The 72,089-nt window shown below is 46.1% G+C and overlaps 2 long non-coding RNA genes across 2 annotated transcripts; one reads left to right on the forward strand and one right to left on the reverse strand.

Moving 5' to 3' along the window:
* Positions 1-21,286: 21,286 nt before the first annotated feature.
* Positions 21,287-35,332, reverse strand: LOC143274527 (uncharacterized). Its single transcript, XR_013053162.1, has 3 exons — positions 34,765-35,332; positions 34,470-34,669; positions 21,287-21,442 (listed from the first exon to the last, which is right to left on the reverse strand). It is a non-coding gene; the product is annotated as an uncharacterized LOC143274527 (long non-coding RNA).
* LOC143274528 (uncharacterized) lies at positions 32,670-35,362 on the forward strand. The gene is made up of 2 exons (XR_013053163.1): positions 32,670-33,140; positions 34,314-35,362. It is a non-coding gene; the product is annotated as an uncharacterized LOC143274528 (long non-coding RNA).
* Positions 35,363-72,089: the final 36,727 nt, after the last annotated feature.

Here is a 72,089-nt window from a genome sequence, read left to right on the forward strand (position 1 = left end):
AGGAAATGAAAACAGAGCCACAAACTGGGGCACAGTGTTTGTGAGAAGGATAACTGATCAAGGACTTGTGTCCAGATCATTTAAAGAACCCTAAAGACTCACAGCTAAGGACTGGAGAGCTGACTCAGCAGATACAGGCAGCGCTCTGCAAGCTTGATGACCTGAGATTCACTCTCTGGGATCCATTAAAGAGAACCAACTGTGCCACCACACACACACACGGGAGCATGTTCATACTGTCACACACACCGTACATATACCCACCATAATTAAAAATAATAATAATAAGTCTAATTAAAAGACTGAAATAATAAAATTATGCTTTCTTAAGTAAGAAAAATGGTTTAGTAAACACTTAAATTAAAAACATATCTATTATGCAGACTGAGTAGGTTATATTTGTGCATGCAATAACAATTAATGGAGAAAAGAGGCCATGACTTTGAAAAAGAGAAAATAAGAGACTATAGGAAGGTTTGAAGGGAGGACAGGGAAAGGAGAAATGTTGCAACTATGTTATAATCTTTTAAAAAATTATATATATATATATATATATATATATATATATATATATATATATCACAAATATATATAAATTACAAAGTTGTTCTGTGGCACTGGCCATTAGGGAGAAGCAAATTAGAACCGTGATCTACTATTACCCTTCTACTGCAGTAGCTAAAGTTAAAACTGCCCATGACAAGTGTTGGGGTGCTAAGACTCTACAACTTTGAAAATCATATGCACCTATGACTCAATCAAGAGAAGTGAAAGTCATGTGCCTTGTAGGCTAAGGCCGGTTCCACTCCACACTCGCCACTGATCTTGGCCCTTGTCCCATGGCCCTGGCATCTCCTGGTGCCAACTTCTGTCCTAGATTTTTTCCTGTTTCTGTGATTAAAAAAAAAAAGTGACCAAAGCCAACTTAGAGGGAGTAGATGGTTTATTTGGCTTACAAGTTACAGTCTGTCATCAAGGGAAGCCAGGGCAGGAGCTCGAGACAGGGACATGGATGGGAACTCCAGCCTGGAGGAACGCCACTCACTGGGTTGCTTCCTCTGGCTTGTTCAGCTCCCTTTCCTATACAGCCCAAGCCCACATGCCAGGGGATCGCTCTGCTCAGCAGGCTGGTCCTTCCAAATCAGTCAGCAGTCAAGAAAATGGCATGCCCACAGACGTACCCACAAACCAATCTGATAAAAGGGAATTCCTCATTTGAGAGTCCCCCTTCCTAGGTATATCTAGATTTGTGTGAACACTACAAAATCTATGACATGGAGGTACCTCAAGCTTCTGCTGCTTTGGGTGGAGGTGGATTTAAATGAGATCCTTTGTTCAAGTTGCTGACTACAGTATTCAGGTAGTAAACAGCTCACTGGCCAGTGTGATTCCATCTGAAAGTGTTGCTATTCATAAAAACTATGCGGTGCTGTTTAGATCACAGAACATATATATACTGGTGCATCATCTCAACTCCAGGGAGGAGCAAGGGGTCACACAGACGAAAGAAAATATGCCTAAGACCAAATAGTCACATACTGCCTCCCATCCATTTGGTGTCCTTTGGTTCCTTTTTTCCTGGACTGCTGTAGGACTTCATTTGTCTCATGGCTGTTATTGAAGACAGGTCTGACAAGTCCCCAACATGGGTGACTGGCCTCAGCATATGGAGGTATTTTTAGCAGCTGATCTCCAAGCGTAGACAGATGTTTCTTTGCCGTTCACAGTGGGTGTCTCCTTGAAGCCTGCCCTGCTACCCACACTTGGTCTCCAGAACAGCTTGGGGGAAGAAACTACACCACTTTAGACAATTTCAACAATTTTGACTTTAGAGAAACTAGTTTTTATTCATCTCAAAATGAGCATCATGCTGCCTTAGAAAGTAGATGTATTTCCAACAAGTGGTCTAAACAGTAAATCCAGCTTCATCATTACTATCTTGTAACGCTGCCGATAGGCTTGCTCTGAAGAAATAAAGAAAAAAATCAACTCTACACTGGAGGCAGAGGGAATGGCACAAGTAGTAAAGACCATGACCTTTTTGTTGGCATTGGTGAAGTGGGTAGGTTTTAAGTCTTTGAGCCTCTCAGCCTTTACATGAATTCTAAGAATTGCTTTTTCCTCTTGCCACGCAAGAATAGTCTACACACAGCCCACAAAATTATCTCCCAGATTGCGCGGCCTCCTAAGGCGTCCTTTTTAGATGCTGGTATCCGTCTCTATATCCCCTTTACATGAAAACAGTCACTACCACTACACTCAGGTGAACTGTAATGGTACACGTTGCTGCTCAGGACCAACCTGTGATAACATACCTCAGGTCCAAAAACTCCTCAGTGTGTGCAAGAAGAGTCCCCCGACTGCCTATTCCTTCTGCTCAAACTTTCATGATTTGCTTTCAAGTAGAAATGATAAACTCCATGTGTGGCTTATTTAGTGAAGTGCTTACCTCTAGAGTGCCCAAAGCTCTGAGACCAATTCCCAGCACCACACGAGTTAGGTACGGTAATATACACCTATGATCTCGGCATTCAAGAGGTGAAAGTAGGAGGCTCATAGTTCAAAGCCTTCCTTAGCTGTACTGGCAGTGTGAGGCCAGCCTGTGGAAATGAAACTGTCTCCCCCCAAAAAAAGTAAAAATAAATAAAATATGAAAACATGTGCCAGAAACCATAGGGAAGAAAGTCAGAGGAAGTTAGATGCGTCAAGCATATAAAATGGCTCTGCCAGCCTTGAATGTCTAAGACACACCCAGCCCAATGGCTCCCCAGGAAGACAGAGACAACAGCTGCTTCTCAGATGTCTCGATTTCTGCAAAGCAGCCAACAGGTGTCCTCCAGCCCTTGTGCATACGGGACCATGACCAGGTCAGGAAAGAGAAGATGAACTGACAGAGGAAGTTAAGGATGTCACAGCTTGAGAATGTCAACCTCCAATGACTGACTCCAATAACATGAAGTCTGACCACACCCACATAGGGGCCAAAAAAGTTTTAACTCTGCCATTAAAGAGCTAGTCGGTCAAGACAATCCACAGCACAAATGATCTGGAGAGCAAAGAGCATCTGGGGAGACCCCTCAGTAAGAGAAAAGCACAGCTGGGGAAACCCCTCAGTAAAGTATTTGACTCACAAGCCTGAGGATCTGAGTTCTAGCCCCAGAGTCCATGTTGAAAGACAGACATGATGGTGCACACTTGTTACTTCCGCAGTGGTGAGATGGGAGATGGAGGCAGATGGCAGGCTAGCCTAACCTGCTTGGTGAAGTTACAGGCCTATGAAAGACCTCATTTCAAACAAAAAGTGGAAGGCACCTAAGGAATAACATCAAAGGCTGTCCTCTGACTGCCGCGTGCATGCATACATGAATGTGCAAACACACACACGCACACACCAAGCAAAGGGAAGTATGAGAGGGAACACTAACCTGCACCAAACACTGCTCTGCACCATGACGTGACCCTGGCTCAGCTATTGTTTGAAACAGTCTTTGCTTCTTCAGCTGAGATAGTCTCTCATAAAAAATGTGCTCCTTCCAAAACGCATACCACGCGCTACTCAGCAGTGATGTCTTACTTGTGCGGTTAGTGATTCCATTCACTACCGATTCCCTCTCCGTTCTCACTCAGCATCTCTGCATGTTTGAACTCAACAAACCTTCATTTCCATCAGCTGTTCTCTCTGTTGGACTGTCCTCATGCCATGCGTTGGTTCCCCTGCATGAATCATCCTGATGGGGCTTTCCCTTCACCTGGGTCAACTGCCTTCCGCCCCATCCCCACCACAGTGCTGGTTTTCTCACCTTGTATTGTGATGGCCTGATGGCTAGACAGGTTTCCCTGTGGCCCCTGAACAACGTAAGGGACAGGTATGGCTCTCGTCCACTGTGCTATAATAGCACCTTGGCCTAATGGAAAGGGTCTAATCATGTCTTGTTGAACACACAATCAAGGACACACACTGTACTTAGAGGTTCCCAGCTGCTGCTGCAAGAATTGCCCCTCTCTTGGCCCCACACCCACCAAGCTCTACATCTTCTTCAGCCCCTCCACCATTCCCACTGGAGTCTGGTGACTTCTAGTGTGGGAGCTATTTTGTTATTTGTCCAGACAGGGTCTCATAGTATAACCCAGGCTGGCCTGGAACTCATGATCCTCCTGCTTCTACCTCCCAAGTGCTGGAGTTAAAGCTGTGCACTGGGAATCCACAGCTCGAAACAGCAACTTCAAGATGAAGTGTGTGCTTTTAGTCCACTTTGTTTAACTATAACAGAACTCCACAAGGTAAGTAAGTTTAAAGAGTTTATTTATTCTGGAGACTGGGGAGTCTAAGGGTATGGAGGTAGCATCTACCAAGGGGTGTCAAGCTGTCTCATAACATAGTGGAAAAGCGGGAAGTCAAGAGATGGTGAGCTGAGAAGGGAGCCTGAGGGGCGGACTTGTGTGTAGCGTCCTGTGCTGCAGTAACTACCTCACCCCAGCAACAATGTTAGTCTGGAAGCCCTTGTGACCCAGGCAGCCCTCACAAGGCCCCAATTCCCAACAGTGCTTAAAACCCAACACACGGGTGAGGAGAGTGGCTTGATGGTAGAGTGTTTACCTATGGTTTCAGCTATTTTTCTCATTGTTACAACAAAATACCTGATAAACACAACTTAACGGAGAAGGGGCTTATCTTGCTCACAGTTTGGGGTACAGCCCATCATGCTGGGCTGTCAAAGTTTGGGGTACAGCCCATCATGCTGGGCAGTCACAGTTTGGGGTACAGCCCATCATGCTGGGCAGTCACAGTTTGGGGTACAGCCCATCATGCTGGGCAGTCACAGTTTGGGGTACAGCCCATCATGCTGGGCAGTCGTGGTAGCAGGAGTGTAAAGCAGCTGGTCACATTGCGGCTCCTGTCAGATGAATACTGATGCTCAGATCACTTTCTGGTCATCATTCAGTCCTTGACCCCAGCCTGCGGGATTGTGTCACCCACATTCAAGGCAGGTCCTTCCTCCTCAGTTAAGCCTTTCTGGAAACACCTTCGTGAACATTTCTAGAAGTGTATTTCCACAATCATTCTAAATTCAGTTATCAAGTATGTACAAAACCCCAGGTTCCATCTCCATCACTGGGAAAAATTTAACCTTTAAATCTGAGGGATGCATTTGAGCTATATTATGTATGTTCTGGGAAAGTTACAGCACTTTGGCATTTCATCTGAGATGTAAATATTACAATGAAATTACCAGATAAAATTCAAGAAGTCCCTAGCTAAGAAGTAAAGTGGATCTTCTTACATATTAAGAGACCCCGAGAAGTCCACACCGAGGACTGAATGGGACTGAAGGGATGAGGCAGGAGCTCCCTTGCTGCTGTTGGAGGCCGAAGCTGGGAGAGCCTGAGCTTTGAAGCACTGGGGGATCATCTGGCTTTGGGTGGCACTGGGTGGTGAGGAGCTCTTGGCCTTCCTGGGACAGGAGCCATGAGGGCAACCGACGGAAAGAGGACTAAAGTGGTGAGTGGAATACACATGGGTGTGAGGAGACAGGGGGACAGGGAGAAGAGGTGAGGAGTTGGGGAGATGGCTGACATGTGGCCATGAGAACCTGAGTTTGAGCCTCAGAACCCACATAAAAAAGCCAGCTGTGGTGGCTCACACTTGCAGTCCCACCACTGTGAGGCAGTGACGTACAGATCTGTGGGGTTCTGGGCCAGCAGCCTAGCATGATCAATGAGTGCCATGTCATTCTAAGACCTTGTCTCAAAAAACAAGATGGAGGGAGTACACTTGAGGCATGGCACCCAAGGTTGACCTTTGGCCTCTCCATACACATGCACACATGTAACATGCACTACATACACAAAAGTGCACCTGCACACGTATGAGTACATACTGAGCGCATAAATACACACAGAGAGAAAAAGTGCAGAGAAATGGAATCAGAAAATAGATTTATTATGCACCTCTTGGTTTCAAAGTTACAAGTTTCAAGTTACAAGGCTATACCATAGAGAGATTAAAAAACTACAAAGAAAGGAGAAATTCACTCATCATCTTCTGAATGCTTTTCTCAGGCTCCTTCTCACCTTCTGTCCACATAAAAGAGATTTTAAATGGGTTTATATTTTGCAGGTAGCTTTTTAATCTAGCTGCAATTTATTTCTGATACAATGGGATGGAGATTTAATTTTTTCGACCAAATAACAAAATGTCCAGTGGTCTTCAGAGGGTGTACCTTTGCTTTTGCACTGTGAACTATCCTCCACAAGCCATCAGCTACGTTATTAGACTTCCACACCATGGCCCTGGCCTGTCTATCTGCACAGTAGCCTGGCATTAAAGGGCACATGCCTGAAATCAGACAAGCCAAGGTCAGAAACCAGCCCACTGACCAGCTCTCCAGCCGTGGCTTGTCCTGTGAAATCTCTCACCCAAGACAGCAGTGAAAGTCATGCATCATCTTCTGTCCATTTTCCTCAAGGTCCTTCTCACCTTTCTGTTTACATAGAAGAGATTTTAAATGGGTTTGTATATTACAGCTAGCTTTTTAATCTAGCTGCAACTTATTCTTGATACGCCAAGATGGAGATTTAATTTTTCTTCATAAGTTTGATAACAACTAAGCATCTTTCTTTCAAAAAATATTTGTTGTACATACACACGTGTGCATTTGCGTGTGCATGTGTACGTGTGCATACATGCGGGCTCTTACATGGCATGCATCTGGAGATCAGAGGTGTCAAGCCTCATCTTATACTTTGTTTGAGACAGGCTCTCTAGTTGTCCACTGAAATCTCCAGGCTGGCTGGCCCATGAGCTTCCCAGAATTCTCCTGCCTCTGCCTCTCATTTCCCAATATACGTAACAGGGTTACAGTTGCAAACAAACACACCCAGCTTTAAGGAGTATTCTAGCTAGCTTTTTGTTAACTGCTATAGAACGCTGACCAAAAGCAGCTTGGGGAGCAGGGCAGTTGATTTGGATTGATGTATACAATCCGCCGTCAAGGGAAGCCAGGGCAGGAACTCAAGGGAGCAACCTCCGTGCAGGAATTCATCAAAGGCCATGAAGGGACGGACGCTGTTTGCTAGCTCCCTTGCTATCCCTCTTACCCAGCTCAGAACCACCTGCCCTGCCCTCCTGCCCCAAGGAGCAATCAAGAAAATGCCCCAAGACACGCCCATGGGCTAATCGGACAGAAGCACTTCCTAACTGAGACTCCTCCCCAGGTATGTCTAGATTTGTATCAAGTTGACAAAGTAACTATGGCACATAGGCTCTGAGGATCCAAATTCAGATCCTCAGTGAGCTGCAGTGGTATTGTGTTCCCCAAAATATTGTGTACTCTAATAAACTTACCTGGGGTCAGAGAACAGACAAGCCACTAGTTAGTCAGTGATAGCACACGCCTTTAATCCTAGCATTCCAGAGACAGAAATCCCTCTGGATCTCTGTGAGTTCAAGGCCACATTGGAAATAGCCAAGCATGGTGACACACACCTTTAATCCCAGAAAGCCAGCCTTTAATCCCAGGGAGTGGTGGTAGACAGCAGAAAGATATATAAGGCGTGAGGACCAGAAACTAGAGGATTTTGGCCTGGTTAAGCATTCAGGCTTTTGAGCAGCAGTTCAGCTGAGATTCATTGGGATGAGGACGCAGAAGCTTCCAGTCTGGGGAAACAGGACCAGCTGAGGAAATGGCAAGGTGAGATAGCTGTGGCTTTTTCTGTCTCTCTGATCTACCAGCATTGACCCCAATAACTGGCCTCGGGTTTGATTTTATTAATAAGAACTTTTAAGATTCCTCTACAGTGAGCCGTCTTCATCTCCCTCTCCCCATTAAACTTCTCTCACAACTCCTAGGACATGATGAGAATCCAATGAATATCAACTTACAGATACTAGTTGGTTATTCTGTAGCTCTGTTCTCATTATTCCTTCAGAAGGTTGTTTGTTCGTTCGTTTGCTTGTTTGTTTGTTTTCAAGTTCCTATCATGGACTAGAAACCATGCTGTGTCCCCCTGTGATAGGAAAGACCCAGAAAGTGTTTCTTGTCTACGTGTGTACTTAGGACAGCCACTGCTCCTCATAGATGGACCTGCCTTTCCCACTGGAACTGTGGTAAGGTGTGAAGGCACCCTAGCTATCTGAAAAAGTAGAGGGGGTTCCATTCCCAGTCCTTAGGGGAAAGAAGATTGGAAGTAATGATTGAAAGATACAGAATCCTACCATTGGAGTTATTTATCATCCCAAATGTGAAACTGCTTGTTTCCTGGGTACAGGAGACCCAGAGGCCCTAAAACTGCCTCCTGTCTTTCCATGGCTCCCTCCCTCCCCAGATAAGCATAGACTCTGCTTTCCAGTATTTAAGCTGAAGAAATTACAATATATCTCCCACCACCAAAGCCTCTCCAACCAGAAAAATACTCCCTTATCATCTACAGCATTGGAGACCAAGAACTAGGTTCAAGGCACTAGTAAACATTATTTGATGGCACTTCGGTCCAGCAGATGCCCCACATCACACAAACAACATTGATTCTCCTCACACACTGCCTTCCCAGTTGCTGATTCCTAGGAAACAAAGTTCCAATCTCAGCACCTCCATTCTGCTGTAAAGCTATGCTTAAATCAAAGCTAGCATGGCCTCCCACAGCATCTCTTCCTGGGCTCCTCTGAAGTCTCTTTCCTCACCCCATGAGGCTCTTCTTTACACGTGTGCTTTTCCAAGGGGCAACCCCTGAGGTTCTAATTGGCGCTCACCAAACAGCAAAGATAACGGGGCCCAAACTCAGCGGTATAGAATCATCCCGAGTTCACAAACCTCCCTGGAAAGCCCAAAGGCATTCGATGGGTACAAGGATGATACACAGGCCTGTCAACATTTACAGGCCTCCTGGAACAGACAGAGGCCTCAACAATTTGGTTCTTGAGTAAATTCGGGCAGGTCCTGAACATATAAGAGAAATAAATAATTGAGAGGAGACAAATGTTTTATTTACTCAATATATCTTGTCCTGTTGTAAGTTTGCTCTTTGTATGGTGTCCTGATGGATCCTCTCACTTCGTCTGTGTTCTTTGTGTGGTCTCCTGATGGATCTTCTCACTTTGTGTCTTGTTCTTTGTGTGGTCTCCTGATGGATCCTCTCACTTCATCTGTGATCTTTGTGTGTTCTCCTGACGGATCTTCTCACTTTGTATCTTTTCACATAGCACTTCAAGTGGGAAAATACCATCTCCTAGAATGCTGTCAGCCTTACAGTTTCAGATGATTGCCATCTCAGACTGAAGTTGAAGATACTGTGAATGCCGAAAGAAGGAATAGAGGGAATAAAAGCATGTGACACTCAGCTTCACCCTAAGGTGCCGCAAAGAAGACATTACTGTTGAGGAATATTATTTTAAAGTGTGTTACATTTTTTTTCCTACTGCTTTTTTTTTTAAATTCAAAGATGTGTTTGATTAAATAAAATCAACCTATGAGCATGAGGCTGAGTCAGCAGGTAGCTGACAGGAAGTGGTAAGGAGGAACCACCTGTAGCTAGGGTTTTTTAAGTGGGAGCTGAGAGAAGGACGCTGGAATTTTTAGAAGACGCCAGCAAAGGGAAGTGAGCTACTTGCTGTTCAGCCTCTGAGCGAGCAGAATTCCCCCTAAACCTTTGAATTGTGAGTACTTTAGATGAGACGCAGTTTCTCTTGGTAGCTTTGAAGAGTCGGTGCCTGCGGGAAGAGAGTCCCTCAGGCTGCGGCCCTCGGGGCTGGACTGCTGCTGGTGGCAGCAGAGTGGCAACCTCTGACCAGGACGGCTGTTGCTTAAGGGGCAGCCGCTGTGGATAATAGAAAACAACACGTTACAGTTAATATTTCTCCTCCATTCCTCCTTAAGACCCCTATCTCATAAGCTGAGGACACAGAGTGGGGGTAGGGGGGCTGTCAAATGGCTTTCCTTCCTATCTTCCAACTGGGCCTAGTTTAGACTCCCTATGTCTGACTTACTAGTTCCTCTGTGTCTGTAGCCTTTATATATTCCTCTATAGTAGCTACTTGGTGGACAGACTGCCTTGGCTGGAACCCAGCCTCCCAGCTTCCAAGATTTGACTCTCCAAGTAAATTATGTCAACTATTTGTTTCATTGTCCTCAACTATGAAAGAGAATGGTTTTAATAATTCTCCCCTCACTGAGCAGGTATTCAAACTAGCTGATTTAACATGGGTAAAGCATTTGATGAGATAGATAGACAAGCCAGTCAGTCAGTAAAGTGCCTGCTTTGCAAGCATGAAGACCTAGTTCAGACCCCAGCACCCACAGAAACCCAGGAATGATAGCATCTACAACTCTAGGCTAAGGAGGTGGAGAAATGGTGAGCTCCAGGCTCAGTGAATCTGTCTCCAAAAAAATTAAAGAACAATAGAAGAATATATGCAAAATTCTGTCCTCCTCATACCCTGGCACACACACACACACACACACACACACACACACACACACACACACACACACGCACGCACTATGGACACATGCACTCATATACACATACAAACACAGGGGGTGGGGCTGATCAGCTAAAAGAATCAAATAAACATGAAAGATGATGGTGGTGGTGATGAGGAGAAGGTGGGGAGGAGAAAGAGGAGGAGGTGGAGGAGGAGTGTCTGGTTGATTCTTGAGCATTCATTATCCTTGCTTCCCTGAAAACAGGACTAGTGTCTCATTCATGAATGAAGGACTTCATCAGTCTTGATAAATAGATCCTCACATCTGAAACAACTTGCCAAAAACAGATACAAAGTATTTGCTAAATCCTTGTTTTAAATGAGTTCATGAGGCTTCATAGATGACTCTGTGGTTAAGAGCACTTACTGCTCCTTTAGAGGACTCAAATTGGGTGCCTAGCACTCAGGTGGGGCAGCTCTGAGCTGTCTGGAGCTCTTATGGCCTCCTCATATGAACATATGCTCACATGTGCACACACACACACACACACACACACACACAAATACACATACACACACATACTCACACTCACACAATTAAAAATAAATCTTTTTAAATTTTTAAGGAATTCATAAATCCATATATTTTTCTCAATACTCAGCACAAATACATGTCCAGTCAGCATTAGTCAATATAATAAATTCATAAATGAACACCAGCCAGAGAGTGTGCTAAGCCCACAGATCCACCTTTGTCTACTACATTTATCCTAGTCACTTCCTATCAGGAAGGACACAGACCCTTATCTCCTGGAAAGGTGTTCAAAAGGAACAATAGGTCCCATTTGTGGAGATTTCCAACGAGCCAGTCATTAAGGGCACCCTCGACTTTAATAAGCACCTTTGGGCCCTGCTGGATTCCCTCTGAGAGAAGCCAAAGCTAATTTGGCCCTCTTTTGCCTTCTGATACACTTTCAATAGGAATAAAAGCAACTTTGATTTCCCCTTGGACCTATAAATAATTCAGTCCCATTTGTGTGTCACCAGATCTCTTTTAGCAGAAACCGTACAAAGGTCAGGGCCAAATAAATGTCTCTTCAATGTTTGTGCATAATGTCAAAGTGTATTTTTAGGGCAAATAGTTCAGAGAAGAGCCCAAGAGAAATGTGTTCAAATGCAGATATTCTGCACAGAGTGGGGTGGGTTTTCTGCACAGCTCTCAGAGATAGACAGGTCTTGCCTGCACTGGCAACCTGAAAGGGTCTGATGATGACTGTTCCCAATGGCATGGCACCACCTAAACTTTCTCCCAAACCAGAAGTGGCCCCAGAGTGTGTTTTACCCCCAAGTTTCTTAAGCTTTCGGAATATAGTGGTACTTAACAAAAGAAACCAGCTCTCCCTGTTTGTGAGTTAAATGGGTTGAGGGGGAGATGGCAATGGGCGAGACCAAGGCTCTTGGCTGTCTCTCTGGTTGTGCAATCTTGGGCAAAGAACCTCAACAAAGCCTGCATCTCTCCATCACTAAAAGGGAGGTAGCTACAAACTCTCTGGCTTCGTTCCATTTCTATTGCTGTGATGAAATGTATGACCGAAAAGCAAGTTGAGGAGAAAAGGGTTTATTTGGATTACACTTTAAAATCACTATTCATCACTGAAAGAAGTCAGGACAGGAACACAAGTAGTGCAGGATCCTGGAGGCAGGAGCTGATGCAGAGGCCATGGAGGGGTGCTGCTTACTGGCTCAACCCCCATTGCTTGCTCAGCCCGCTTTCTTTTAGAACCCAGGACACCAGCCCAGGGATAGCACTTCTTGCAATGGGCTGGGCCTTTCCCATCAATCACTAATTAAGAAAATGCCCTACAGACCTTTGTACAGCCCAATCTTATAGGGGGCATTTTCTTGATTGAGATTCCTTTTCTCAGATCACTTTACTTAGTGTCAATTGACATAAAACTATCCAACACATCCTCTGACTTAGAGTTTGTTGCGGATTTGTATGTGAAATGTCCCCCAAAGACTCATCTGTTTGAATGTTTGGTCCCCAGGTGATGCCGATGTTTTGGGAGGTTGTGGAACCTTAAGAAGGTGGAGCCTCACTGGAGGGAGTGGGTCCCCAGGGCTGGGCTTTGAGGTTTTATAACACGGTCTCACTTTTTATGTATTCTTTGTTTCTTGGCTGCAAACACAATGTGACCAACTGCCTCTGATGGCCTGCCTAGGTGGCCCCCATGGGACAAATGCACAAAGCCTGCCTGGGCTTCCATTCAAGCTTCTCTCTGCTTCCTGATCAAGCTGTGTCCAATCTAAGGTCCTGTCACCACACTCACCTTCAAGAAAGTGGGCTCAAATAAATGCTGTGTCCCTAAGTGGACTCTGTCAGATGGTTGTCCCTGTCACAAGAAAGGAACTACTACAGAGTTACTGTGAGGATTGCAACAGTGGGGTGTAGACAAAGCTTAGCATTCTTGGCATGAAGTAAGAGCTCATTAAAATTGTGCATTCCTTTACATGCTTTAGGAAGCTATTTCCAATGGCTCTTTCTCCAAATTTGCAAACTGGTTTTGTTCTGTCTGGAATGTTGATGGCATTCATTCTTGTTTTCCAATCTGTGACCCTGCATATCTTCTTGTTCAGATCCTCAGTCCCTGTCTTGCTCTTTCTTATCAAACCATAGGATTTAGGGATAGAAGAGAGGCAGAAAACTGTGTTCCTTCCCTTCTGATCCTAGCTCCTCAAATCTACTGTCCAGCCTACAAAGGCTCTACCGGGCGGCTTGCCCTCAGACAACAGAACCCCACTCTTAGAGCATTGAGAGCAAGCATGCATTTTCCAAATGGAAACACCGAGGCTCAGAAAGAATGTGACCTTCTCAGGAAAACCTTGTGGCAGGGCTTCCTGCCCTGGTGTCTACAGATGCCCACAACACCCTGGGTAGACTTTAAGGAGTCCATGAACTTTAATAGGAAACATTAGAGGAAGATTTTCCATTATCTTTAGCTGAATGTCTTCATTTTTTTTTTTCAGTTCACTGCAGGCAACGCACCACCATGGTGTTTACCTTCTTGTGAGTTTGTCAGTGAGGGAAAGCTGGATAGACTTCCATCAAATCACAGATGTAGCTGTAGTGTAGAAAATAAAGTTCTCAATTATCACACATTGACAGCTCTAAACCTAGCTATTCAACCCATACTCCCAAAGAATGTGCATTACCCTACCACACTGGATTTGTCCACACTACAACTACAGTCTTCTCCTTCCTCTCTACTACAAGCCAATGAGGATAAAAATGAGGAAAGAGAAGAGGGGAGTGGGAATAAGAAGGAGAAGATAAGGAGTTTTTAAACCACCACCCTGATCTTACACCTGTCCTGATCATTCCACGTGATTTAGTTCACAACAATTCTCTATACCAGGTATGAAGAGAGAATATGAGAAGCCAAGGGCTTTGTTCAAAGCCACAAAGAAGAAGCCAGCCCTCAAGCTCAGCCTATTGAACACTGAACCACTGTTTCATATTGTCCCTTGATCCCTTGTACCTAAAAGCACTCCATCTCTGCCAATAAGCAATCAGCCCCCCAAAGCAAAATTACTCCTATATTGCTTTGTCTTTAATTTACCTAGAACATTTAATGCCATGGAATTCCTTTTCTTTCACATTTAACAGTTTTATGGAAAAAGTTTAATGTCAAGAAGATTGTGTCTTGGACACAAAAGCTCCCATGCCTGTTAGGGATGTATCAGTTAGGATAGGCCAGGTGTTGCTGCAGTAACAAATGACCCCCATAGCTCAGCGACTGAACAGTAACCAAGCACTGTCTCTCATTCCTGCTTCACATCCATTGATGTCTGTGCTCCACAAGTCTTCTTGAAAAATATGCAATCTGAAACAGTATTTTATCAGAGGAACAAGAGAATGTGATTTTAAATATTCTGCTTGGAAGTGACCCAGATCTCTTCTGCTCATGTTGCATTAGCTAAGTCAAGTTAAAAACATGACATCATTAGAGAACAGAAGCATTCCTGTCCTCTAAGGAGGAAGAATGAATATTCCAGGCAATAACTCAGCAAGCACAGGGGGAGAAAACCCATCAAAAGGTAATACCATTAACAGAAACTTTGAAATGTCTCCAGGTTCAACCTCTGATGTGTCAGTCACACATTGTAAAGGCTGACCTTTGCTTTCTCTAATTTGTACTCATCACCATCTTAGCAATTATTATAACAAATTATCTTTGTAAATTATTGAAAGGTGATGCTTCAGAAAGTGTGCTGTTCCCTTCTTCCTATGGGTTTTGGAAGCTCCTCCAGAATTCTGGAACTGCAGGGTCACACATAGCTTCTGTTTCTCCAACACAGCCCAGCCAGGGTACAGAGTGGATGCTGAGCTGACACAGCCACTCACTTGGCCTCTGCTATTCAGTAAAGGTTGTGAGCTCTAGCAGCACAAGGACCCCTACTGAAGACTGCAGACACTCTTCATAAAGCCAGCTCCCTGGGGAAGGGTCTGCTCTGGGTTAATCTTTATTCCCTGGACATTTACATGCTACGTGAAGAGAGACCATCAGTATAGCAAGATGGATTAGCACAGGGGCTAAGGAGCTATGCCGCCAAAATGGTTTTCTTCTTTCCTCTTGATTAATGAGCAGGAGGTCAGGCTGAGCTTTTATCTCAGCTGGATCAAGCTGGACAAATGTTAATGATGTCATCAGTTGATGGATTTTCTCACACCTTCACTCACTGAGCCGTGCCAGATCTATCAAGCCTGGGACAAGGTGGGTGAAGAATGAGGGGCTGGAGGCTGCAAGAGAAATGCCCGTATAATCAACTTGCTGAATGACACTGGACATTGGGTGGTGGGAGAAAGCAGAAAGAGATTATTGAAAAGCAGTGCCCATCAGCCAGACCCCGGCCAAGGGATATGACATCAGCCAGATCCCACCCAAGGGGTGGGACATGAGCCAGACCCCACCCAAGAGGTAGAACTTGGAGTACGGGTGTGATCGGTGTGTCAGGCTCCTACTTTGGTTTTATTTTACTAATTTTTCTGCCATTTTATTACAAAACATACAGAGGCATACCAGTTCGTTAGCAGTTTACTAAGCTTGATGCATCACAATCCATCCATTCTTCCATCTATCAATCCATCTTATCCTTAGTTCACTTCAAACTATGAACCTCAGTATACTTCCTCCTAAGTATTCCAACATGCCTTTCACGAACTAAACCTCAATATCTGCTTGTAGATTTTTGTGTTGAATGTCCAAGTCTTTAAGTTCCCATAGTTTAAATTATAGTGATAAGTTGTCATATGCTGTTTGCACTTGTTGAGCACAGACTTGGAGAGCCGAGAGGACTCTCTTATCTTGGACTCAGGTATCATTATCCAATTGTCCTCCAAGGCCCTCTGTCCCGGGGCAGGCCACCTGCCCACCCTGCCCTGTAACAGGAAGGGATGGGAACAAACAGCTGAGCGTATTAAAGAAGTGTGCCCTTGAGAACAGCTAGGAGATAGCCATTCCCACAGGGGTTACTACTATTTATCCCATGATATAAAAATGCCTGGTGGGAGCAAGAAGCCAGACGCTCATCCATGAGTGGACAGGGGATGTTCGGCTCTTCCCTGATGGTCTCGGTCAGAAGCCCCAGCATGGCTGTTTCCAGGGCTTCTCTAGCATTCTTGCTGGATTCTGTGAGCACCCGGATTGGTGTTGGTACCATCTGCTGCTCACAACTTGTCATTTGGCCTTGCTTGCTCTCTCGCTCAGCCTACCCCAGTCATTCCTACAGGATGTTATAAACACCCGATTTGATGGTGTTATCTGTGTGTGGCTTGCTACTTGTTTTATTTTGGGTTTCTACAAGCTTAATAAACTCATTCAAAACTGAAAGCATGGCTCTAATAGATCATTTCTCTGGACAGAGCAGGTGAAGTATGTTGATAACATTGATCTAAAGACTATGTCCTAACCCCAGTTTTAGTATATACTTTTTAAATTTCTTCATTGTATATGTTCATTGGACATGGTGCTGTATGATGCAAGGACATTTTCATTCAAGCACATGATATATGTTGAGAACATGTTCTCATAACTGCCTTCTCTCCCTTTCCCCACCCCTCCCATTAGTATCCTTTCTTCCCATAGAGTTTCCATTCTTTCATGTCACATACTAATTCACGACTTATGTATCCATATAAAATAAGACATCCACATATGAAAGAAAATAGACAATTTTTACTCAATATGATTGTCTCCAACTGCATCTGCTTTCCTACAAATGATATAAACCTCATTCTTTGTGCCTGAAAAAAATACCATTGTATGTATAGAACATATTTTCTTCACTCATTACTGTTGTTGAATGCATCCGTTGTCTCTATAATTTAGCTATTGTGAATAATTCTGTATAAAACATTGATATAAAAATATCTCCATGGGAGTTTTACAGACTTTTGTATGTGAGTTAAATAGATTGAAATACATCTTATGTATGTATTCATAGAGTTTTGACAAATGTGCTAACTTTCTGTTACTATAACAAAATACTTGAGATAATAAACTTATAAAGAAGAAAGAATTGTTTGGCCTCATGGTTCTGAAGTTATCATATGGTGGTATTTTATTTGTACTGAAATGTGATTTTAATTGTATGTTAATAAATAAAGTTGCCTGGGGGTCAGAGCTATTAGAGCCATAGAAAGAGCATGGCGGTGGTGGCACACGCCTTTAATCCCAGCACTTGGTGGGCAGAGCTAGGTAAGTCTCTGCATGTTCAGGGATACAGCCAGCACTGGAGACACATGCCTTTAAGACCTGGAGGGCTATACTTACAGGCAGTGACAAGGCAGTCACGTGTTTGGGTTTACAACCAATGAGAAGGCAGAACAGAAAGACTTTATCAAGACAAATACACAAGAAGTAGGTCTCTTTCGGAGAGGTAGGACCACCGCAGGAGGAAGGGTAAGGTTTTAGCTCTGAGCTCTGACCTCTTGGCTTTCTCTTTTACATTGGTTCTGTGTTTCTTTTATAATAAGACAGTTGGTTACATCTACATTATTACATCATGGTTGTTTGACCCCGTTAGTTTGGACCTAGAGAGACGCTGCACCTCATGGCAGGGAGCACATGAGAAAACAGTGCTGCTGGCATCGTGGCAGCCAGAAAGAGTAAGAGGATGAAGTGAAATTCCCGGTCTCCTTTAAAGGCACACTCTGATGACCTAAAGTCTTCAATCAGGCCTTATCTCTGAGAGGGTCATGGGCTGCAGACCATGACTGTGACACACAAGCCTTTGGGGAATGTTCCAGACCCAGACTGTATCAGTGTGCATCAGTGTTACAGAATGCCTTCTTCTGTGCATGAAAGCCATGGCCATCTCAATCAGAGCAGCTTTGGCCATCCACAACAGAGTCCTGAGATCTAGCCCATTTCCTCACAGGAGGTTGCAGGGAGGATCATCAGGCCCTCCCCCAAGATCTTGGCCTTGTGCTCTCAGCAGGTGATAGAGCATACAGGTGGAAGAAGCTTCACTAAGCTAGGTAGTCCCTATATACCAGAGTCATTGAAACGTTATCACCCATGATGGGTGATTCTGGGAATGTAGCTGCACTGGAGTTGACTGTCTCTTATAAGTAAACCCTCAATCATGCTCTTAAAGTAAGCCCCATAAATTCATTGGTTCACTGTAGGCAGACTTTTCTGTCCCACCAGTCAATTCCCAAATAACCACACAGAGACTTATTATTAATTATAAATGCTCAGCCAATAGCTCAGGCTTGTTACTAGCTTACTCTTACATTTTAAATTAACCTATATTTCTTATCTACCCTCTGCCATATGGCAGTACCTTCCTTCAACACAGCACATTCATCTTGCTTCTCTCCTCATCCCTCAAGACTCCTGTGATTCCACCCTTCTCTCCCGGCGTCCTCCTAGTCTGGCTCTCCTGCCAAGCTACATGCCAGTCAGCTCTTTCTTAACCAATGAGAGTAAGACATATTTGCAGTGTATAAAGATTCTTCCACAGCGGTCAACAAATTGGACTTAGATAGGATCGTCATCTTGGAGTGTTGTTGGCACTGTATCTGGGGTGAGCAGTCATGTGTTTGCATCTCCTCAGGTAAGAATCATGTGACAATCTGTATAATCCAAACCACTGTTGAGTTATAGAAATCACTACCGTTTGGAATAGTTTCCCCCTGCCCAGTTGACCTCTGCCCTTGTATGTTCATTTTTTCATGTTCTAGAATTTCAAAGAAGTGAACATATTCTGTGTGCCTGGCTTTGCTCAGCATGCTGCTTCTGATTGCATTCATGATTTGTGGTCTATCAGTAACCTATTTCTCTCACTGCTGAGTCAAAGTCATTTAATAAGAAACTGTTTGCTTAATGCACTATCTACAAGGGGAACTTTTAGGATTAAATATTGAGTTTTAAAGAACACACATTGATAGCTTTTATAATTTGTGGACATAGAAACATTTGAATATGCCACATAAAAATCTACAGGTCTTGTTTCCATGAAAAAAAAAATCTAAAAATTTGGCAATGCTGATTCCAAATCTAGGCTCCCTACTCACTATGTGGTACAGGATCTTGGGCATAAGACAACCAGTGAAATCATGCTCACGTTAGAGGTCAGGGAGACGGTTTAGTGGGTGGAATGCTCACTGTCAAACAGAAGGACCTGTGTTTGATCCCCAGCACCCATGTAAAAAAATGCCGGGCATGGTGGCATGTGTTTGTGACCACATCGCAAGTTGTGTTCCACAGAAATGATGGGTGAGGGACAGATGCCAACTGTCATATGAAATGCACTCTCATCTGCAATGACCCTCCCTTACCGACTCCGTTACAGCCCATCTGGACAGCTTCGCTCCCCCAGTTCCCTGTCTGCCCCTAAAGACGTGTGATTTCCTGACTCCTTTAGGGAACTTGGTCTGATCTTTAGAATCTTGAGCTTTTTTGCACTCCTCCAAGTCCCCTGAAATGTCAAGAGAGCACCAGTCACTAAATAAGGAAGGGGTGTTTGTGTGTGTGTGTGTGTGTGTGTGTGTGTGTGTGTGTATGAGTGTGTGTGAATGTGTGTGTATGTGTGTGAGAGTATGTATGTGAGAGAGAGTGTGAGTATGCATGTTGTGAGAGTGTGTGTAAGTGTATGTGTGAGTGTGTATGTGACTGTATATGTGAGTGTGTAGTTGCGTGTGTTTGTGTGTTGCATGTGTGTTCACAATTCTGGTGTCTTTATCACTTCTCTATATTATTTTTTGAGACAATGTCTCTCACTGAGCCTGAAGTCTGCCATTTTGTCTAGGCTGGCCAATGAGTCCACAGCATCCACCTGTCCCCGAACCCCAGTAGTGGGGTCACACGCACACGCCATCATGCCCAGCATTTTTACATGGGTGTGGGAATTGATCTCAGGTCCTCCTGCTTGCACGGTGAGCATTCCACCCATTGACCCATATCCCTGACCCCTGGCATGAGTGTGATTTCACTGGTTGTCTTGTGCCCAAGATCCTGCATCAAGAGTGAATAGGGAGCCTAGGTTTGGAAATGGTTTTCCCTGAGTCCAAATCCTGTCTCCACTTCACTTCCCTTTTATGCAATCTGGGAATAAAAATGCTAATTTATCAGTTGCTGTAAGGATCAATGAAATAACCTATTTAAACTGCCTACTGCCACAGGGGTAGTAGTTAATAATCACAGATATTATCATTATCGTCATCATCTGTCTCTCTCCGAGACAGGAGGTCAATTCATTTTTCATTCTGACTCTCCAGCGCAGCAATTTGAAACCTCCCAAATCCTGAGGGAGAATCTGATTGTGCCTAATAGAAGGGAGGAAGTCCCTGACCCCTTTGCCCCTCTTTCCAATTAGTCTCCAGCTCAGGCCTGAATCTACTCCCGAATAGGAGCCATCACTGAACAGAAACTCTCCCCTTCTGCTTGGGAGAACTTGTGAGGAAAAGCACTGGAGAGGTCTGAGAACCAAACGAAGACCCAAAGGGCAGAGAGTGGTGAGATAAGGGTGCTGGGAACAGGCCCACGTACATGCATGACGTTAGCCTGTGATGGCATTGTGTTCACATCCAGGGCGGAAAGACAGATCACTCCATGAAGGATAACAAGTAGGAAGCCATCTGGAGAGATGCACCAAATCCTCATCTCACACCTTGCAGTAAAACAAATTCCAGATGGATCAAAGATCTAAACATAAAATAATGGAACCATTAAAATACTAAAAGAAAGGGTGGAAATGGTTTTTATTAAATCTTGAGGAGCAAAAACATTCAGGGCTATTTTAAATCACAATCCACGCTTAACATATATTTAAACAAACAATCAATTTTTGGCTTTGAAACATGGAGTTTTCAGATTTTGATTTTATTTTTTGTTTATGTGTATCTGTATAAGTGTATATGCATATGTGTACAGATGCCCATGGGGGCCAGAAGAGGCAGTCAGATCCCTGAAGCTGTAGCTGACTGTGATTTCCAGACTTTCTATGTAGTTGCCAAGGATCTATGGTCCTCTAGAAGAGTAACAAATGCTCTTTGAGGGCCATTTCTCTAATCTCAAGGCACAAGTTTTCAAAAGATACTTAGAAACTGGGTGAGTCTGGAGAAACGGTCATTTCCTAAAGGTAAATCAGTAAAACCACCAAGAGCACTGGGAGGCTGTGGCTCCGTGGCACTCACCCACCAAGAGCACTGGGAGGCTGTGGCTCTGTGGCACTCACCCACCAAGAGCACTGGGAGGCTGTGGCTCAGTGGTGGCACTCACCCACCAAGAGCACTGGGAGGCTGTGGCTGGGTGGTGGCAGCACTCACCCACCAAGAGCACTGGGAGGCTGTGGCTCAGTGGTGGCACTCACCCACCAAGAGCACTGGGAGGCTGTGGCTCCGTGGCACTCACCCACCAAGAGCACTGGGAGGCTGTGGCTCCGTGGCACTCACCCACCAAGAGCACTGGGAGGCTGTGGCTCAGTGACGGCACTCACCTAGTCAGTACAAGATTCCTGGTTCAAAAAAGGGGGAAAGACCAACAACTTAATAGAAAAGTAAACCAAGTTTCTTTCAGCTAGAAGAAAAAGAAAGGCTAACTGACTTTTAAACACACAAAAATATGCTCACCCACACTAATTATAAAATAAACGCAAATCAAAACTATAGAGGCCTATTTTTAACTTCTAACTGGCAAAAATCAGCATGTTTGATAACAAACTGTGTCGTCAAGACTGTGGGAAAACAGTCCCTCTCCTAATTGCTTGTGAGATGATAAATGGATAAACATCTCTGAAAAGCAATTTGGCACAAACTTTTAAAGTTAAAAATGTACATACCACGTGACCCAGAAATTCCGCTGGAAAAAATTATCCTCCAATCACACTTGAACTTGTGTGAAATGCTGTAATGATAAGGATTATTTGCAACACTGCCTATAATGCTGAAAAGGAGGGCTTTACCTACGAACTCAAATGGATGATGATAGACCCGTGAGGTGGGGTGCTCCTCTTTGTAGCAGAATAGAACAGCCTCTAAGATCCAGAACTAACACGGGCACTGGAGGCGGATGGGCAGGGATTTACAGAGTGGGAAACACCGTGACCTTCCACTGGGAAGAGAAACACACACGTGTCAATACTGCTCTGTTGCTCTCACAAGACACGCTGAGCAGGGCAACCTACGTGGGGAAGGGTGTATTGGGACCCAAAGTACCAATGACAGTCTGTCGTGAAAGAGAGGTCACAGAGGCAGGAGCACAGGGACATGGCCACCTTGCATCTGTGGGGAAAAGCAGAGGCGGATACACGCATGCCAGTACTCAGCCACTTTCTCCATTTCACACAGTCCCAGGTCCCCTGACCAGGGAACAGCCCCACCCACAGTGTTTCCACATCAATTCACTAGTCAAGGTCATCCCTCCTACCCAGAAGCTGACCCCTCACAGACGTGCCCAGAGGCCTGTAGCCTAGGTGACTATAGATCCTAGTTGACAGTGAGCACTAACCGCCACAGTGAGTGCACAGACTCCATCTAGGACACCGAAGAAACCAGCATCAACAGTTGACTCAGGAGAAAGAACAAGCTGCAGACTGGACAAACCACACAACCACGACAACTGCTTCTCAAACCACAAACCTGGTTTCTCATCTGTCATGCCTCCCCCATCCAAAGGGTCATGGCGCCTCTGTTGTGCCTTGTCATAGTACAGGGAGGTTGTACACCCACCAGATCTTATAGCATATGACCTAGCTAAAAAAGTTACTTCAGATGTCTAACATTTCCATCTCTAGATCATTTCAACTTGGATGAGGATTTTAGCAGACTGTACAGAGAACAGGAACACCATGAAAACAGTACAGAGAGAGTCCTTGGTAACCCAGGAATTCTAGAAATTGCCCAAAATTCTTTATCATTGGCTGATTTTGTTACACTGGAAAAGAAAAGTTCTGGCTCAGTAGATAAAGCATTTGCTACACGAGTATAGGACCAGAATTTGGATCACCAGACCCACGTGAAGCTGAGCACAGTAGTACACACCCACAATCAGTGCTCTTATGACAAGATGGGGCCCACAGACAGGAAAACCCCCACTGCTTTATGAGTCAGCTGGCCTGGCATACACAATGGCACTGAGACCCTGTCTCAGAGAAAGTGGACAGTGAGGATGACACCCAAGGTATGCTCTAACCTCCATATGTGTGCTTTGGGGAGGCTGAGTAGCACCACACACAGAGAGACAAGAAAGGAGAGCCAGTTCCCTGGGAACCCGCAGGTCACATCAGCCAGTGAAGCAGGAAGGCTAACTGTAGATCTTCACCTCTCCTCCTCTCCTCCAAACCAATCTCCTAACCCTGCAGAAGACCACCTGCTGTGGCCCTCCCTTCCTCTCTGCCCCCATCTCCAGTGGATCACACAGATCTCTCCAACCTCTCCCCCACTCATCCCATTGTCCCAGCCCCCAACTCCAGCCAAGCCTGCCAGAGAAGCAAGTCCACCAGCAGAGCACGGAGGCAGACTTCAGATCACCTCTCTCCCTCCCCTCCTCCAAATCCAGTTCCCCGCTCTCATCCCCAGCTCTGAGGCAGACAGCCCACTAAGGTCTCTCCTCCTTGTCTGCCCCCATTCCCTGGGGATTAAGCAGATCTGGGTAGAACACCCTGCTTTTCTCCCTCCTGTGGACCCCACATAGTCCTCCCTTCTGGCCCATCTTCATTCCTAAGTGTCAGCTCTCAATACCTGGAAGCACATTGTGCCTGGAACCCACAATGAACATACCTGACAGGATCCCAGAATTCCCTACCAGGCAACACACAGCCACCACACCCTTCTACGAACCAGAGAGGGCAATTGAAAACTAGAAAAAAAAAGTCCATGAGGCAAAGACAAGACATCAGCACCTAGAATTACAATCATGCCAAACTCAGATGCCTAGACACTAGCATAAAAAAAAGCAATCAATAACAGCAAGAACAATGTCTCCACTAGAGCTCAGCAACCCTCCTGCAGCAGGCCCTGAGAACCACAACAGAGCTGAAGCACAAGACAAGAACTTTATGAATAGGATGGAGGTCCTAAAGAGGAAATGAATTAATGAATTAATGAATGAATGAGTGAGTGAATGAATAGATAGATAGATAGATAGATAGATAGATAGATAGATAGATAGATAGATAGATAGATAATCCCTTAGAGAAATCTATGACAGCACAAGCAAGTAGTGGGAGGGAATGGATAAAACAGTTCAAGACTTGCCTGGCAGTGGTGGCGCACACCTTTAATTCCAGCACTCGGAGGCAGAGGCAGGCAGATCTCTGTGAGATCAAGACCAGCCTGGTCTACAGAGCAAGTTCCAGGAGAGGCTCCAAAACAACACAGAAAAACCCTGTCTCAAAAAAAAAAAAAAAAAACAAAAAGAAAAAGAAAAAAACACAGTTCAAGACCTGAAAGTAGAAATTGAATCAATAAAGGAAACCCAAACTGAGGGAAATGTGGAAGAGACAACCTTGGGAATTTGAACAGGAATCTCAGAGGCAAGCCTCACAATAAAACACAAGAGATAGAAGAGAGAGTCCCAGGGACTGAAGACAAGATAGAAGAACTAGATAAATTGGTCAGAAAAATGTTAAATCTAAAAAATTCCAGGCACAAAACATCCAGGAAATGTGGGACACTATGAAAAGACCAAATCTATGAATAATGGGAATACAGGAAGGAGAATAAACCCAGGTCAAAGGCAAAGAAAATATTTTCAACAAAAGTATGGAAGAATAATTTCCTAACCTAAGGAGATGTCTACCAAGGTACAAGAAGTATACACAACACCAAATAGACTGGAAATTCCCCATGACACATAATAATCATAAACTAGATGAACAGAAGAAAGAAAGAATATTTTAAAAATATAAGAGAAAAAGTGTGGTGATACTTTGTGTATGTTCTAACAAATAATGCTTGCCTGAAGATCAGAGGAAAAAGCCAGTCACTTGTTAGCCATAGAGGCCAGGCAGTGGTGGAACACACCTTTAATCCCAACATTTGGGATCTCATGCCTTTCTTCCCAGTAATTGGGAACCACACACCTTTAATCCCAGCACTAGGGAGGTTGAGACAGGAAGTGATATGGCTGGGCATGGGAGGAGAGGCTGGGTGGTGGTGGTGGCAGTGGTGTATGCCTTTAATCCCAGCACTCAGGAGGCAGAGGTAGGCAAATCTCTGTGAGTTCCAGGGCAGCCTGGTCTTCAGAGTGAGTTCCAGGACAGCCAGGGCTACACAGAGAAACCCTGTATCCAAAAACCAGGGGGGAAAAAAAGGACGGGAAGAGACAGGAACTCAGTTCTTTTCAGCTGAGGAGTTGGTGAGGTGAGAGATGGCTGTGGCTTGTTCCTTTGTCTCTCTGATCTTTCAACAAGCTCTATTTGTTAGAGCATACACAAAGTATCGCCACAAAAATACTGAGTAACATAAAAGCTAGAAGGGTCTACACAGATGTTCTACAAACTCTAAGAGACCACAGATGCCAGCCCAGACTACTATAGCCAGCAAAACCGTCAATCACAATAGATGGAGGAAAGATATTAAATGATAAAACAAAACTTAAGCACTACCTGTCTACAAATCCAACCCGACAGAAGGCATTAGAAGGAAACATCGATCTGAAGGGGTTAACAACACCTCAAAAAAACAAAAGGAATAAATATTCCCAGACAAGCAAATTAAAAGAAGGGGGAACACACCATAATAACAAAATAACAGGAATCATTAACACTGCTCATTGATAACTTTTGACATTGATGGTCTCAATTCCCCAATAAAAAGACATAAGCTAACAAAATGGATGTGAAAACTTGATCCATCCTTCTGCAGCATCCAAGAAAACACCTCAACATTAAGAATACAAATTACTTCAGGGTAAAAAGATGGAAGAAGATATTACAAGGGAATGGTCCTGAGAAGCAGGCTGGTGTAAATATTTTAATATCTGACAACATAACATCTAACCAAAACTAATCAGAAGAGATTGAGAAGGACATTGCATACTCATCAAGGAAAAGTCCACCAAAAAGACATTGTAATTCTTAACATCTATGCACCAAACACAAGAGCACCCAAGTTCGTAAAAGAAACACAACTACAGCTTAAATCACATATTGACCCATAGACACCGATGGTGGGAGACTTGGATGCAATCTCTTACCAATAGACAGGTCATCCAGACAAAAATTAAATAGAGAAATGATGGAGCTAACTAATATTAGAAATCAAATGGACCGAATAGGTATTTACAGAACATTTCACCCAAACACAAAAGAATATACCTTCTTCTGAGAACTTTATAGAACTTTCTCCAACATTAGCCATATACTCAGGCACAAAGCAAGTATCAATAGATACAAGAAAACTGAAATAACTCCCCGCATTTTATCTGACCACCAAGGATCAAAGCTGGATTTCAACAACAGCAGAGAGCTTCCAAACACATGGAAACTGAACAATCACTAATGAATAAAAAAATGGGTCAAGACAGAAATGAAAGAAATTAAAGACTTTCTAGAATTGAATGAAAGTGAATATACAACATACCCAAACATATGGAACACCACAAAGGCTGTTCAACCAGGCAAGTTCACGCACTAAGTTCCTACATAAAAATATTGGTGAGATCTCATACTAGTAACTTAATAGCACACAATAAAGCTCTAAAACAAAAAGAAGAAACTACAGCCAAAAGGAGGAAACAGCAAGGAATAATCAAACTCAGGACTGAAGTAGATAATTAGCAACAACAACAACAAAATCAATGAAAGAGTTGGTTCTTTGAGAAAATCAGTAAGATTGACAAACACTTATCCAAATTAGCTAAAAGGCAGAGAGAAGATACAAATCAATAAAATTAGAGATCAAAAGGAAACATAACAACAGAAACCTGATACAATCCTGAGAATCATAAGGACGTATTTCAATAAACTGTACTTCCACCAAATTGGAAAACCTAAGAAAATGGATAATTTTCTTGATACATACCACCTACCAAAGTAAATTAAAATTAGGTAAGCAATTTAAACAGACCTGTGTCCCCTAGTGAAATACAAGCAATAATTAAAATTCTCTCAACCAAAAAGCTCATGTCCAGATGGTTTAGCACAGAATTCTAGCAGACTTTCACAGAAGAGTTAATGACAATACTTCTCAAATTATTTCACAAAAGAGAAACAGAAGGATCATTGTCCAATTAATTTTAGGAGGCCTCAGTTACCCTGATACCTAAACTACATAAAAAAGAGACTTACAGATCAATTTCCCTTATGAACATAGATGCAAAAACTCTCAATAAAATACTTGCAAATTGAATCCAAGAACACATCAAAAAGATCATCCACTAAGTCAGGTGGTGGTGGCACACATCTTTAATCCCTGTACTAGGGAGGCAGAGGCAAACAAATCTGTGTTAGAGGCCAACCTGGTCCACAGAGTGAGTTCCAGGACAACTAAGACTACACAGAAAGACCATGTCTCAAAAAAAAAATCATCCATCATTATTAAATAGGCTTTATCCAAGAGATTCAGAGATAGTTCAATATATGTAAACCAATAAACATAATATACCATATAAACAAACTAAAGATAAAAACCACATGATCATCTCATTAGATGCAGAAAAGGCCTTTGACAAAATCCAACACCCCTTCATGATAAAAGTCCTGAAAAATTAGGAATACGGGGAACATATCTCAACATAATAAAGGCAATTTACAGCAAGCCCAAAGCCAACACTAACTTAAAGGCAGAGAAATTCAAGACAATTCCACTAAAATCAAGAACAAGACAAGATTGTCCACTCTCTCCATAACTATTCAATATAGTACTTGAAGTCTTAGCTAGAACAAAAAGAAGATCAAGGGCATACAGATTTAGAAAGGAAGAAGTCAAGGTATCTTTGTTTGCAGATGATATGATAGTATACATAAATGACTAAAAATTCCACCAGGAAACTCCTACAGCTGATAAACACTTTCAACAAAGTAGCAGGATATAAAATTAACTGGAAAAATCAGTATCGCTCCTATATACAAACAACAAATGAACTGAGAAGGGAATCAGGGGAAACAACACCTTTCACAACAGCCTCAGAAATATAAAATATCTTGGGGTAACTCTAACCAAGCAAGTGAAAGACTTGTATGATAAAAACTTCAAGTCTTTGAAGAAAGAAATTGAAGAAAATATCAGAAGATGGAAAGACTTCCCACGCTCATGAATCAGTATATTAATGTAGTAAAAATAGTCATGCTATCAAAAGCAATTTACAGATTCAACTCAATGTCCATAAAAATTCCAACATAATTATTCACAGAACTCGAAAAGACGATTTTCAGCTTCATATGGGGAAAAAACAGAATAGCTAAAACTATCCTGAATAATAAAAGAACTGCAGGAGGTATCACCATCCCCAGCCTCAAATTATACTACAGAGGTATAGTAATAAAAACAGTATGGTGTTGGCACAAAAACAGACATGTTGATCAATGGAATTGAATTGAAGACCCAGACATAAATCCACACAAATATGAACACCTGGAGTTTTTTCATAAAGAAGTCAGAAATACACACTGGAAAAAAAGACAGCATCTTCAACAAATAATGCTGGTCAAACTGGATGTCTGCATGTAGAAGAATCCAAATAGATCCATACTTACCACCCTGCACAAAACTGAAGTCCAATGGATCTAAGACCTCAACATAAAACCAGATACACTGAACTTAATAGAAAAGAAAGTGAGGAACAGCCTTGACCTCACTGGCACAGAAAAAGACTTTCTGAACAGAAGATGGATAATGTAGGCACTAAGACCAACAATTACTAAAAGGACCTCTTGGAACTGAAAATCTTCTGCCTGGCAAAGGACACCATCGTTTGAACAGAGCATCAGCCTACAGAATGGGAAAAGATTTTACCAACTACACAACTGATACAGAGCTAATACCCAAAAATATATCGAGAACTCAAACACTGGCTATCAAGAAAACAAATAACCCAATTAAAATAGGGAACAGATCTAAACAGAGAATTCTCAAAAGAGGAAACTCAATTGACTAAGAAATACTAAATAATATTCAACATCCTTAGTCATCACGAAAATGCAAATAAAAATTACTTTGAGATTTTATCTTACACCTGTCAGAATAGCTAAGGTCAATAAAAACAAATGCTGTAATAATGTGGAGTAAGGAGAGAGCACTCATCCATTGCTGGTGGAGCTGAAAACCTGTACAGCCACTATGGAAATCAGGGTGGTAGTTCTTCAGGAAGCTGTAAATAGATCTACCTGAAGATAAAGCTATACCATTATCAGGCATATATCCAAAGGATGCTTCATCCAACCATGTTCATTGCTGCTCTATTCACAATAGCCAGAAATTGGAAACAAACTAGATATCCCTCAACAGATGAATGGATAAAGAAAATGTGATACATTTACACATTAAAAAAAAATCAAATCATGAAATTCACAAGTAAATGGATGGAACTAGAAAGTATCATCCTGAGTGAGGTAACCCAAAAACAAACATGGTTATATATTCACCTATGTATGGATATTAGCTGTTGAGCCAATCATACACAAGCTATAATCTGTAGATCCACAGAAGTTAAGTACAGAATAAGGAACTAGATAAGGGGATAGATAAATAGACATCCCTAGGAAAGGAATAGAGTTGTGGATTGGGGGAGGGGACTGGGATGGAAGGGTCAAGTAGGGCAGGGTGAGAAAGGGGAGATGAGAGAGGGAATGTGGAGACAGACAGCTAAAGTTAAGGGACATTTGAGGGTAGTGTGGAAACCCAATACAGTAAAAGCTTCCTAAAATGTATACATATGTGAAGTTGATATAAATGAAATTGACAAATAACAGGGAGGACAGAGCCCCAGATAGACAGATCTTGTCACCAAATCAAGCCTCTGGTATTGGGAATGGGTTACATCTAATTGAGCTGTTGGCCAAAGGCATCCCATAGGAACCCTCTAACAGCCTAGGCTGTTGCCAAGACTATAGGTTGCTCTCCACAAACTGACGGCAAGGCCCTATTGCTGAAGACAACACCTACACAACTCATTGACACGAACACAGAGAAGTTGAACTGGTGTCTACATAGGGCCTTCACCTTATTAGCATGTGTTCTTGTTACTGGAAGGTATTCTGTATACTAGCAAAGGAAAACTGTAAACACCACCCCGACTACAAACCCTTCAGTCTACAATGGTGTCCTGCCTGCAAGATATGCTAGCATAATGTCAGCACAAAGCAGGTAGGAGTAACCAACCAATAGCTGATTTGATTTAAGGCCCACAAGGTCGTGTCCATACCTGACACTTGCTTAGATGACCAAGAACCTGAGACTAAATATCCCCAGGGACCAAGAGTGTAGCAGGAATCTTAACAGTTTTGGCCAACTTCTCAGCTGGTCTTGTTTCCTCAGACTGGAAGCCTCTGAGTACTCATCCAGAATGGCTCTCAGCTGAACTATGCTGCTAGAAGCCCAAAAGCTTAACCAGCCAAATGCTTAACCAGCCAAATGCTTCTAGTTTCTGATCCTCATGCCTTATATACCTTTCTACTTTCTACCACCACTCCCTAGGATTAAAGGCTCGCTTTCTGAGATTAAAGGCATGAATCACCATGCTTGGCTGTATCCTTGAACACATGGATTTCTGCCTCTGGAATGGTAGGATTAAAGGTATGTGCTATCACTGCCTATCTTAAGTATCTAGTGGCTTTTCTGTTCTCTGATCCCAGATAAGTTTAAGGTACACAATATTTTGGGGAACACAATACCACCACACAAGAGTAAAACCAAATACTACTGTTCTGCTAAAGAAATGTAGCAATAAAATTATTTCTAATGATATTATGCTCTACTCATAGATCAGTGCCTTGCTCAGCCATCATCAGAGAAACTCCCTCTGCAGCATATTGGAACAAATATAGAGACCCACAGCCAGACAATGTGCAGAGAGTGAGAGACTTTGGGACACTCATCTCTAAATAGGATGTCTCCATCAAATCCTTCCCCTGAGGAAGAGGAGGCAGAAAGAGTGTAAGAGCCAGAGAGGGTGGATGACCAAGGCCTTCTAAACCTAACAGGATGGATGCATGAGGCCTGCATGGGTATGCACCAGATGAGGTCCTAGAGGTGAAACCGGAGTAGACACATGCCCCCTTTCCTCACCCAGAAGCTATCTCCAATTGATAACCACTCGCAGATGACAAATTAAGTTTCCCCAAAGGAGTCACAATAAAGAGACTACTCTTACAGTTACGTCCCACCCCACCAGTAAACAGCCAACAGAAAAGGAACTCAGTGGCATTTTTGAAAGTTCCTTATCGCATAATGTCACCTGAGGGCTTTTTCTTTTTCTTTCTGTTAGGTTTTTTAGTTTTATCTTTTTTCCTTTTTTATTTTTTATTTCTTTTTTTTTAAACTTTTCCCCTCTTATTTCATCCTACAGGTTCTTTGCATGTACACTACAGCTTCAGTTTTGTATTTTTATGGGATTCCTGAGTGTATGAACAAGAGGGTCTCTCTGATCTGTTTCTTTCTCTTGTCCCCTTTCTTGAGCAGTTTTCATTTTTCATTCTGTCTGTTCTGTCCTATTCTGATGTGTTTGTTTTTATTTTGTCTTACGATATTTTATTATTATGCCTTGGAAGCCTGTTTGTTTTCTAATGAGACAGAAAGGAGGTGAATCCAGACATGAGGGGAGGTGAGGAAGACCTGGGAGCAGTAAACAGAGGGGTCACTGTAGTCAGGATACATTATACGTGTGGAAAACATCTATTTTCCATAAAATAAAAGATGAGGAAGAGGAGGGGGAGAGGAGGAGCCTTTCTTTTTTTCTAATTTAACTTTTTATTAATTCTTTATGGATTTCACGTCATGCATCATGATCCCACTCATCTCCCCATCCCTTTATATCCACCCTCTACCCTTGCAACCTCCCCACCAAGATAAAATAAAATAATATTTAAAAGAAAAAAAAGAAAAATCTCATCATGGAAGCTGTAGTGTGACGCAGTGAGTCACACAGTGTACCCTTTAGTCCACACATCTTTACTAGCAAGTGTTCACTGAATGAGTCATTGGTCTGGTTCGAGGCCTCTGGCTTCTGCTACACTGTGGACACTGGGCCCTCACTGAGACTCCTATTGGATTTCCTGTTGCTGTCCTGTCATGGAGATCCTAAAGCTTTGGATCTGCAGGTTCGGCCCCTTCATGTGCTCCAGCAGATCATAGATGGGGTGGACTCATAGCCATGGTTCTGGGCCTGGATGGTTGCTGGGTTGATTAGCCAGCCAGCTTTCCTTCATCCTCACTACCAGGGAAAGCTCTCCAGCACCACCTGGCTAGCTCACCCTAGGCAGTAAGCAGCTAGGGCCAGTTCTCCTTCCCTCATGCTCTCCAGGGAGGCTCACCCACACCTACTCTACCAGGGCCAGTTCTACTGCATTGCCTAGGTGAGGTTTAAAGGCACTCTGCTGAGTACTGCAGCTGGTGAGAGGCATGGCCTGCTCTCTCTCTTATGACCTCAGGAACAGCTCTCCCCCCAGACACAGGTAGCTAGGGGCAGGGACTGAGGAACTTCTGTGACTCATCTACACCACCTTATGGCAGATGAAGGATGGAGCCAGATCTCTCATGCTCACGTTCTAGGGCAGGCTGTCCCCACCCCACCCCCATCCCTTTGTCAACAGGGTCAGCTCTACTATGATGCCCAGGCAAGGTGCAGGGGCCACTTTTCCAAGTGCTGCAGCTGGTGAGGGACAGGGTCAGCTCTCCCACTTGCCACAGGTGAAGAAGAGCAAGACAGGGAGGACATCTTTCCCTCTCCCTCAACACCACATGGCAGACAGTGGTGCAGGGCCAGTTCTCCCACTCTCGTGACCCCAGGCTCATCCGCACCCCCACTGGCAGGGTCAGCTCTACTGTGCTGCCTAAGGGAGTGGCAGGGCCAGATCTTTCACTCTCATGACCCAGGATCCAGCTCTCCCCCCTGACACAGGCAGGGAGGGGTAAAAAGCAAGGGGGTGGCATCTCTCCCCTGCCCACACCACCACATGACAGGCAAGTAATGGGGCCAGCTCTCCCACACCCACACCCTCAGGACCAGCTCATGTGAGGCCCTGCCCACAGGGTCAACTCTGCTGTGCTGCCCAGGTAAGGTGCAGGGCCTGCTCCCCTGAGTGCTGCAGGTGGTGAGGGACCAGGCCAACTACCCCGTTCTCATGACCTCAGGGCCAGCTCTCCCACCTGCCACAGGTGGTGAGGGTAAGGGGGAGGGCATCTCTCCCTCGCCCATACCACCTTATCGCAGATGAGGGGTGGGGCCAGATCTTCCATGCTCACATTCTCCAGCTGGCTCACCTCTGGATCAGCTCCACTGTGCTGTCCAGGTGAGATGCAGAACCCACTCGCCCAAAGGCTGCAGCCAGTGAGGGGTGGGGCCAGTCCTCCCTAATGTTACAGCCAATGAGGGGCAAGGCCAACTCTGTGCATCCCTAGCCTCTCTGTCTTTGATGGTAACAGGAGTCACAGGCATCAACCCAGACCACAGCTACTGCCAGGCCACAGGCCCAGACATGGCCCTTGGCAGCAGCCCAAGCCAGACATCACTACAGCCCCAGGGGGCAAGCAGGCCACTCACCTCAGCCTGCTCCTCACCACCTTCACCTCTTCAGATCTGCCTCTCTCCCTCCACAGGACAAGAACCATTCTGTGTCTCTCTCTCTTCCATACCCCCACCATATATTTGCCCACCATAATAGTGCCCAACTGCCTAGCACCACAAAGTGCTGGGTGGCCTGTGTTTTCTCCTCACCACCCAGGGTGGAGAGTCCCAGGTGGGTGTGTGGGTCTTCTTCTCCAGGTCAGTCTTAATGGCGCTGAGTGAGCCGCCCAAGGCGGAGAGGAGGAGGAGCCTTTCTATTACGCTGTAGCATCACACACTTTGGGGCTTCGAGTCCTTTATGTAAGCCTGTAGCAAGCTTGTCCTAGGCATCACTTCACATCCTGTCATGGCCTGCTGAGCAGGCAAGATTTTCTCCCACACATCTTGATGGCCACTCAACTCTGGAAAACCATGACACATACTTGCGCTCACACAAATACAGGGTCGGGGGTGGGATACAATGTTCCTTGAATAAATGGAATCAGGAGTTCTTTTCAAATTTAGAAAACATTCATGCCATAATGCAAAGCCATTTTTAGCTTCCAAATGGTAACTGACATTTGCGGCTTTACTATCTGCCAAAGTTCTACAAGCATTATCTTTTCTAATCCTCACCATGACTTTTGAGAGGTGCGTCTTGCCTTTCCTCTATCTATCTACAGGTAAAGAAACCAAGGCTCGGAGGTGTTTGTCCAAAGTCACAATCCCAGTCTCAAAGCCGGGCGGTATGACTCCGGAAATGTATCTTACAACTTGGTTCCCTTTACACCACTGTGATGAAACAGTTGACAGAATGACTCAAAGGAGGAAGGACTTACTTGGCTGATGGATTCAGAAGGGTTCATCCCATCATGACCAGAATGTCTTGGCCATGCAGAGCAGCTCAGCTCACTGGCAGCAGGAGGAGGACCAGGCGGTGACTCTTCACATCATAACAGACCAGGAAGCAGAATACGCGATAAGAACTTGCGATAGGAACTTCCTCCAGCGAGGACTCACCTCCTGAAAGTTCCACCATCTGGAAAACAAGAGTTCACAGCTTGAGCCTGTGAGGACCTTGCAGATTCAACTAAGCATGGCAACCGCTTTTCCAACGCAAACTGGGCCCCTCACCTGCTGGGGCTAGTCCATCGTCGTGGTCCCCCAGTGTGCCTTGTCATGGAACACTGACATTGTCTGCCTGCTCATTCCCTGACCTGTGGATCTGACACATCCATGGCAAAGGGGGATCATGATGAAACTCAAGTTACACATTAACCACTCACTTCTTTACAAGTGATTGTTGGGGCTGGAGAGATGGCTCGGCAGTTACGAGTGCTTGCTGCTCTTACAGAGGACCCAGGTTCAGTTTCCAGCACCCATGTAGGGTGGTTCACACCTGCCTGCAAACCCATCTTCAGGAAACACAACACATCTTCCCTCCGCGATGCTAGAAAAAAGTCCAGGGTCCCAAGAAGGAGAGCAGCACTTCGGCTGAAATGTTTGGACAAGGTAAAACTCTGTTCCTCACCAAGAGGGTGTGCGCAGGGGAGCACACACAGGCACAGGAAGTGCAATGGTTTTGTGACTCAGGTGGTGACTGTGTCCTTTCTCATTGGCTGGAGTCAGACCTCAGTCTTTGAGGTTGGCTAATTTCAAGGAAAGGAAGGAAAAGGGAAAGAGGTCTCTACTCCTGCCTGAGTTCCTGGAACGCAGCAGGGATGGGGGCGGGCGGGGGGGGGGGGAGAGAAGAAAAAGACTTGAATTCTTTGCTGTAAACACAAAAAAAATTAATAAAAGATAAAAAGTTATTATCTCAGAATGAGGTGACCTCCGTCAAGGGATGGCCTGAGGAAGCAAGCGTAGTGGTCGTGGTCCGCAGCTTTGGGCAGAAAGGCGTTTCTTCCTCTGCAGCCCGTCAGTTGCCCGGGAGCTCCAGCACTTAGTCGGGATTCACCTTGCTCGCTCCTCTGTTAGCAGCAGCCAGCGAAGCAGCTGCTGCACAGCAGAGACTCCGTGGAAATGTGTGAGTTGAACTGAATCCCTGTAAGTGCAAAAGCCTTTAAATGTTGACGCTGTGCGTGTAACTTTAAGTTTTAAATACACAGAGACTGAAAGTTCATGGGAGACACACCTCCCTGAAACTGAGAGAACCCAAGCTAGGGCAGGATTCATTTAAAAAAAAAAAAACAAAAAAACCTCCTTCCCTTCCATTCCACTTCAAAAGTTACCTGTCCCACCAGTTACCTGCCCCACAGCCCATGACACTGACATCTTTAAAAAAAATAAAATAAAGAGCCTTAGCTGGGTGAGGTAGCACAGCCCAGCAATCCAGTGTAAGGAGGGTATGGTGAAGTGAGCTGATTTAGGGTAATTGCAAGGCTGAAGTTGATTCCTGGATGCCTCAGCTAAGCTGGGTAAATACCTGCTGAGACAAAACAGACTGTGACCCAATCTGCCTGTGGCCAACACCCCCCCCCCCACCCCCCCCCCACCCCCCCCCCCACCCCCGCAGCCACCGAGGTTGACACAGTGATCCCAATCATGGCCAGGAGAGCCACAGCCCATTGGTTCCTCTGCATGATTTGAAGGAGAATGTAGAACTCCCCCTCGGTGTATAGGATGAGAAAAGTAACAGAATAAGGAACTCAGACCATGAGTGAATTTGTCTATACATCGGGGGGGGGGGGGGGGGGGGGGGGGCTTGAAGTGACTCCAGGAAAAGGTTCCTGAAATCAGACTTTAGTGTGAGCTGATGAAGGGCAGGACTGGGAACTGTTACTGAAGAGTGTGTGACCTGGCGTCTCCAGAGAGTAGAGAAGGGTGAGGGAGAGGAAACAGTCTGGGGGTTACAGGACTTGGAGTTTAGTGTTACTGAGGAAGAGGAAGAGCTACGATGAGGGGTCTTCGCAGAGGAGCACCAGGGAAGCATGAGGTTGTGTCAAAGGACCCAGCATGCAGAGAAGGTTCGGGGTTCATTTAGAACCGTCTTCCAGAAGGCCAGGTTAGGACAGACGGATCATGTGCAGAAGGCCAGGTTAGGACAGATCACATGCAGCTTGAACCGCAGAATTGATTCAGATTTAATAACTTTCCATACCAGATATAAGTGAGGGCGCACTGAAACCACGGAACTAGGCCGCTCTGTAAGTGGAGAGAAAGGTTTATTTAACCTGCTGAGGCTATCCCTGGGTGCAAGGAGTGTGGGGGGGGGGGTGCACAGAGAACAGCAAAAGGCAGGGAAGCCTCACCAGTGTTAAAGGGGTGTTTGCAGCAGTGGGAGCGGAGGGAGGGAACAGGTAGGTGGGGATAGCCTGGGAATTTAGAGTCCTGGTAGAGAGGATGAATTCTCCCAGGTAGGGAAGAGCCTGGGAGCTAGGTGTTGCAGGTATGTGTTAATGGGGAACTAGATGCCCCATTGCCTGTCAAAGCAGATAAGGTAGGTAGCAGCTCTTCCTGACAAACACAAGCCCAATTCATGAGCTCCTGAGGAATGCTGACATTAGGATCCTTCTGCTTACCTAGTCAGAGTCCAGCCAGAGCTGAGCCCAGGGTGTCATTTGCAACACTGTCTGTGGCATTGACATTTGGGGGCCCACTTTGGGCAACACGCAGCACTCTGGAGAAGGAGACAGGAGGATCACAAGTCCCAGGCCAGTTTGGGTTACAAAGTGAGATTCTGTCACACACACACACACACACACACACACACACACACACACACACACACACACACAAAGCCTTTTTTGTCCCCATGACTAGCAAAGACTGAAACATTGTGGGGAGAGGAATGGATGGTTTGAACCCATGCTAAACGGGGAATGCCCATCCGGTAGGAACTGAGTCTCCCACCTTGCTGCAGTTAGAATCTGTAGCGTTTTTTAAAGACGCCAGTGAGATCAGAACTGCAAGCTCCTGTTGATGTGAATATGCAGCCAGGTTGGGATGGCACCGATGCCACACATAGCTGACCAGCTCCTTTCCTTTCTTTCTTCCTTCTCCTCATTAACATTAACTAGTGGCCACTTTAAAACCAACCACTGCGTGGTATTTCACGTATTACTGTGTAGTTCTAAGACATTTTCATTGTCTCCAAAAGAAACTCTGCTCCCCTTAAGCAGGTCCCAGCCTCTTCTCTCAGCAGACTCCAAGTTCCAACTCAGCCACTCAGAGAAAACACAATCAATGTCACAGTGGGGAGCCCCAGAACCCCATTGTTCTCCAAACTCAAGAACCCACTGGCTCAGCTTCCTCCTGACCCCTCTCTGAGACAAACTCTGAGAGGAATGGGCTCTTTGCTGCCATAATTCTTTTTCCCAACTCTGCAAATCAGTAGCAACCCTAGCTAAGTGGTCTGACATGTCCAGACCCCTCACTTCCTTTAGTGAAACCTCAGGAAGTTAATTCAGGACAGATGAAAACTGGTCTGCCCTCAGCCATTTTCAATCTGGAAACCTCCCAAAATAGCTAAACTCTAATGCATATTTCAGGTTGGGCTTGTTTATTTTTCCTCCATCCGAGCCAGCAAGCTAATTTCCCCAGAGGGGGAAGAAAGTGGAGGCTTCATCCAGAAAACAGAGCACTCTGTGTGTGTCTCCCTTGATTACCTTGAGGAAGCACCAGGGCTCTGTATCTTTACCTCACAGAGGCCCAGAGGGCAAAGCCTTTCTTCCCTGTGGGCCAGGCACTCAAGCACGCCCAACTAAGAGTTCTCAAAGAAGCCTAGAGTGAACTTGGACGTGCAGCATTCTCCATTTACAAGAGAAGCAGGAGGCAGCAGCTGGACCTCCCCTTAAACTCTCTTAGTACCTAGGCAGGAAAAAGTAAGAAAAAAAAAATGGTCATGGTTCAAATTCCACAAGGAGAAAGACACAGTGGACCTGGTGGCTGCACGGAGGGCCAAGGATGGAGTGATGACAGGCTGGTCCCGGAAGCTGAAAGTCTCTTCAGATGTATTCCTATCTCAGAAGCTCAAGCAAGTGCAAGCAGAATCCAACACAGGAAAGACAAAAGGAAGCCTCAGCGGCAGACAGCTAGCTGGTAAAGCGCTTACCATGCAGTGAGGACTTGAGTTCAATACTCGAAAACACAACCACACACACAAAATAATAATAATAATTACAATTATAATCAAGCCAAGCATAGTGGTGCATGCTTGTGCCCCAGCACTCAGGATGTGGAGACGTGGATCCTGGGGCTTCCTGGCCTGCTATCCTAGCCTACTTGACAAGTCCCAAATCAATGGGAGACTGTCTCAAAAAAACAAACTGGATGGTATCTGAAGAATGACAGTTGTCCTCTACACACATGTACACACAAGTGCATTCCCATCTATGCACACATGCACCTGGACACAAAGAAACAGACACATGTACACACACACAAAGGAAACATCGAGCTCTATCCATTCACTGCTAATGGTGTAACTCACCTTATGGCAATCACAACTGTAGGTCCTGACCCCTCAACTTTTCTCTCTGCTAATGGAGCCACTTGGGAAGAAAACAATTGTCCTACCCACACCCCAGATCCTTCTTGCATGATGCTTTTTGTGTTTCTGATGGAAACCTCACTTTCCTTGGTTGCATAAGCAATCGATGCAGGGCATGAAAACTCCAAAACTGAGGTACAGAGCTTAGATCCTAAAAGAGAAAGACCAGAGGACATATGACACTCCCACCCTGCAGCCTCATGAGGTCCTGACCAGGCAGAGGCTTCGTCTCCTTCTTCCAAATGCAAGAAATCAGAAAGACACAACCCCGATATCCAGGGCAGGAGATAGATAGCTCAGCTGGAAAAACACTGGCCTTGTAAGCATGAAGACCTGAATTCGATCCTCAGAAACTATGCAGCTGTCATGTGTTTAAAGCAAGCATGGGGGTGCACATTGTGATGCCAGGGCTGGGGGAGGAGACAAGGTCCCATGGGTCTCTCTCACCACTCTAGCTTACTCCGCAAGTTCCAGACCACTGAAATACCCTGTTTCAAGAAAACAAAATGGGTGGCACCTGAGGAATGACATGCAAAGGTGTCCTTTGGCCTCCCCATGCACCCACATGCACACAAACAATCACACACCAAGAAAATCTCCAGTGTCTAGAACATTCACAAAGAAGAAAACTCAGTAATTTAGACATCTTGTCCAAAGCATTTCCTCAGAGATGAGCTTAAACCAGCATACTGATTTGTTTGGTTTGGTTTTCAGTATTGGGCTTGAACCCAGGGACTCACTCTCACTGAGTTACATTCCTACCCTGCCACACTGCTTTAAGCAGCAGTTTTTCAGTTTCACAGAATTCAGAAGTGCCCAGAACCATCAGAATCTACAGCCGTCATTCTTTTTCCTGCAGACATTCTAGAAAGCGTGACCTCTGGAAAGAAAGGTCCAAGTACTTAAGGAGAGGAACAAAAGGGAGGGCATGCATACACCGCGGCAGTGGGATCCTCCAGGGACTTGCCCGTTCTCAAAGGCACACTCAAGCACACACTGTGTTCCCAGTGCTGTGCTGGTCGTTCCACAGGTGGTTCTGACCAGGGAACATGATATCCCCTGTGAGCAAGAGCTTCCAAGTTAAACATATTTTTTACTCTTCAATTGACACGTGGCAAGACCCAGAAGGTTCAAAAGTCCCATCCAAGGTTCCTTAGGTAATATATAGTCAGCATTTGGATCTGCACCCAAAGTCAAACAAACTCTTGCTCTTCTCTGGAGGTCCAAGGAAGGTCACATCACCGTTCTGGATGTGGCTCCACTAAGCAGTTCCATTACAGCTCCCCCTTGTCCCTCCTCTGCCTGAAAGCCTCATTTGCATTCACTCCTAATGCTTTTGGCTCATCCTCCTAGAAAATATTGGTGGGGAGGGTGGAAAGACTAGTTTTTGTGCGAGTCCGCCGAAGTCTAAATCAAAAGTTTGCCTCCCATAATGGCCGGTAAGGATGGACCTTATCCAGTTACTTCTTACTTTGGGGACAGTTTTTGTTTGTTCTGCCTGCCCTGTTTGTCTAGACAACTGTGTTGTTGGAGAACAGATAGCAGCTATGTGAACACTAGTCCCTCTCTTCCTTTGTCCACAGCAGACATTGCCAATCAATCTTGGCATTCTTTCTCATCAATCCTCCTTGGCTCAACCTGTCTTTATTATTTACCTGAGTTCCAGTATCATTCCAAAGAGGTCTATTTTCCACCCTTTTCTGTGGCTGCTCTGGATGGAGCTGAGTTTGCAGACCATCTTTTTGGAAAGCATGTTGTCTTTTCTCTCCCCACCCCCTTACCCACTGAAAACACTTCTCACTATAAAAGTCTAGGTGTGAGCCGGGCGTTGGTGGCGCACGCCTTTAATCCCAGCACTCGGGAGGCAGAGCCAGGCGGATCTCTGTGAGTTCGAGGCCAGCCTGGGCTACCAAGTGAGCTCCAGGAAAGGCGCAAAGCTACACAGAGAAACCCTGTCTCGAAAAACCAAAAAAAAAAAAGTCTAGGTGTGGACTGTATCATCAAACCATTTAATCCTGTAATTATTAATTACATAGGAACAGAATTTTCCCCATATGATTTCATGACAGATCATTCCACATGACTTCACCTAAATGCTTAGACACATTGTTAATTAAAGCAAATTGAAAATGAGTTTCCTTTGAAACAGAACTTCAGAACTTCACTATGTCTCTAGAGACAAAAAGGCGTTCTTCAGGGCATCTTGAAATCAAGGCTACGAAGTTTGGGATGAGCTGGAAATGTGAATCTGAATCACCTCACTGCACTGAGCCTAAGTTCTGGGATTCATTGTAGTCTATACAAACTCCCAACTCAAGGACAGAAGCAGCTACATTATTTATAGTTTGTGTTTAGCATTCCTCACAGGCTGATGAGCACCTTTACCATGACCTGGGCTCCCTGCCTCCCTCTCCATCTGCAGAAAGTTAAAAAAATACAACCTCCAACAATCAGAACCTGCCATTGCTCTTGGATGAAGCCAGGATGTCACAGAAAGAAAATCTCAGACAGAAGTCACTGAAAAGGTCACATTATGAGTGGCATTGTGAGGCCCACTCAGCAGAGAGAGCGCCATGGCCAGTGGATAAAAGTCACTCAGAGCATGCCCCCAGTCTCCCCTCTTCCTCTTCAGTACATGTCCCACTCAGTGTTTTTTTATGGTGATTCCTGTCTTACTTTGCCCACCAGAAGTTATAATGAATTTTGTATTTTGCCTAATCTGCCATATATGTTCCAATTAAAAATAATTTTACTACTGTTTCAAAAGCAAGCACTATTGGTGTTGTAAATGCTTCTAAGTCCTAAGAAGAGTCTTCTGATTTGTATTGGAATTCAGTCTGTTCCAAGTGAGAAATTCACTAATACTATCCACTCCTATGCCTGGGCAGACATCACTAATTGAGCATGACTCTCTGGCTCTGAATTGGAAAGCAGCTTCATATGTACCTACTACACTAGGCAATAGGAAATCCCTATCAAGTTAGAATGACAGGCACAGAAGCTACACTGCTGCATGGGATGTGGTGCTGTGGAAGCCACACACTTACCTTCCACTGCTGGGAATGACATATAACTCCTCCTACTTCTGTGAGCATCTATAACATAATTTACCTGTGTCCTGACTCCCAAGCATCATGCACACCTGGACTGCCTGCAAAGGAACTCATGTCAGTCTTGGTTTTACCCACTCTGCCCTCACATCCATTCACCCTCATCCTCATCCACTGACAAGACATGACCTGACTTATACTACATATTCCCTCATGTTCCTTTGGTGTATTTGAGTCCTAGCACAAATATTCACCAACTATCCCATCAAATTTCTGGCTGGTTTATCCCCCTCCATTGAAAAGAAAAGGTTTGACAAGACCCATTCTAGAAAGTAGTGCTGCCATATTCCTTTATTTGGAAATATTTTCAGACCCATGGTTTTGATAATAACCCACATAATCTTGTAGGCAGCTATTGAATAGCTGATCTGAAAAGGAAGCAGCCTAAGCCTTGACTCCACCATTGAAAAATGAGGAGGACTCAGACATGTCTAACCCTTGTCTTCCTCATCTGGGCATCACATCAGTGCCCTCCTCACAAGGAGACGGTCCACAAAAATGCTTATCACTAAGCCAGGTCATCAGAATAGGGAACTGTACTTATTTTTACTCAACCGATACTGTCTTACATGGTTTTCTTAGAAGAAGACCCTACCAGGATTTGAATGTGAACAATTTCTTTAAAAGAAAATGTCCATACAGCAACTGAAGAAATGGGAGCCCCTTCTCTACAAATCCATGGAGGAGATGGGGGTGGGGGGAGCAAGTGCAGTAGCAGATACTCATAATGTCAGTGCTGAGAAGGAAGAGAACAGAGGATCCCAGAGGATGGCTGATGAGCCAATCTAGACAAATGAGAAAGCTCCAGGTTCAGTGAGAGACCATGTCTCAAAAAAAAGAAGGTGGACAGCAGTAGAGGAAGATGCCTGACAGCTATCTCTAGCCTCCATATGGAGAGAGAGAGAGAGAGAGAGAGAGAGAGAGAGAGAGAGAGAGAGAGAGAGAGAGAGAGAGAGAGCTGTAAGACAGAGAAAGGGAAAAGCAATACTGTGCTTTGAGCAGGTCACCAGCTTAGACTTCTGGGCTCTGTCCCAAGAACAGCACTGGGAGATGGTGCAGAACAGTTTTTCTCCTGTGTTATTCACCACAAGGGCATTTATTCAACACCTCCTTGCTGTAGGCTGAGGGCCGCTCCTGAGACATTCATCCCTAGCACCTACACTGCTGGGACCAGCAGTCCCTAAGGTCAGAGATCCCTCTGGCAGAGCTGCAGGCTCCTGGCAGACAGCAGCTGCTGGCAGGAACTGTGGGCACAGGGGAGCATGTGGCCACACCAAAGCTTCTTTCTTTTAAATTAATTTATTTATTTTTTAAATTACACTCATGATATTCATTAATTACACTCATGATATTAATCACATTTGTGGTACTCATAGATTACATTCGCAGTGTTCATGCAAATATATATATATATTTAATTTTAAATGCCGAATGTCATTCCTTGAAGGAGGGAGGAGGTCTTAAATACAGGCTTACAGCACAATAGGAGGACCCCAGAGGGCAGAAGTTCACTACTGATGTTTTACAATCTTGCATCTAAGCTGTTAACGCCTATTTTTCAGGATACACAGATAAGGAACTTCCCTTAAGCATTCAGGAGGGTGGAACCTGGTAGGGAATTAGCATAGGGAGGATATCAAGGTCAAGGTCCGCAAGCAAGGCAACAGTTACCCAAAACGGAGGCCAGGACCCTACAGGTCCCCCTTTTATTAAAAAATGAGCTTCTGACCTGGGTTGCCACACCAAAGCTTCTTATGGTGTATGTCAGACACACGATAAAACAACAAACCCAAGCTCACACTAACTCTGAGACAGTTCGGCAAATAAGCAAGACATGTGGGGTTCAAGTTGCTACCCCCACACCCCGCAACATCTTGAAGATGGGAGTCCTGCTACCAACCAGGTAAAGTACTACAGGAGCAAATTGCATGATGTCAGCCACCCACCTCTCACAAATTAAATGTTCAAATTAAAAGAAATATTGGAGGCAACAGAAACGGCTCAGCGACATTTCTTATTCCTCCTGGTCTAGAATTTTTCCCCTAGAGCCGCTACCTCTCTGACGAGCATGGAACTTGTTTCTGCTGTCCAGCCATCCACTGAATGGTTGTTAAATACCCAATAGACACGGGGCACTTTGTAGGAAGCGGAGACATACAGAGGAGTAGGCATGACCTTGCCTCCTTCCAGACATGGATAAGAAATCCAGTGAGCGACATAAACCCTGGTGGTGGATACAGGAGCAGTTTCTACAATTGTCTCTTAACCTTCATCTGCATATGACTGAGCCAAAGGGTGATTACTGACCCACAGACTCACGGGCTGACTAACATGGCCAGCAAGCTGTCAGCTGACTGCATGCTACACATTTGAGCAGAGGAGCTACCACCAGCCCGCCCCCCGCCCCTCCCCCCATCCCACCCCCCCACCCCCCCACCCCCCCACCCCCCCACCCCCCCCACCCCCCCCACCCCCCCACCCCCGCCAAAAAAAAAAAAAAAGGAAAGTTGAGAAATGAAGGAAGAACTCTCTTTTACTATTTACCTAAACATTGGTTTTGTAGAAAGGGGAAAAAGAAGAGAAGTCCATGAATTGGGAAGAATCATTTGAGACTCTAACCCAGAGGAGGAGAAAGGGACTGCCACCATTCCCCCAAAGAAGATGTTATCTCACCATCTCTTGATATTATATGAACATCTGTGTGACCAGGAACATTGCCCTGGTCCTAGTTCTTAACACAGGACTGAGTAGAGGAAACTTAAAAAACAAATCTACAAGCCTAGAGTGAGCTGTGCTCGCCCCCCGTGAAATGCAAGCTCTGTACCCAGATACGAGCACGCTGTACTGAAGTACAGCATTGACCATCTAAGCCCGGAACTAGCTGAGCTACCTTCTAGTGGCCGGATTCATCATGTGTCCTTTTGTCCCTGAGAAACCTTCCAGTCCCCTCACTATTCTCAAACACAACCATGTAATTAAACCAAAATGAGCCAGCTGGAAACACATGCAAAGGGGGTTAGATTTTATTTGAAGTTCCCTAAACCTAAGTATAATGACAGCGAACAGAGTATACACCCAGGAAGGCAGGCAGGAGCTGCTGAGCAAGCTGCAGAGCCTCAGGTGTCAATCAATATGTCCAATATAGTCAGGGTCACTGCTAGTAAACACACTGTCATATGAGAAGCTACGGAGAACAGAAGATGAGCTAGAGACTCCTGGACCCTTACACTAACCCCCTCCTGTTCTTGCCTGAACTGGCTTGTGTGGGTCTCTATTACTTGCTGTTAAAAAAAAAAAAAAAAACCTCTTAATTAGGAGACAGGTTTCCAGATGGGCCAGGCGAGTCAATATTCCCAGCTCAGTGAATATGTGTTTTTGAATGAATGAGCAATACTGTAACCCAAAAGAAAATAATTATGAGCAATTTTTCATATCAGCAAAATGTGAGGGGGACCTTCTCTCACCCTTAATATGTCGCTCTGCTGATAGCTGCCCAGCTGTGACAAGAGATCTCCAATTCAACATCGGTAAAGGGCAGGGAGAATCTGGCATTTGGAAAGCGCTCTGGACACAAAGATGCCTGGGTCTAGTCTCTGCCCCTCAACTGAACAGCCGAATTCTCTGCAATAAGGCTTTTGGGCCTTGGGTCTTCCTACCGTAAAGTCAATCTGTGGCGGAGGCTCACTGGTTCCCCGACTCCATTCCCTCTCTTTGCTCTAACAGCTTTAGAGAAAATCGCCTCCAAGCCCTGCAGGAGGAAAGCTCTGACTGGCTTAAACCTGTCAGCATCCTTTAATGCTCCCACCACAGCCATCAGTGACAGTGTGGGCACGGGAGGGACAGAGGGGCAGCCGAGGTGAATCTCCAGACTCATACTTGGGAAGCAGAGAGGAATGTCCTCTTCACGCCCTGGGCATGAATGAGAAAGCATGAAGGAAGTGTCATTTGTCGGCACCATGTCGAGGTCATGAAATAAGACATCATGGGAATGAATTTTACTGCAAAATAGGAGAAGTGACTGAGAAGCAATTATAGAGCAACGAGGCCAGAGGCATGATTACACTTAACCTGAGGCTTATGCTTGCTCTGACATTGCAGTTAAATAAACTAGTTCCCTGTCTTTTTGTGAATTTCCTCCTCTTCCTCCTCCTCTTCTTTGTAGTACGGAGGAAAAACCCAGGATTTCAGTAACTCCAGGTAAGCACTACACTACTGAGCTACACCCCAGCACTGCAATTGAGTTTCTCTTTAAAAAAAAAAAAAAGAAAGAAAAATGTTTATTTATTCTTCTCTCATACAATGCATCAGGACCACAGCTTCCCCTCCCTCCACTCCTCCCAGTCCCTGCCCCCTCCCCTACTCCCTCCCACTCCCCCTCTCCCTGCCTAGACCCTAGACCCCACTCCATCTTCCCCCAGAAAAGATCAGGCCTCCCAGGGACATCAACCAAACATGGCACACCAAGACACAGTAGGACCAGGCACAAACCCTCACAGCAAGGCTGGCAAAGCAACCCAGTAGGAGGAAAGCCTTTAACCTACAATCTGTCCTGCCTGCAAAATGTGCTGGGGCAGTGGTGGGCAGAATTTGTGGGAGTGGTCGACCTAAGACTGGTCTGATTTGAGGCCCATGCCATGAGAGGGAGCCCGTGCCTGAGACTGCGTGGAAGACCAGTTGAGTTTTTCTATCACTTGGAAGTTGATGCATCCTTAAACATCCAGTGTTTAGAAGCACCCTGTATGCACCAGCCCATGGTTTATAAAATGAAATTATATGTGGAGGTTCTTTGTAAATCCAGAACTTGTGTAGAAAGGGAAGAGATTACTGGTGGCCCTGAAGACATCTGGGAGTTTAAGGGTTCATCTTTCTTCTGAGGTCCAACAACACAAGTTAACTCCAAGTAATGAAAGAGACAGAGTCAAGGATTCATTTTGATAACTGTTGATTTTGAGAAGCCAAAGCCAATTATTCCGAGCTTCCTGCATACTCACCTAGTGCTGCTGAAGAGCAACTGCCAGGCCGGAAGGGTTTTCCCACACGGGGCTGGCTCAGAGAGAGCTGTGAAGAAGCATGCCGAGGCAATTCCATTCCTCAATATCTGGACTGGGCAGAGATAAATGGAGCGGGCTCCCATGAGAGTCTCAGGCAGGCCCCATTCTTTGTGCAGCTCAGGGAAGCTCCATGCTGAGCACAGTGAAGGAAATCCAGTAAGGTATGGTACCCACCTGCTGGTTCTCCAATGGGTGGCAGGGCCTCTAGTCCAAGTTACTAATGCTGTATGACTTCGATCCTCACTGAGCCTCTGGTTCTTCATCTGGAGAATGGGGGTGATCACTCAGCCTAGCTACAATCATGGAACACGTCAGCTGGAGATGAGTGTGAATTCTCTCTTTGGGCCATTTGTGGGAGAAAAAAGAGGGATACTAGCCCAGAAGAGTATTACAGGAAGAGCGAAGCATCAGGCGCCAATGGCATGGACTTTGTAGCAGATGTAGACGTCTCTTCTTGTACCGGGGGCATCTGGCAATCATGTGAGTGCTTACAGTGGGTGGGGGGCAGGTGAACAACCATCAGACATGATCCCTGCCCCACACTTATACTCTAGGAGAATGAAGAGAACAATCAATATGCATGCCAATAAAAAAACTATTTCAGGAAACTGTCCTGCTGGGCGGTGGTGGCCCACGCCTTTAATCCCAGCGCTCAGGAGGCAGAGCCAGGAGGATCTCTGTGAGTTCAAGGCCAGCCTGGTCTACAGAGCAAGATCCAGGACAGGCACCAAAACTACACAGAGAAACCCTGTCTCGAAAAACCAGAAAAGAGGAGGGGTGGGGAGGGAGGGAGGGAGGGAGGGAGGGAGGGAGGGAGGGAGGAAGGAAGGAAGGAAGGAAGGAAGGAAGGAAGGAAGGAAGGAAGGAAGGAAGGAAGGAAAGAAGGAAGGAAGGAAGGAAGAAAGGAATTGTCCCAACTCACAGCTCATCTCATTAGGGAGGTGTGGCTACTGCCCTGTTAATGCATAACCTTGCCGGTCCCTCACATACCCTGATCTGACCATATCTCCTCTGTAACTCATGACCTTCTAACCTTTGATGATATTTCTCTCTGTGTTGCATAGTCTCCATTCCTGTGTGAATGCAGGCTTCATCAAGGCAATGACCTTGGCTGTTGTTCCTCAGGTGCAGTCCACCTCATTTTCTCTCACTGGCCTGGAACTCCTCAAGCAGGCTAGGCTGGCTGTCCAGTGAGTCCCCCACTCTGCAGTGACAAGTGCACAGTACTACATTTAGCTTCTTTTTAAATGCAAGTTCTAAGAATTGAACTCTTATCTGTGTGCTTGCAAGGCAAGCACTTCACCAACTGAGTCATCTCCCCAGCCTACTGGCCATTGTTTTGTTCACTAATGCAACCCAAGTGTCTAGAAAAACAACTGATTAACAATAGCCATTCAGTAAATATGCAATGATTTGACTGCTTTTATAGACAATCCACCAGAAACATAAAGCAGACCGATGGGGTAGAGAATACTGTGACCTAGATGTGTGTTCCCACATTCAGATGCTGAAAGCGTGGTCCCCAGCATGATGATGAGATGGCACCTCTGAAGAGGTATCATAAGGGTAGAGTCCTCACAAATGGGACTCTGTGTATACAGAGTTGCTGCGACCAAATATCTCACAAGAAGCAACTGAACATAGTTTGAAGGTACAATCCATCATGGTAAGGAAGGCATGGTGCAGAAGCAGCACTCAGCTGCACCTCCTCACATCCTGATGGAACAGGAAGCAATTAGAAGGGAATGTGAGAGCTCCACTGGCTTCTTCCTTTTTTCCTTTCTCATTCAGTCAAGGACTACAGCCCAGGTAATGACTCCACTTACAGTCAGAACAGGTCTTCCTTCCTCGGTTAAGCTGTCTGGTGTAGCCAGAGTTTTTCTCTCTGGGTCCCGCCAAGCCCTGGCAGTCCCGTAGCCCATTTATATAATAAACATACAGACGCTTATATTATTTAAACTGCTCGGCCATTAGCTCAGGTCTACCATTGTCTAGCTCTTACTCTTATACTCAGCCCATTTTTGTTAATCTATGTCGCCACATGTTCCGTGGCTTTACCTGTTGCCTTTACATGATGTTCCCTGGACGGAAGGCTGGCGTCTCCTCCTCTCCACCTTCCTATTCTCTCAATTCTCATCTCTGCTAGTCCCACCTATACTTCCTGCCTGGCTACTGGCCAATCAGTGTTTTTTTTATTAATCAATCATCCACAGCAGTCTGGAAACATCCTCAAAGACACTCCTAGAGGTGTGTCTCCTAGATGATTCCCAACCCAGTCAACAACAAGATCCAAACCCGTCAGGCTGACAATGAAGATTAACCATTATGTCATAAAGGAGACCTGGAAGAACTCCAACCCCTCTCCCCACAGGACACAGATCCAGCCACAAATCAGGAAGCAGCCTCTCACCAGATACCAACACCTAGATCTTGGACTTCCCAGCCTGCAGAACAGTAGAAGACCATTTCTGTTGTTTGTAAACTTCTTCATAAATGGTATCTTCTTAAAGGGACTAAAGCAGACAGCTATGGGGTAGAAGTCATAGTTTACACAAAAATACAAGAAGGCTTCTCTGAGAACTAAGCATGAGAGTGTGAAACATGAGTACCAACCTAGACTACAGAGACAGACCATAGCCCAAAAGTAATGGCAGGAGAAAGAGAAAGAGGAGGGGGTATAGGAAAAGGGAGACGAAGACTTTTCTAGATGAGTGTCATGTGAGTGGAGAGGTGTAGACTGAGAAGATTTGGGGAAAGCAGCCTAGGCAGTGGGAAGAGCAAGAGCCAAGACCCTGAACAGAGTGCTGGCCAGAGAGAAAACCCAAGAAGGTTGAAGTAGGACAGTGGGAAGGAGAGCGGTGGGAATGGGGGCAGAGACGAGTGTGAACACGAGCTTTGTGGACATCCTGAAGCTCCACACTGCACTGCCAGGTACTAGTCATAAGTGGCATCAGGATGACACGGGGCAGATCGTCACTAAGTGCTGTGAGGTCCGGATGACCCTTCCTATTTGCTGTGGCACTAGCTCTAAGAAGGGACTTAGTTACCCTTACCCTGGGTGGGTCTCCACAACTGTCACTCACACATCTAAAGGACTACAGCAGAGAAAGGAGCGGAATTGTCCATGTTAAAACTAAAGTCCAGTGAGGTAGAGGACCCAGGACATCAGCGGGTGAGTGATGAACTTTCTCAAACTTTACAACGGTAGAATAAATGGTAGTGGGTTTCCTGGAAGAGTCCAGGACTGGAAGTGTCCATGCCAAGGTTAAACATCCATGTAGTGGGAACAGGTAGAAGGAAGTCAAGCACTGGGTATACTAGGCATGAATTTTGTGATTTTATGATAATCTCATAATCTTGGCATCTGAGCACATTAGTGTTTGATCTCTGCCTTGGTTTACAAACCTCATCAGTAAAATCCTCACAGAGTGCATGGACTAATAAGGCCATATAGACCAGAATGCATAATGAAGGATGAATACACCCATCCTTTGTTCAATAATACAATGTTTGTCTTGAATAATACATGAACTGCTTTTCATTTTGGAAATGAGAGTCTATAATCCCCCTGTGTGTCGAGCGAATATTTTTTAAACATTTATAAGTGGAGCCAGAGACAGTAGTAAGAAACTTCGTCACAACAGAAACAAGCAGAGCTTGGTCCCAAGCTTGGGACTGGGTTAGGATGGGGTGTTTCCTAAGAATCGTGGGTCAGAAGAACCTGGGAAATCACTGGCTGATCTCCTCCTGCTGCAGGTCCTCAAGGTCATGCAGGCCAGAATGAAGATGAGAATCTGGGTCAAGGTGTCCACTCCAGGGGGCTTCCCTAGGCAACACTCATGACCAGTCTCCAAAGATAACTAGAAATAGAAATCTAAGTATCCATGCTCAGCTATATCTGTAACTCTTACCACTAGCCTGGCCACTACAGATGACTAAGCCCACGGGGACAGTGACAAAGACATTGGTGCCCATTTGATGCTCCTTGCCTGTTAACATTTGGCACTCAGCTTGAAGACTATATTCCCCATGGGGATAGAGAGAATCCGTGTGCTAGGGAAGTTGCCAGGAATCCCCAAAGATGACCCCAGCTTGAACTACTAGAAGTAGTAGGAAGAGGGTATCTGAACTGAACTGGCTTACCCCAGTGATCAGACTGGTGAATACCCTAACTGTCATCACAGAGCTTTTCTCCAAAGACTGATGGAAGCAGATACAGAGATCCACAACCAAACACCAGGCAGAGCTCCAGGAATCCAGTCAAAGAGGGAGAAGAGGGATTCTATGAGCAAGTGCACCAAGATCATGATGGGAAAACCTACAGAGATGACTGGAACTCATGAAAGTTGGATCAATGACTGTGGAGCCTGCATGGGACTGGACTAGGCCCTCTGCATGGCGAGACAACTGTGTAGCTTGATCTGTTTGGGGGGGGAGGGTGCCTGGTGGTAGAATCAGAATCCATCCCTGGTGCATGAGTAGGCTTTTTGGAATCCACTACCTATGATGGGACACCTCACGCAGCCTTGAGGCAGGGGCAAGGGCTTGGGCTTGTCTCTACTGAATATGCCTCCCCATGGGAGGCCCTTGCCTTCTTGTGGGGGGCAGTAGGGGAAAGGTTGGGAGGGGGAGGCTGGGAGTGGGAGGAGGGAAAAGGGGGATCTCTGATTGGTGTGTAAAATGAATGAAAATTTTTTTTCTTAATTAAAAAAAAAGACAATATTTCCCAAACACTGCTAGATTTGGCCATGTGACTAAATTCTAACCACTGAGATGTGAACAGACACAGCACAGGAAAGGGGGAAGGACTTCTAAAAGGTCTTTTTAAAGAGAGGATTCCAATTAGAAGTGCCCCTCTTTCTCGCTACAACCTCATCCTTTCCTGTGACCAGCAGAATCGAAGGTCCTGGTTTTCCCTCTACAATAAGCTGAGAGAGGAGGGATGGCTGGAGTAACTGATGTCCTGCAAGTGTCAGGAGGCCGAGGGCAGATGCAGAGAAGGTAAGGATGAAGCCGATGGGAGATGATGAATGCAAATATCAAAGCTCCCCAGCAGGCAGCATCATGGGCAAAGTGTGAAACTGCATACCTCAGTCACCCTGAGCGCCTGTGGATGGGAGCCTTGGAACAGATCAGAGTCAGGTCAAGGAGGGATGCAAACACCACGCTGAAGAGGCTGCCGTCAATTCCTGCCTGGCTGTCCACTGGTTCCTGCTGTCTGGTCTGAAAGCATGGGACCCACGTGAATCTCCTTGACTGAGCAAGGAAGTGTAGGTTCCCATCTGTCATTGTCCTCTGTGGTAAATGGAGAATGTGTGCATTACTCTGAATTAACCCCCTGCAAGCAACCTCTTCATGTCCCATTACAGATGATCATATTAGATAGTGAAATTGGGAATTAGATTTCTTTTTTTAAGGAGTAATAACAGCTAGCTGCATGTAGGCCCTAAGCTAAGCATTTGTGTGACACACACTTCATTTATTCCTAATAACAATGCTATGGGGAAGATGAGACAATTCTAAGCCATCTCATGACCAAGAGAATAAACTCTGAACTGTTCTATAATGAACAATACACAGATGAGGCTCAAAAGTTGGGGTGCACACTCAATTCCCAAGTCAATTCTAGCCACATACTTCCTCTCTAACATCTACATAATCAAAATACATGAACAGTCAACATGAAACAAGGAGAAAGTTACCAGGTCCGTCACAGAGAGGAGCAAACCATTCATGAGTCAAATATAGAAGTCCTAACCTTCAGGAATGGCGTGAAGCAAAGCTCTATGTCCCTGCTGTAAGGTGGCCCTTGGTGCACCAAGACAGGACTTCAGCCTCTGCACTGTGCATGAAATGACCCTGTTCTGGCTCCCTGCAGCCTGAAATCCCACCAGAGTGTTGGTGATCCAAAACCTGGCTTGGAAGATAGAGATAATTAACTAACACTCCTCTCCAACAGAAGAGCCTGTTTTATGACTCCCAATTTGTTCTGTAGATGAAAAAACACCCTGCAGTGGATTAATGACTATGCCTTTGTTCCCAAAGGTCACAAGTCAAAAGCTAGTTGCCACTATGAGACTATTTGGAGGTGGGACATTGGGAGATAATTAGTCTTGAAAGTGGAGCCCTCATGAATAGGGTTATGGGGTTGGAAGCCTTACACTTTCACCATGTAAAAACATGTTAAGATGGTACTATTTATGAATCAACAAACAGGACCTAAATCTGCCTTGATCTTGGATTTCTGGCCACCAGGACTGTAAAAAATACACTCATGATGTTTGTAAACCAGTCAGTCCACAGTATTCTTTTTTATAATGTTTTTAGCATGCTCTCATTATGGTCTCCACCTCTATTTTCTAGTCTCTTTTTATGACCCATTGAGTTTTATGGCCCCCAAAACAATACAGACAGTCACCACTGTCATTGGCTGCCCACCAGGACTAGAGGGTAAGACCTATTGCTGAAGATGTCACATGCTCTGATCACAGGCTGGGAGATTCTCTTGAAGCATCTTAACTAGCCCTAAGATACTCCTTGTCCCAAATGACGATAGCACCATGAATAAGGAATTCCCAACTATTGGGCAACACGGGTCCTTTAAAGACAAACTTAGTCCTGAAGCCTCAGCATGTTGGATATTATTATCCTAATTTAACAAGCGAGGGGACTAGGGCCTTCATGAGCTCTGGAGCTGCCCCCGGGTCACACAGCAGTGAGCTAGCAATGGGCGCTAGGCAGTGAAGCAGATTTTCTGCTGACGTGCAGACTCCCGAGGGCGCATCTCAAAGCAAATGGAGATGAAGACTCAAATGTGGGGGCTCCTCCAACATCTGTCCCCCACAGACGCCATCTCTCTTCTAAGTTAAGCTCCCCATCTCCAGCTCATTCCGTGGGTTCCACCCTTTGTGCCACAAAATCAGTATCTTAATTTACATGATTTTTCTTGTGGGAGAAGCCTGCAGCAAGCATTGTCAGAGGATCCCAACCACAAAGAGAATAAAAAGACATAGAAAGATCAATACTATGATTGATGTTCATTTAAAAAAAAACCAAGTCTCAACCCTCCTTCCTTCTACAGGTTTTAGCTTAATTAGCCGCAGCAAGTGCTCTACAGAGGGCCCAACTGGGGTCTCATCTGCCTGGCTCTGGGGATGTTTCTCGGGGTCACCCTCTGTCATCTGACACGAGTGGGTGGTCTGTGATGTCCTCAAAATGCAAATGCTAAGACACCCCCAACAAGAACGGAAGGCTGTGGCCACCATTTCAGCTCTGTGGGATTCACAGGTGGAGGCAAAGAACTGAACCAATCATAGCAGGTCCAACGAGCAGATCTGCCCGTAGCAGGCTCAAAGCAGAGAGCGCCTTTAGCTCTCTGTGATAAGGTAATAAGGCGTAAGTCTGGCCCTTTTTGTTCCTCTGAGCCCTGACTCCTTGATGTGACAAAAAGATGTTTTCCCAAATGGCAGTGTCACCAGGATCCTGAGCTGGTTTCCCCTTATTTCCCAGGCCCTGTGATGGCCGCTGAGAGGATCCAGATGAGGCACACAGCAAAGAAGACAGTTTGCTACGGAGCAAAGTACATTCTCCACACGAAAGGGCAGACAATAGCCAACAAGATCGCCATCTCATCTACACTCTTAGCAGGCTGTATATTATTTTCTGAAATCTCTGGAACAGAGCTTTTACGTGTTCCAGGTGATTGACAGGTCTTTTCAATTGTCTCTTACAAGAGGGGATCACAATATGTCTTTGTTATCAGAAAATACCCTGCTACTTGATCTGATGGCACTCGTCTGTAATCCCAGTACTCTGGAGATAGAGGCAGGTTGGTTTAAGGCCAGCCTGGGCTACATTAGACCTTGTCTCAAAAAAAGGGAAGGGAGGGAGGGAGGGACAGAGGGAGGGAGGAACAGAAAGGAGGGAAGGAGGGAGGGAAGGCAGGCAGGCAGGCAAGCCTTCTGCTACATAACAGTCTTGAAAGCTTAGGGTTACGAGGATCAAGCTTAGACAGTTACTTATTAATGACCTTCCAAGCAGCTTGGGAGATCAAGTCTCCTTCCAGAGCCAGAGACATGACTCAGATTCCAGCAGAAATTAGAATCCTGCTATTCAGTCCTTTGTTTTATGTGCTGTTGGCCAGGAGAGAGTTTCAGCACCAGTGTCTCCCAGTCCTGCCATAGTGGGGCACCTTTGGAGCGGGTGGGAGTTATGGAAAGACAGGGCCCTTGGGCCAGAGCACTCTGCTCTCCAGCTTTGGGACTTAGAAAAACTCCTCAGCTGGTGCACACTCTCCAGAGCCTCATCTGTGAAACGCCCGAGGATAATCCCCTTCCAGGTTAACTGAGGTGATGTTTTAAGCTCTGTGCCCTGCACCTGCTGCAGAGTAAGCTGCCCTTTAAGAGCGGCCTTGTCAACTGTCCTCTCTGTAATCTCCTCTTTGTCTTTATTTCTAGGCTGGCTCAGCTTAGAAGACATGTTACACATAAGCCACCAGTGTTAAAAGGGGCTTTGTGATCCGTACAGGGCTGTCCCCCCAGGTCTTGGCATTGTTCTACACGGATGAGGAGTGACAATCTCATCAAACTGTTGAGAACAGAGTGGCAGTGTAATCCACCCCGGTTTGAAATCATTTCCTGGTGTCACCCTCCTCTGGTAATATGTGGTGGCTGGGTTTTCATCACTGGGATGAAGCACTTGAGAAGATGATGTAGGTGAAGAATGGTTTGTTTGGACGCCACCATTTCAGAGGGCTCAGTCTGGTGCCATCTAGATCCCTTGCTATGGGCCTGACCTAAGACAGAATGTCCCAGTGGAAAGGTGTGGCTGAGCAAACTGCTCACCTTAAGGAGGCCAGGGTACAGAAAGGGAGTGCCTGTGGTATCAGAGGACTTTCTCCTTCATCCACCTTTATGCCTTCTAGGCCCCACCCAAACTGAAGAGCAGTGCTGCCCATATTCAGAGGACCTTCACAGACCACCCAGAAATGTGTTATTAGTCACCTGAGCCCTCTTAATGCAATCAAGTTGATAATCAGTGTTACCCATCACAGAGCTGAAGAGAAGCCTTACTCAGTAAAACGCATATACAGAGACCCTTACATATACAGAGACCAGAACCCTGGATCTCACATAAAATCCAAACATGGTGTCATGTGCTTCTGAAACCAGCACTGAAGAGTAGAGAGATGGGCAGATCCATGGGGCTCACTGGCCAGCTTAGTAGGCAGGTTCCAGGTCAGTGGGAGACCCTGCCTCAAAACAACAATAAGATGGACAATGCCCAGGTATGACAGCCTATGTTGCTCATGTGCACACTTGCATACATGCACACACACATACACACAGTGTGAGAGAGAGACAGAGAGAGACACAGAGAGAGAGATACGCAGATGCCTACATGTTCTGCTTAAGTTAGCCTGAACCAACCTAAGCTGAGTCAAACTAGAATCAGCTGAGTTGAGGTGAGTTGAGCCAAGCCAGGTTGGGGCAGATGTCTCTCAGGACTGAAATACTTGGATAAGTGTGGGCTTATAGCCAGTGGATTTGGAGATGGGCAGAGGGTACAAGGTCAAGGACCATGAGATGCTGCCTGATGCATCAGGCAAAAGCAAGAACCTGGGAATCAGACAAGCTGTTTCTCCCCGTTTCACTGTGTAACACTGGGCAAGTCTGTTCACCTCCGAGGGACTCGGTGCCTGGCCTGTGAAGAAAGGTAATATGCACAGCAACCATCACAAAACGGCGTGCATCGATCTTAGAGAGTACCTGGCATGGTGCCAGCACCACTCCTCCCCATAACTACCAGTTAGTCAGCAAAGGACAAAGGAGGGAAGAGGGACTTGCTGCTGTGACACTGAGGACCGCCAACACGGGCCTGAATCCTCCGTTTGCACTGTCCCAGCTGGCTTGCGATGATTTTTGAATTTCTGTCCAGGTCTTGTTTGTGGTTTCGTTTTTACACTAGCCACTTCCCAGTGTCTAGAAGAAACAAACACACAACCTCACAAGCAAGAGGACAAATGCTTTGTTGCCATGCAGCAGGCTGAGCCATTATATACACAGATGCTTTATATGTGCATAGTGTCCATCAGATATATTCCATTTTCGTAACTCTCTTTGATGCTGTCATTACACTTTGTACAGAAAAACAATCTAAGGTGAACTTCATTTTCCCAAATAGCCTTGCAGGGCCTCTGTCCTCCACTGTTGGCCTCTTTGAATCAACACACATGGTCTCACTTCACAGATGAGACGGCTGAGACCGAATAGCTTTAAGGCACTTAGAGCTGGCTTCCAAGTCCACTGTTCTCTTCTTTGCATGGCAGCTGCTCCACAAACTGGCCCCATGTACCCTAGCCAGCTCCCAGAGGCCTCCTGGATAATGCGTAGGCTCTGCTCCGGGTCTCAGCTGGGAGGGGGGCAGGTGGGGGCGTCATTCAGAGGTCAGTCTTTGGCAGTGGGCTCTCTACACTAGGGAGCTCCCCACCAACAGCTTTTATATATTAGGGGGCAGTCAAATGTATGTAGGTTTATGTGTATAAAGGTGCATGTACAGATGTGTGTACGTGCACGTGGGTCTCAGAGGGCTGTCACTCCTTATTCACTGTCCACTTTTTTTCAGAGAGTGTTTCTCACTGGTCTGGTACTGGCCAGTTGGCACAGCCCCATCTCTGCCTGTTTGCCTTTGAAGCGCGGGGATCACAAGCATGCATCACCCATCCAGCTAGTTCTGCGGTGGGGGTGGGTTTTTCTTTAATGCAGTTTGTGGGTATCAAACGAAGGTCCTCCTGCTTGTTAGACAAGCACTTTACGGATTCAGCCCTCTCCCCAGCCCCTGACAGCTTCATTAGTTATGACTTGCTGCAATGTGCTGCAGATCTCCAGGAAGCTGGGCTCTCTTAGCATGGGCAAGCTGTACCCACTGCCTCCTAGGCAGCTGCCCATCATCTTGCATCCCCTGTCCTCTGCCTCACTGCTCAAGGTGCTCTCTCCTCTTTTTGCTAGAGAGATTGACAGGAACCCAGAATGTGTTCACCCGACAACACAAAAGCCGATCAGAACTGGAGACCCCCTGCGTGTTAGCCAGACACTGTGCTGGGCCCTGACTGTGTAATTCTAGGCTATGTTAGACACACAGGAAGAAGAAGTGTGATTAGGGGTGTGAATATCCACCGGACAGATTCTTCTGCTAACACAATGAGTGGGGCACTTTGTACTGATCTTGTTTCTTAACCCTCGTGGTTTAAATGTGAACTGCGGCCCCACAGTCTGTGTCAGACACTTGGTGCCTGGCGGGGGGAGCAGCTGTAGGAGGTAGCGGGACCTTTAAGAGATGGGTCCTAGTGGCAAGACGTGTGGCTGGGGGTGGGCCTTGAGGTAGCATGAACGAGCAGCTCGAAGGTTCCATGCTCTGTGCCTAATGTAGGGCAGCGTGAGCAAGTCTGCTCTGCCATACGGCAGGATCCACCGGCCCTCCCCAAACACAGAAGGACGCAGGAGTCACTGCATCTTGCAGATGAGCAGACTGGGGCTGCTGCAGCAAGGACTGAGAAGCAGGTCTGTCTGTCATGGTGCTGGGGCAAGCATTTCCTGTCCTGGTAGAAGAGGAACCTGCTGGCATCTGGCAGGAGGGTGAGTAAGATCATGAACTTCAGGATGGAATTGGACATGGAGTCAATGTAGCTGACTTGGGAGAAATGACCTCCAGGTCCCTACCAAGCAAGGTGTCTCACAGAAGGCATGCTAGTGGCTGATTAACAAGAATTCATCTTCTGTGTTTTATGTACTGTTTTGTGTGTGTGTGTGTGTGTGTGTGTGTGTGTGTCTGTGTCTGTGTGTCTGTGTGTCTGTGTGTGTCTGTGTGTGTGTGTCTCTGTCTGTGTGTGTCTGTGTCTTTGTGTGTGTGTGTGTCTGTGTGTGTGTGTCTGTGTCTTTGTGTGTCTGTGTCTATGTGTGTGTCTGTGTCTTTGTGTGTGTGTGTGTCTGTGTGTGTGTCTCTGTCTGTGTGTGTGTCTGTGTCTTTGTGTGTCTGTGTCTATGTGTGTCTGTGTGTGTGTGTTTGTGTCTTTGTGTGTGTCTGTATCTATGTGTGCATGTCAAGGCCAGAGGTCAACCTCAGGTGTCATTCTTCAGGCACTGTTGCCTTACTTTTGGGAAGAGGATCCCTTGGGGAGCTCACTAATTTTGCTAGACTGGCTGTGCAGAGATCCTCTTGTCACCCCACTGAGGCGTGGGATGTAAGCATGTCACTTTAGATGCCTTGATCAATTCAGCCAAGGAGAAAGTCCTCATGATAACAGCACAGTTGAGCAAATTGCCTACAGACACACAGGGAAGCGTCAGGGACAGGCACAGTTTGCACACGGCCCGGCAGAGTCCGATTCATTGAGGAGCTTGTTCCTCAGCTTGATTGGGCCCAAACTCTCCTTAGCATCTCCCGAGTGGAACAAAGATAAATCATGGGCAATGTGCCATGATCTATGAGGGAAATAAAACAAGATCTGACATTTAGCAGTTCATGGTGACCAAAACTCCTGCAAGACAAACAGAAAACTTGGTAACTAGAACCCGGGCCTCCAGATTTCAGGGACTAATTACGTGTGTTTGCGTGGATCCCAGAAGCAGAGAGGAGCAGAGTCAGCATTCCTCAGGCACCTACTTTCCATGTGGATGACAATGAACCCAGCATGTGGCACAAACAAAGCCACCCTGCCCTTCCCCAGGGACTACTGATGGCTGTTTATCCAGAGAGTCAGAATACATTGCTACTTTTCCTATTTGCCAAACGAAAAAAAAACAAAACACAACACAAAACAAAAACTCAGGGCTAATTTTCAGTGGAGCAAGAAGTCATGAGTGATCTTGAGTTTCCCTACCGCCTGGGTCAGTACCGTTTCTGGGGTTTATAGTACTGACTTGGCTGTACGCCCCTGAGATGTTGACTATTCACTGTCAGCTTTACAGGATCAAGATGAAGCCCAGGCCATGACTGTGATGGAGCTTCTGTTACCTGAAGTAGGAAGACCCGCGCTGAATGAAACTCCATCCCGTGCGCTGGGATCCAGGGCAGAATAGACAGGAGAAAGTGAGCTGAGTACCACATTCATCTCTCTCTCTGTTTCCTGGCTGTCCATGCTGTGTGAGCAGCAGGCTCAGCTCCTGCTGCTGTACCTTCCCTGCCGTGCTGGACTGAACCCCCATGAGCAAAAGCAAGCCCTCCCTCCCTCCCTCAGGTTAGCTCTGTCAGACAGTTTGTCCCAGCGGTGAGAAAAGGAGTGCTGACCGCTCCTCTCTGCTGCTGGGATCCACGCAACACACGTGATTAGATCCTGAAATCTGGAGGCCCGGGTTCTAGTTACCAAGTTTTCTGTTTGTCTTGCAGGAGTGTTGGTCACCATGCACGGCTAAATGTCATATCTTTTGTCCCTTTGCAGCCTCAAAGGGGAGGGAGACACACCAGCAGTGGATCCAAGTTTTGTCTCCATGCAAGTATTGTTCCACCCTCTCCCTACTATTCCCTCTTTCGGGCAAGAAAACTGAGACCAAAAATCCCAGGGTCATCACTAACAGGCTAGAATACCTGCTCAGGCTCACTACCTCTGAAGCCCAAATTGTCATCAACACAATGCCAACTGTTGGTAACATGAATTTGTTCCATGTGTTCGGTAAGCATGAGTACCAGAACGTGAGGCAGCCCTTAGCAATTTGCCCAGTCATAAGGTACACCCATGGGAGGACCTGCCATATGCCAGAGGGAGGGAGCTCCGCAGGCCTCATCCCACACCCCTCACTATCATTCTCCATCACCCATGTCGGCACTGATTGCATCATGCTCTCTCTCCGTGCCCAGACAGAGTCTCAAGGTCTTTCTGAGCACTCCTATAGGAAGCTACTAGCAAAGCAGAAGTGATGTAGGAGGTTTGACAGGATGCGCTATACATGGACACTTAAAGAGTGGACAGTGCAGATTGCTCCCCAAGTCTGCGTCCAGTGACGGGACATTGGTGGGTCAGCATGGACCATGGTGGGTGCATTTACGCCTCAGAACTGGGTAGAGGCTGCCCAGCAGAGCCTTTGCCACAGAGAGCTATCTCAGCAGCACACTGCTGCCCACACCTCTCCTGATCCCAACCTGACACTTTACAACCTCGGGGATCAGCTTTAGTAGCCCTCATTTTACAATGTGGATCATGTCTGGCCAAGGTCAGACAGTAACCACAGCAGAGCTGGGAGATGAGCTCCAACCTCCTCTCTGTGAAGAGTAACAGAGAGTGGGAAGAGCTCACAAAGCCCTCTGCAAATACAAGAGATTATTATTCCTGTCACCGCCATGACTGCCAGGGAGACAGAGCCAATGATTCTGAACTGCTGCAGTCCAGCTGGCTCCGGGGCTAGCAATTTCAAAGCTACCCACAGTGGAATCCCCAGGTCTAGCTCCTTTCTCATCAGCTAAGAGCCCTTATAATGCAGTCCCCTAGCAGCACCCACACATCACTGTCTCAGACTGCCCTGGACTGACAGGCTTTCTTCCAGAGCAGCAGAATCTGCTCTAAGGGGCTCGGATGTGCTTTTATAAGACCACGATTTCCTTTTCTACTAATGCAATTTTAATTAACCATTTGAGAATTTCATACAATTTATTTTTATTATATTCATCACTCTCTCCCAACTCCCCCCATCAGATCTACCCTCCCCCATTCCCTACCCACCCAACTATGTTCATTGTGTGCAACCCATATACTCTTGGGTGGGTAGCCATCTACTGCAGCATGGTCAATCTACCAGGGGCCACATTCTTAAAACTGACTCACCCTCCCCCAGAAGCTGTGAATTATTACTACCTATTTGTATGTCCAGGATGACACGCGCTGCATTCTAAATACTTATCCCACTGGTAAAACATTCCCTCCTCATCAAAGAAGAGTCTCTCCCCAGCAGAGACCATTACAGAAAGCCACAGCTAACCAAAATACAGAGAACTAATGGTGGGTGCCCAGCCACAAGTGATACATCTACTACCACCCTTACAGCTAAGGTTCATGGAGCATTGAGAAAGAAATGGTAGAAAGATTTTTAAGAGCAAGGGGATCAGAATGTCTGCTGCAATATTGCATCTTCTAGAAGTGACAGGGGAGTTACATCCATGAAATCTCAACAATATGGCTGCTTAAACAATGCCTGAGCAATGGTGTTAGTTGGCATGCAACATGGATGTGGGAAAAACTATAGGAAACCAAAAACTGCTGAGAGAGATGGAGAGAGAGAAGGAGAACTAGTCTTAACTGGAAAAGAGCACCCTAAATAACTATCCAATTCAAGTGGTCAGCCCTAAAATGTATACATGCAAATAACATTAAATGGACTCAGCAGGTAGCATTGAATATTTATTTGCATATATATGTGTGTGCATGTGTGTGCACGTAACAATGATAATTAAAGAATAAGAGCCCATAAATTTGAAAGGAAGCAGAGATCCATGGGCAGAGTTAGAATAAGTAAAGGGAGGGGAAGTTATATTTTAATTAAATAAAAATAAAAATTTTAATTAAAACTTTGTGAGATCTCAAATTAATAACTCAACGATGCACCTTAAGGCCTTGTAAAAACAAGAACAAACAACATCCCCCGCAAGAAGTGATGGAAAGAGATCATCAAAACCAAGATCTTAATTGTACTGCTCCAAGTTTAGCAGTCAAACACAAGATGTGACTGCAAGGACTGCTTCCCCTTCATCTCTGGGTCCAAAACATTTACAAACATCCTTAGCTACTTTTCACATTGCCATTGCCACCAAGTTTCTGACCAAAATAACCTCAAGAAGGGGGTTTGGCTCCCAGTTTCGGGCCATTCTGTCCTCTGCACTTCATCCTACACACTTAGGCAGAACTCCATGGTGACAGGAGTGTGGCGGGAGAGGCTGTTCACCTCATCGTGGGCAGGAAACAGATATGAATCACACTGTGAACCCGGAGTTGGCACTTCTTTCAATTAAATAAAATCAACATTGGGTCAGGAGGGTAAGTTAGCAATTAGTTGACAGAAATTAATCATAGAGCCTTGGTGGGCATCTGGGAGAGACAGAGAGACACAGGAAATAGTAGGGTGGTTTGGAATGGCATGGCTTTTCCCGGTGTGCTGAAGTGGAAGCACAGGTCTTCTGGAGGGAAACTTAGTTAATTGTAACCCAGCCTCTCTGAGCTAGCAGGTTTTCACTCCAGCCTTTGAATCTTGAGTCTTATTTATAAATAGAATGATAGAGATTTAGTTAAAGTCACCTTTAGAAGCAGCGTCAGAGCTGGTGCCTGTTGGCATTTAGGCATCTGTGCTGGCCTGCCCTTAGGGTCCTGTAGAGGATATACCTCAGCTGTAGCCACTAAGAGCACCTCTATGCATGTTCACTGTGCTTCCTTATAAAAGGTGGGCTTTGCCCGCCTCCCTCTCTTTCTCTTTCTCTTCCTTCACTCTCATCCTCAGGGATCGGTCTCTGCCCCCTTCTCTCCCCTCCCCTCAATAAACCTCCCACATGGGCCCTGTTGTATGGTGTGACTCCTTCTTGCTGTTTTTTAAAATACAGTAGTACCTGTGGGAACAGGATTCCTGCCAGGCTAAGGCCTGAGCAGCCAGGCCACCGCCAGAGAAGCAGGCCAGTAACTGCAGTCACAATTGCTGGCTGAAACAGCAGTAGATTACGGTGCAGCCACTGTGCTGAAGTGAAAGCAACAGTGTCCTTTGAGATCCAGTTCTCTTCACATCCGGGAGGGTGGTGTTGGGGAAGAGGTCACAGAAAACCTAAAACTCACAGCAGTTGCTCGCACCCATCCTTGTTGCATCCTTCCACCCTCTCAAGAACACTCCGAAGGAAATGCTGCTGTGTCCTGTTTCTCAGAAGGGAAACTGGTGCTTCGGGAAGGTGACTTGCACAAGAATGCACAGCAATGGAGAGGCGGAAGGGGACACACATCTGGACAGCTAGATTCGGATCCGTTATTTGCTTGACTGAGAAGCATTTCCCTGAACTGGTTTTAAGGAGTGGGTAGGAGTTATCTGATTGGGAAAGAGAACATGAGAGCTTTTCAGCTCAGAAGCAGAAGAGCATGTGGCTGTGTGGAGGTTGTTCTAGGATTCTGAATGAAGAAGGTAGTAAGAGACTGGGGAGGTGGTTCAGAGTAAGAGTACATGACGACCTGAGTTTGGATCCCAATGGAAAAACCTGGCATCACAGCTACATACACCTGTAACCCCAGCACTGTGGAAGGCAAAGACCAGAGGACAGCTGGGGCTTGCTGACAGCCAGCCTTGCTTCAGGTTCAGTGAGAGACCCTGTCTCAAGGGAATAAAGTGGAGAGTGACACCAATACTCAACTCTGCTCCCCCATACACACACCACGAACATACACCACACACACACACACACACACACACACACACACACACACACACACAAGGGTATATGTGCTAAGTGTTTGGCTGGCACCTGGCCCACTTGCCATTTTGCAGGACTGGGAGTATTCATTATGAGGAGTAAGGCTGGAGAGCAAATCAAAAGACAAGATGTGGAGGACTTCAACGGTCCGTTAGGAATTTGGAATCAATCCATCTCCAATCTGAATCATGGAGGTAAGGAGTGGGGCAAGAAAGAGCAGAGCCTCGAAGGGTGCCATTTGTAAACATCAAGTTTTCTTTTAAAAGCCATGTGAATGCTGTTTCTTCCTCTGTAACTCATTTCATCTGCTGCTGTAAGATAAATATGTTTAGACCATCAACCATCAAGCAACAGGTGATGCTGCCTCTCTGAACTCAGCACCACTGACATCTGATCCCAGATCATCCTCTAGTGTGGACTGTATCACAGATGCTCAGCAGCATCCCTGGCCAGTCCCAAACCCTTCCTCACCCAGATTGCAATACCATGGTGATATCTGTGGTCTGTGCTGCTATCTAAAGCCATGCCAATGTCTGTAGGCTCTGCTGCCACCTGGGTCCATGTTGATGTCTGTGGTCCATCTGTGGTCTCTGCTACCACCTGAGGCCAGGCTGACATCTATGAGCCCGGCAGTCACTGGGATCCATATTGGTGTGCATGGCCCATGTTACCCTGGAGGCCACATTGATGTCCTTGGCCTGTGCTGCCCCTGGAGACTGTGATGGTGTCTGTGGCCTGTGCTCTGGCAGAGGGCTATGTTGATGCCAGTAGTCTGTACTTCCACCAGGGACCAAGCAGAGGTCCTTGCCACATGCTGATGCTGGAGAGGATGATTCGTGGTCAGTACTGTCAGCAGAAACCACACGGAAGCCCACGATCCACGTTCCCGCTGACTGCAAAAGGCAAGGAAGCCACTTTTGCAGTGGCATCAATGACTGCAGATGCACAGTTGAAAAGGAGGCACGGAGAGGGCTTCTGAGACAACCCCTACCCCCCCCCAAAAAAAGTAACAGCCTAAAAAGGAAGCTATCAAAGAGAACTCTTAAAAACTGTGGTAAGGATACTGAAGTGCAGCTCTCCAAATTGATGGCTTCCGGTGGGGATGTGGCAGAGACAGACTCAGTTTTGTTTAAGGGACTGGCCACTGGGAGTTTGACCATGCTCCAGTGAGTATATGGACAACACAAATTGGACTCCCCCCCCCCATCCTATTTTTTACTTCTTTCTTCTTTGGGAGCATCACAACGGTGGGGGCCAAACATGGGAGGACTGGGAAGTGAGTGTGATGGGGTGCATGATGTGAAATCCCCAAATAATCAGTAAGGATATTATGTTGGAGGAAAAAAGATACACAGCTATAGAGTTGATAACCCGAGAGTTGATAATCCAAGCGTCTTGGACTCCAAGCACTTCACCCCGGAGCTGCACCTGTCTCTCTCCAAGATGAAGGAGGCCACATTCTGCTCTCAGTACCAGAGCCAAAAAGCCTTGAGGGGTACACATCCCAGCCTGCTTCATAGGACCCCCACCTGAAACCTCACACTGGCCTTCCACAGAATCATGTCTGCAGACTGTCACAGCCTCCTCTTTCCTGCCCCAAGGAGCCTTCACAGCACTGAGCTGAAGCAAAGATGCAGTTGCTTTTCATAGTGGCCAAGCTTGAGTTTGGCGATCTGTCCTAGGACATGACTTCAGCATATGAGAGAGAGTGATCAGCACTTCCTGACCTAGAATTCGCCTCTGCTGTCACCCCAACCTATGTAAGTTCACTCCTGATGCAATAAAGCGAGTTCCTGCTTCAACAAGACTCCCGGCCCAGCGTGCTTCTCTCCCGGGGAATGGGGAGGTCTGGGCCATCCTGACACTCTGCTCAGCCCCAGGGAGAGACCGGCTGGATCCTGCCTCCACCCTACCTGTTGGTCAGATGGACAAAAAGGCTGCTGTCAGACCTCTGAGGCCTTTCGAACCCACTCAGCTCTGCCATTACAGCTCAAAGCAGCCAGAGACAATACACCCAAGAAGAGGCCTGAGTGTGTTTTTAAAACTTCATTCATTTAAAAGCTTCATTCATGGGGAGATGACTCAGTCAGTAAGTGCTTGCCCAGAAAGAGTGAGACCCTGACGTTGGATCCCCAGAAACAATGTTAGAAGCCTGCATATTGTCACATGCCTGAAATCCAGTGATGGCAAGGTGGGACGCAGAGACAGGGGGATCCCTAGATGTTCATACTCATTCTGTCCTGGCCTAACTTCCAAGCCAGTGAGACTTTGTCTCAAACAAACATAGAAGATATCTCAGAACTGACACCTGGAGTTGTTTGCTGACCTCCATACTCGTGTGCACATGCACACTTGCACACAGGAACACACACACACACAAACACACACACACACCACAAAGGCACAGATGCACTGTCTACAATAATCCTAATTCCAGTGAACCCTTAGTCCTGTTCAGGACATGTCAGGATCTGCTCTACCACATACGCCAATCTGGCAGTGCCCACTGCAAGCCTGTGAGTCTGTCCTCCTCACCTGCGGCTCTAACCCCATCAGAGTCACACCAGAAACCAGCAAGCTGACCTCTAAGGAGGAAAGCATCCACCCTGGGGAATCATGGGTCACCTCAGAAAGTAGTGTGAGGAAGAAAAGTTATAGGATTTGGAGGCCCAAAGAAATGGGGCCATGTTCTGGGTCAGCGCCTGTCATGCTGTGGGAGTGAGTCTATGATTCTAATGTCTCAGCTACAAGATGGGACCAATGAGGCACAGCTCAAGGTGTACAGGAGAAGAGCAATGCGGGAGCCAGGGCACAGGACCGTGGGCACCTTCGTGCTGTGTGTGTCTTATTGGCCTCTCCTGAGGCACCAACAGTCCCCCATGAGTGCCAAACCAGCCCCTGGCATCACCAGGATGGTGCTGAGAGGGTGGAGCTGGTTTGCTCTCTCCTGAAACTGAGATCAAAGGACCAAACAACTTGTCTGAAGTCACAGCAAACCAGCACAGGGATGGAGCTGGAGCACACACGCACACATACACATTGGCCACGCCGCCCGGTGTGTGGTCCCGCCCACTCTAACACCTTGGATCTTTTCCTAATACTGCAGTGAGAGAGGGAGTAAATGTCCATCTTCTAACATCCAGTCTTGCCAAGCACAGAAACAGGTGCTTCAACGCCTCAAAATCATACGCCCTTCTATTTGTTTCCTAAGATTTCAAGCAGAAAGTCCCCAACCCATATGTCTCACAGTTCTGAAGACTACATGCCCCACATCAGGTGTGAGCTCTCGGGAGGGGTGGGGGGTACCCTGCTTTACCTCTTCCAGATCCCTGTAGCTTCCAGCATTCCTTGGCTTGCAGGCACACCACTCTCCTCTCCACCTCCATCCTCATGTAGCTGTCTCTCCTCCTGTGCTCGTCTCTTTCCTCGAGCACAGAACCCAGGGCAGCAGTCTTGCTAGATGAGATCCCACTCTACCCCACTCTGACTTTGTCTTCAGACAAGGTCTCAGGTAGTCTGGGCTTTCCTCGAACTTACCAAATAGCCAAGGATGACATTGGATTTTAATTCCCCTGCCTCCATTTCCCAGTCACTGGAATTTCAGGTATGCACCACCATGCCCATTTTTTGAAAAGCTGGGGAAGGAGCCTAGGGTGTCCTGCATGCTATACAAACACTCCCCCACTGAGCTATATTCTCAGCCACACTATGACTTCATCTTATTTACAGCCATGAAGATCCTATTTCCAAATGAAGTCATATGTACATGTACTTAGGGCTCAGACTTCAGCTCATCTCAAGGACACAGTCCAACCTATTCCAATACTCCAACTCCATTCTCCTTTTAAACAAAGTCAAGCACCAAGTCTCAGAGAAGTTTAGTAACTTATAAAAGATCATACAGCCAGAACATAGCAAGACAAGACAAAAGTCCCTTGAGTCTCTACCTCTACTGCAAATCTCCGAAAACCCCGAGTCAGCCTGGCAGGGACAGGAGCCCAGGGGCTCCACCTGCCCCCTGCCCAAGCTTTGGTTTGTTTTCTTTCCATCTTAAGACTTCCCTTGTGGCAGAACAGTGCAGACCTCGAAGGCAGTGAGTCCTCACAGGTAAGCCCCAGTACAGAGGACCTCCCAGCCCGCAGCACTGAGTTGTCAAGAAGGAGTCAGCAGGAAAGTTGACATGACAAACCCCGCCCACCTCTCTGAAGATTCCCCGAGAAAGCACTTTCCACACTTACACAACTCAATTGGGAATCCTGAAACATGTGAATCTTGGCTTTTTTTTGGGGGGGGGGGGGGGGAGTTTGCTTTTGTTTTTCGAGATTGTGTCTCTGCCTAGCTCTGGCTGTCCTGGAACTCAGAGAACTATCCTCTGCTGGGATTCACGGTGTATGCCACCACACCACCCAGCTGATCTTGGCATTCTTACTGTCTTGTGAAAGAAACAAAGTTACAAATGCAGAGGCGGCTCCCTAAATGTTGGTGCCACATAGGAAGGCTGTTGTAATGACCCCCTGAGAGTGACAGACACTGTTGTCCCAGAGGGCTCCAGAGAAAGCCGCATGCTGGTGTCACCACAGAGGTCCTAGAGGAAAGGCATGGAGATGACATCATGATCACTATTATTATAATAAGGACTTTCTTTGTGTCGTTCCTCACCCATCTCCCACTCAGCTCCCTCCTCACACCCTGCTCACAGCGACTGCAGACCTCTGCAGACCCACAGACTTCGTATTGCTCTCCTGCTCAGGGACCCATAGTTCCAAAGGCTTCTCCCACCAGGAGCTATGAGATGGATATGTATGACCTGGACAATCATGTAACCACTTGGCTTCAGTTGCCTGCCTGGGAAGGGTGATGGAGTTACTCCTGGCCTTGGATGAGCTCCTCTGTGGAAAGTTCTCCACATGGCTCCTGACACCCAGCCAATCACCAGCCCCCTTCCTCATTCGCCTGATGCCAAAGTGTACTACCATCTGGCCAAGAAATGAGCATGAGCTATATAATCAGTCCCCACACTTGGGGGCCATCTCCGCCAGCCCACCGACCAAGTGTGTGTCCCCTCCTGACTGCGCACATGACTCCTCTGCCGAGGTTGACCCGATGTTACCGTGTTATTTGGCGAGAGAAAGACACAAGTCATAAACTGACCTGGCCCATCGGCCTTTCTAGAACTACAGGGTAAGAGGGCCAACACACTCACCCCAGTTTCTGAACCTGATACACCCTGGCTCCTTTTCCTTGAGGGGGCAGGAAGAGGGTTCTCATGTCTCCTAAGCTGGTCTCAAACTCACTGAGTAACTGAAAATTGCCTTCAAATTCTGTTTATCTGGGCCCCACCTCCTATGTGTGGGATTGCAGGCTTGAGCCAGCATGCCTGGTTTATCCAGTGCTGGAGATTAAACCCAGGGTTTAATACATCCGAGGCAAGCTGTCCTGCCTGTGTAATAGCTCCCATTTGTCACAGTCTGTCAATCAAGAAGTGGCCTCCTGTGTTTAAGTCTCAATTCCGCACTTACAAACTGCAAGGCTGGATTCAAGTCACGTGGTTTCTCCAAGCCCCGGTCTAGGAAATGAGGCTAAGCATGAAGCTTAACCTGTACTGTCAAATGCGGTGGCTGCAGGGCCTGGAGCAGTGGTTCAGCCAGTAAGAGCGCTGACTCTTTCCAGAGGACCAGGGGTCACTCTCCAGCACCCACATGGTGCCTCACAACCACCTGGAACTCCAGTCCCGGGGCTTCAGTGCCCTATTACGACTCTCGGGGCACCACTGTAGGTCCATAGTGCACAAACATGCATGCAGGCAAAATATTCATACACATAAAATAATAAAATGAAACCTTTAATTAAAAAATAAAAATAATCAGTAGCCACTAGCCAAATGCAGTTAATAAACTTAAATTCATTAAGATGAAAGAAAATTTAAAAATCTTTCCCTAAGTCATATAAGCCACATTTTAAAGTGCCCTAGGTCGGTCAGTTTTCTGTCACCAGGGCCAACAGACCTGCACAATTCAACAAGTTAGAGCAGAAAAGCCTGCCAGGCATGGTGGCACGCATTTGCGCTCCCCGCACCTGGGCGATGGAGAGAAAAGGAGCAGAAACTCTAGATTGTTCTTAGCTGTGGAGCCTCAACCTGGGATAGAGAACATCTTGTCTCAAATAAATCATAAAATGAATACAAGAGGAAAGCTTTAGGCTCACAGGAGAACAAACCTTACAGCAGGGACTGTGTGACGGTGTAGAACAGCCAGGAACCAGAAAGAACTGGAAGGGTCCAGGATCCCAGGGTCCCCAGGCCATACCCACCAGTGGCCTCCTTCCTCTAACTTCTCCACAGCCTGAAGTTTCTACCACTTGCCAAGATTGTCACGAGCTGGGATCAAACCCTTAACACGTGTCTTTGGGGGCATTCAATATTCAAACCCAAACAGGCATCATGGCTACCTGTAGTCTATGGCCACCATATCAGACAAAGCAGCTGAGGAATAATCCTACTGTCCAGAAAGTTCTTTTGAGCAATATTACTGTAGAAGGCTGCAGTAAGGGTTAAATGAGTGGCTGGACGCTGGACGCAGCACCACAAATGAAGGAGAAGACACACCGAGAGGATGCAGCTACTGCCATTCAATCCTCTGAGAGGCAGGTGACATTGTTCCCACTCAGCAAATGAGAAGGCAGAGGCTCGGGAGAAGGAATATGGGTTTCCAGGATTTTATGACCAACAACCTGGAGAGTCCAGGGTTAGTCCCCAGTGAGTATGACTCTGAAGATGGTGGTTTTCAGAGTGATCCTCCTAGAATTAAAGAAACTGATAGGCAGGAGGTACTTCTGCCGAATACAGCACATGCCACAGCTGCATCATCTACAGCAAAGAGGAGGCTGGGAGGGGAGCCTGGTGAAGAACGTGCTGGCTTTTCCAGTGTGAGGACCCAGTTCAATTCCCAGAACCCACCTAAAAACAGCTAGGTATGGTGGCACACGCTTAGAATCTCAACATTGAGGAGGTGGAGACAGATGGATTCCTAAGGCTCACTGGCCAACCAGACTAGATCCTGTCTCAAAATAAAGTACATGCTACCCAAGTCACAACACTTGAGGCAGCCCTCTGGCTTCCACATGCACACACTGCACACACACACACACACACACACACACACACACACACACACACACACACACACAGGGCTGGGGTGTAACTCAGTGGTAGAGAATTTGCCTAGAATGCATGAGGCCGTAGGGTTCATTCCGTGTGTGTGTGTGTGTGTGTGTGTGTGTGTGTGTGTGTGTGTGTGTGTAGAGAGAGAGAGAGACAGACAGACAGACAGAGACAGAGAGACCAAGAGACAGAGAGACAGAGACCCAGGCTCAGGGAATAGAAAT

The sequence above is a fragment of the Peromyscus maniculatus genome, chromosome 8, assembly GCF_049852395.1.
Source record: "Peromyscus maniculatus bairdii isolate BWxNUB_F1_BW_parent chromosome 8, HU_Pman_BW_mat_3.1, whole genome shotgun sequence".
Lineage (NCBI taxonomy): Eukaryota > Metazoa > Chordata > Mammalia > Rodentia > Cricetidae > Peromyscus > Peromyscus maniculatus.